Source organism: Onychomys torridus, chromosome 1 (assembly GCF_903995425.1).
Source record: "Onychomys torridus chromosome 1, mOncTor1.1, whole genome shotgun sequence".
In the NCBI taxonomy this organism is placed as follows: Eukaryota; Metazoa; Chordata; class Mammalia; order Rodentia; family Cricetidae; genus Onychomys; species Onychomys torridus.
Genome location: NC_050443.1, coordinates 8,395,919 through 8,468,007, shown reverse-complemented (window position 1 = coordinate 8,468,007; position 72,089 = coordinate 8,395,919). Strand labels below are relative to the sequence as shown.

General features: G+C 37.4%; 1 protein-coding gene across 2 annotated transcripts; it reads right to left on the bottom strand.

Moving 5' to 3' along the window:
* Positions 1-28,727: 28,727 nt before the first annotated feature.
* Positions 28,728-63,075, bottom strand: LOC118569182 (probable alcohol sulfotransferase). Of its 2 annotated transcripts, XM_036166915.1 has the most exons (6): positions 62,946-63,075; positions 61,661-61,869; positions 59,465-59,591; positions 39,901-39,995; positions 33,008-33,185; positions 28,728-28,840 (listed from the first exon to the last, which is right to left on the bottom strand). In XM_036166915.1, exons 1-6 carry the CDS (start codon positions 63,073-63,075, stop codon positions 28,728-28,730), a joined length of 852 nt encoding a protein of 283 aa, XP_036022808.1. The 2 variants fall into 2 exon arrangements, with proteins under 2 accessions (XP_036022808.1, XP_036022815.1); XM_036166922.1 differs by lacking the exons at positions 33,008-33,185; positions 39,901-39,995.
* Positions 63,076-72,089: the final 9,014 nt, after the last annotated feature.

The window sequence follows — 72,089 nt, the reverse complement described above, 5'->3', positions numbered from 1 at the left end:
ATATCAGAGGAGATGCAGGTTGCAATCAAAGTTCAGGAGGTTGGCCCACCAGGAATCAAAGCTTTGATGGCTGAGTCTTGGATAGGCAATAACTTGAGGGCTTTGGCCCTGGAATGACTCTTGCTATTGCTATGCCATTACATGTTTGCCACTGAAATTTTCTTCTGGTATCTTGTATGGTATAAAGAGGGTTATTAATTAAAGCCCATTTCTGCCCTCAGCTTCCTGATATAAAAAACTGTTGATGAATGGATACAAATTCTGAGGTTGTAAAGTAGAGATGACTGATTGTTTTTCATATCTAGAAGTGTGTTTTATAATTTTTAAAAGAATCTTCATGAGATTACCTTATGAAATAAGTATTAAAGTGCATGATCCTTTCTTTGCTCAAATTCCAGCCTTTCAGCAAAAACTGGCTAAGAAAAATACCTTGCTTGCTTACATTCTGTTCATCTATAACATGTTTCTTTGATAGGAATGTATATATGTTCTTGAGATAATTTGTTTTTCATCTATAATACATAGGAATTTAATCAAGTAAGGGAATTTGGAAATCATGTTTTACCAGTATTCATCATAAATATTCACTTAGAAAATAGAATTTAACTTTATTGTATTTGTATGTTGCCTGAGAGATTTTGTTGGGCTATAAAATCTGTAAAATAAAATAAGGAAGAACAGACAGAGAAGATGGAGACACACAAAAAGTGTATGTATCTTTCTTCCATTTTGCCAGCCCCAGAGAGTGAAATGTAGCTCTGTTCTCTGGCCCCAGAGAATTGTGTTTTACCCCCTCAGATAGAAAAGTCAAGTTGACTGATTAATTAGCTAACTCTGTGGCTCCCCCTTCTAATCCTGAGCTCCTGAAGATAAAATCATCAAAATGACAGGAATCAATAGAAGTATTTATTACAGGAATCAATAGAATATTGATGGTGCCAATTCCTTAATCAAAAGACATAGGCTAGGAGATTGGAGTGAAAAGTAGGAAGTATAAATTTGTTGTACTTTATCATAAAAGACAGATATAACCTTACAATGAAATGCCAAAACAGTGTTCAGGACAAATGGGGCTAGAAAATAGCAAGTGTTGTTGATTTAATCAGACAAAATATACTTGAAACCAAATCTAGTGAGAGATGATAAACATTACTTCCTACTGATTGAGGGAACACTTCATGAAGAGAACTGCACAATTATATACACAGGTGAACCCTGTTTGAGACAGAAAATACTATTAGATATAAAGCCATGAGAAGACATCATAGTAGTCTCATTTTCAATATTTAACTCTTCATCCCAATAGAAAATAAACAGAATTAAAAGACATCCCATGTAAAATGGCCTTAAAAGACATCTATAGAATATTGTATCCAAATACTGAAGAATAAACATTGTTCTCAGAAGCCCATGAAACATTCTCTAAAATAGATCATATACTCGGACACAAATAACATCTCAACAAACATAGGGGAATTGAAATAATTCCTTAAATTCCATCCAAAAGAAAAAAAATGACTACAAATAAACAATAGAAACTCTAGAACATAAACAAATTAATGGAGATTAAACAAATTGCAAAATAATGAAGAGTGAGTCCTTAAAGAAAACAACAACAGAATAAATTTAAAGTTACAACACAACATTCTTTAACATGTGGGATGCAATAAAAACAGCCCTAAGAGAGATATTTAAAGCTCAAATTACCTACATTATGGCATCATAGAGATTTCTAATAAATTATCTAATGGGCTTTGGAAAAAGAATAAGTCAAACACCAAAATTAGTAGCTGGAAAGAAATCACTGACATTAAAAAAATTAGTGAATTGAAAAAAAAACAGTAAGAATAAAACAAACTTAGAGAGTCAATGAAATGGTTTTTGTTCCTTCAACATATAAATAGTATTGAAAAATCTTTAGTTAAACTAACAAAAACTAAGAGCAACTAAAGCTAATACAGTAACACATGAAAAGAGAGTCAATCATTGTGACAAGCACCAGTGAAATTCAGAAAAGTATTGGAGCTTACATTAAAAATCGTCCCACTAAACTGGAAAATCTAAAATGTATGGATGAATTTCTATGTAGATAAAAACTACCAAAATAAAACTAAGATGACACATTTAAAAATTAAACAGGTAGGTATGGGGACAAGGTTAAGCAGTTAAAATCATTCACTGTTCTTCTAGAGGAAAAGGATTCAATTCCCAGTACCTACACGATAGATCACAATGCCCTCTTCTAGACTCTGTGGGCACAAGACACATATCCAAAAAACACATATATATGCAAGCAAAACTCTTCTTCATTATAAACCTTAAAAGCAGTCAGGACTGGTCATGTCCCTTGTCTCACACCTCGGAAGCCAGGGAAAAACACAACAAAGACTGTGGCTGAACAACTCAGCTACCACTGATGACTAGATCCAAGACCTTGAGTTGTTTCACCCCAATGTCTACCCCATCTATGAGCTGCTAGAGAAGGTGGAAAAGACTGGTCCTGTGGAACCATAGACAGGATCTACATGATTCTGAGCAATAGTAAGATATCTAAGAGGAGTCTGGATGAGGGACCAGTATTGATGGTGTAGCAGAAACCAGATACTCTAAACCATACCAACTATTCACTGCAATGAACATTTGAAAGTAAAGCTGTTTGGGCTAAAGGGTGTACTGCAAGACACACCAGAGCACCCAGTGCAACTGCAGTGAATAAATATGTGATGGACGGATGAGACGTACAGAGGAGTGAAGTGGTACAAGTATGGTGGAACTGGAAATATGGCAGCTGTGACTCGTATTAGAAAGGTTTGCTGATTGATAGAGAGCAGGCCATTGACCCAGGCCTTGGCAAGACGTATGTGTTTGGTTTTGTTCTTAACTCTCACTTTCATTATTTATTTCTTTTGGGGGCAGGATACAGGAGTGGAGGTTAGATGTGAAGTGACAATGAAATGGGTGGGACTGAGGTGCATGGTGGGAAATTCCCAAATCATCAATAGATACTATGTCATACAAATATACTCAGGCCCATAGCAAGCAACTGTGCTTCAGGGTGGAGGGAAAAGACTGTTAGAAAAACAGTGGCATGGTATTCTTTTTCTTTTTTTTCTGTTTGCTTTTAGATAAGAAAATAAACAAGCTTAGAGAAAAGAATTCCCTGAGTCACATAGCTATAAAACAAAGGAGTCAGAATTTAAAACCCCACTCTACCTGAGCCTTGAGACCTTTGTCTTTGCAGAATTATTATTATTTCTTATTAAAAAAATAAATCTGGTATCTAAATCTTCTGTCTATTAAGGTTTATGGGATAAATACTGTTTTCTTATTAAAATAATAATAAAAAATATTATGCAAAGGAAAAAAATATCCAAACAGAAAAAATGTTCAGGACAGATAAATTTTATAGACCTCCGGAGAACACCAAAACTTCTTGAACTGTTACATAAAAGAAGGAAAAGAAGGCTTATTACCAACACATTTTTTTTTATTTTTTATTTTTTTTCCTTTTTCTATGTATTATATTTGTGTTTTAATTTTGCACATCAGCCATGGGTTCCCCTGTCCTCCCCACTCCTGCCCCCACCACCACCTTCCCCTCAGCTCCTCCCCTCCATTCCCATCTCCTCCAGGGCCAAGACTCCCCTGGGGATTCATTTAAACTTGGTGGATTCAGTACAGGCAGGTCCAGTCCCCTCCTTCCAGGCTGAGCCAATTATCCCTGTGTAAGCCCAAGATTCCCAACAGCCAGCTCATGCACTAAGGACAGGCCAACACATTTTTTAAAGTAAGATTTTGATACAAAAATCAAACAAAAAAGTACAGACCAAGAACTATGATTAAGATAGATGTAAAACTTCTCCACAAAATACTTTAAAAGCAAATTCTTGATTCATAAAAAAGATAGTGAAATTGCTGAAAAGGTAAAGTGTTTGTTGCCAAATTTGATGACTTAAATCCACATGTTTGGAAAGAAAGAGCACATTCTTGTAAGTTTTTCTCTGGTTTCCACCTGCACACTTTGATACACATATTCCCAAAAGATCTACAGACACACAGACACTGCCCACACTATCCCATATCCACCATTCACAATGATCAAGTTGATTTTATTAGAGACTCAGTGAAAGACTGATTCAATACACAAATATCAATATCTATCTATCTATCTATCTATCTATCTATCTATCTATCTATCATCTATCTATCTATCATCTATCTATCTATCTATCTATCTATCTATCTATCTAAATGAATAGCATAAATGAACTCAAGAACAGACATTGTAATCTGTGTAGACATAGAAAAAATTTGGAATAGAAGGAACAATTTTCAACATAGAATTGGCCATATGTAAGAGAACTGTGGCTTACTATTGCTTAAATTCCAGTAAGTAGAGTAAAATCCAATGCATTTCCAGTAAAAAAGAAGACAAGGATGTGCACTTCCTTCAGTCTATTTCAGTATAGTACCAAAGTGTAAGCTAGAACAAAAAGACAAAAGAAACTAATAAATGTGATAGAAAGAAGGAAGTCAAAGAACCTTTGTTTTCAATGATAAAATTCTATTAAAAGAAAACATAAAGAGTTCACCAGAAAACACTTAGATCTGATAAAGACTTTTATTGAAGTGACAGGGTAAAAATTATCATACAAATATAAATATCTTTTCTATATACTAGTGAAGAACAAATTGAGAAACCAATCAGAGACATGAATCTGTTCACAATTTACCTCAAAATAAATATGGCTTGTAATAGATGTCTCCTATAATGTTCATATATTTGAATACTTGGTTCACAGTTGGTGTATGTTTTGGGAGGATCAGCAAGTGTGAACATGCTGGAGGAAATATGTCAGTGAGGTGATTTAAGATTTCAAAGGACTAGCACAATTTTGGGTGCTCTCTTGCTTCCTGTTTGTGCATTAAGGTGTGAAATCTTAGGTGCTACACAAGTGCCAAGCCTGCCTTCCTGGTGCCATTCTTCCTGCAATGGTGATGATGGACTCATCACTCTGGAACCAGAAGCCCCAAACAATGCATTCCTTCAAGAAGTTGCCTTGCTCATGGTGTTTTATCACAGTAATAGAAAAATAATGAATATGTCAAGGATGCAAAGTATGCTTTAATGAAAACTTCAACACATTGAAGGCAAAAATTGATGCATGTATCAGAAGATGGAAAATGTTCTCATGGTTTAAGACTAGAAGAATTCATTTTATGAAAATGGCCTTTCATCGACTTGGACTTGAGTTTTTTGCATGGTGACAGATATGGATCTATTTGCAATTTTCTGCATGTTGACATCTAGTTATGCCAGCACCATTTGTTAAAGATGCTTTCTTTGTTCCATGGTAACAATTTTGGTTTCTTTGTCAAAAATCATATGTTCATAGGTGTGTGGATTAATGTCAGGGTCTTTAATTTGATTTCACTGGTACAAATGTTGGTTTTTATGCTAGTACCAAGCTGTTTTTATTCCTGTAGCTCTATAGTAGAGCTTGAGGTCAGGGATCATGAGGCCTCCATAGGTTGCTTTATTATACAGGATTCCTTTAGCTATCCTAGGTTTTTTTGTTTTTCCATATAAAGTTAAGTATTGTTCTTTCCTAGTCTGAAGAATTGTGTTGGGATTGTGATGGGAATTGCATTGAATCAGTAGATTGCTTTTGGTAAGATTGCCATTTTTACTATGTTAAACCTACCTATCCATGAGCATGGGAGGTCTTTCTATTTTCTGACATCTTCTTCGATTTCTTTCTTCAGGGACTTAAAGTTTTTAATCATACAGGTCTTTCACTTGCTTAGTTATAGTTACCCCAAGGTATTTTATATTATTTGTGGCTATTGTAAAGGGTGTTGTTTCTCTGATTTCTTTTTCAGCCCATTTATCATTTGTATAGAGGAGGGCTACTGATTTTTTTTTTTAGTTAATCTTGTATCTTGTCACCTTACTGAAGGAGTCTATCAGCTATAGGAGTTCCCTGGTCGAATTTTGGGGGTCACTTATGTATACTATCATATCATCTGCAAATAGTGAAAGTTTGACTTCTGCCTTTCCAATTTGTATCCCCTTGAGCTCCTTTTCTTGTCTTATTGCTCTAGCTAGAACTTGAAGTACTATGTTGAATAAGAATGGGGAGAGTGGACAGCCTTGCCTTGTTTCTAATTTTAGTGGAAATCACTTTGAGTTTCTCTCCATCTAATTTGATGTTGGCTGTCGGCTTGCTGTAAATTGCCTTCAAAGACCTCAACATAAATCCAGTTACACTGAACTTGATAGAATAGAAAGGAGGGCCAGGCAGTGGTGGTGCATACCTTTAATCCCAGTACTCAGGAGGCAAAGCCAGGCAGATCTCCATGAGTTTGAGGCCATCCTGGTCTACAGAGTGAGATCCAGGAAAGGAACAAAAGCTACACAGAGAAATCATGTCTGGAAAAACAAACAAAGAAAGAAAAAAACAAAACAAAACAAAAAAACAACAACAACAACAAAAGAGAAAGTAGGAAGTAGTCTGGAATGAAATGGTACAGGAGACCACTTCCTAAACATAATACCAGTAGTACAGACATTGAGAACAACAATTAATAAATGGGACCACCTGAAACTGAGAAGCTTTTGTAGAGCAAAGGACATGTTCAATAAGATAAAAAGACAGCCTACAGAATGGGAAAAGATCTTCACCAACCCCAAATCTGAGGGCTGATTTCCAAAATATATAATGAACACAAAAAGCTAGACTTCAAAATACTGAACAACCCAACTGAAAAATGGGCTACAGGGCTTAACAAAGAATTCTCAACAGAAGAATCTCAAATAGCTGAAAGACATTTAAGGAAGTGCTCAAGATCCTTAGTCATCAGGGAAATGCAAATCAAAATGACTCTGAGATACCATCTTACACCTTTTAGAATGGCTAAGTTCAAAAACACTGAAGACAGCTTATGTTGGAGAGGATGTGGAGCAAGGGGAACACTCCTCTACTGTTGGTGGAAATGCAAACTTGTACAGCCACTGTGGAAATCAGTGTGGCAGTTTCTCAGAAAATTGGGAATAAGTATTCTTCAAGACCCAGCTATACCACTGTTGAGCATATACCCAAGAAATGCTCAATCTCACTACAAGGACACATGCTCAACTATGTTCATATCAGCATTGTCTGTAATAGCCAAAACTTGGAAACAACCTAGATGACCCTCAACTGAAGAATGGATAAGAAAAATGTGACACATGTACACAATGGAGTACTACTCTGCAGTAAAAAAAAAAAAATGATATCATGAAATTAGTAGGGAAATGGATGGAACTACAAATTATCATCCTGAGTGAGGTAACCCAGACTCAGAAGGACAAACATAGTATGTACTCACTCATAATTGGATACTAGATGTAAGGCAAGGGATGGCCAGACTGCAGCCCAAGGCTCCAGAGAGACCAGCTGACAGGGAGCGACCCTGGGAAGGACACAGGGATTGCCCAGAGAAGAAGCAGTAGATGGGATCTGTATGAGTGAGTGGGCTGGGGGTATGGAATGGGGGGTGAGAACATAGGAAAGTGGGTGGGTTGAGCTAGAGTGGGGATAGAGTGGAAGATCAGGGAAGGAGATATAATGATAGATGAAGACATCACAGGAGTGGGAAGCTCTCAGGAATCTATAGGAATGACCTCACCTTGCACTCCTGGCAGTGATTGAGGGGTTGCCTGGAATGGTTTACTCTGGTTAATGGTCTAGTGAAGAACCTGTCATCATAGAGTCTTTATCCAGTGACTGATGGAGGCACATGCAGTGATCCACAGCCAGGCTCCAGGCTAAGCTCTGGGAATCCAGTCAGTGGGAGAGAGGAGGGAATCTGTGGATAGGGGACATCAAGATCATGATGGGAAGATGTGCAGAGATACTGGCCACACTGTTGGAGACTCATGAACAATGGGCTACTGGCTGTGGAGCCCCCATGGGACTGGACTAGGCCTTCTGGATATGGGAGACAGTTGGTTAGCCTGAACTGTTTGGGGGACACCCAGGCAGTGGATCAGGATCCATACCTGGTGCATGGGCAGGCTTTTGGGAGCCCAGTGCCTGTGGTATGGCACCTTGCTCAACCTTGTTGTGGCAGTGAGGGGTTTGGACCTGCCTCAGCTGGGCTCTGCTGACACCCAATGGGAGACCTTGATTTGGAGGATGTAGTGATGCGGGTTGGTTTGGGAAGGAGGGATGGGGGGTAGGAGGAGGGAGGAGGTGGGGTCTGTGGGTGGCATGTAGGGTGAGTAGAAAATTTCTTAATAAAAAAATAAAAAAAAAGAAATTCAGCTACAGGCCCTTTCAGTGGACTGAAGCTGAGGACAAGGGTTTCAATGAGACAAATAAAAGGCCCTCTTCTTGGCATATGCACTGAGATTGCCAGATATCACCAAATGCCTTAATTAATGGGGACCTTACTCAAATTCTAGGACCTTGGAGTAGACCAGTGGTGGCCTACCTGTCAAAGAGACACAACTCCATAGCAACAGGGTGGCCTCTATGCCTAAGGATCATTGCAGCCACTACACTGTTGGTGAATTATGCAAACAAGTTAACCATTGAGGGGGTGCTCATTTTAAATCTTTGACCATCAGCACAATTTCAAACAAATAGCTGAAAAATGCCTGGCCTTCCAAATCAGCAATACAGAAAATCAACCTAAAAATCCTGGAACCAGACTCAGAGGCACCAAACCTGGTTCCGACTCGCAGATTGACTTCACTGTTGTAAAAACTGGAAAATATGGCAACAACTATATTTTGGTATTTATACATACATTCTCTGATGTTTAAAGGCCTTTCCCACAAGACATGAAACTGCTCTGATAGTTGCCCAAAAGCTACTTGAGGACATCATTTTAAAGTATGGTATCTCTACCCTCTTAAGTTAGACCATGGATAAGTTTTCATCTCCCAGGCAATACAGTCCCTGGTAAAGGCATTGGGGGCAAATTGGGAATTACATTGTTCTTACAGGCTATGGAGTTCAGGTCAGATGGAAGACAAAAACAGGACCCTAAAAATACCCTTACCAAGTTAACCATGGAAATTGGCAATGACTCCCCTTTGTCCTCTATAGGGTCCCTAACTCATCTTTTACCCTTTGTCCTCTATAGGGTCCCTAACTCACCTTTGACCCTTTGTCCTCTATAGGGTCCCTAACTCATCTTATACTTTGGTGCTAACTCCCTTTGAAATCATGTTTGGGAGGCCTTCTCCTATTTTGCCTAACTTAAAATCTGAGCGTTTTCCTGCATTTGGTGATGTTAACCTGACTGCTTCCCTCAAAGCTGTGTCTCTCATTCGTAAAGACATAGGGTCTGCCATCCAAGTACTAAAGAGGCCTGACCCTGCTTAGCTTCTGAGATCAGATGAGACTGGGAGCATTTAGGGCGGTAGGCCAAGCACCAGGCTGAGCTTCGAGAATCCAACTGATGAGAGAGAGGAAGGATTCTGTAGGCAGGGGATGTCAAGATCATGACGGGAAGAAGTGCAGAGATAACCGGTCACATTATTGGAGGCCCATAAACTGTAGGCTACTGGCTGCGAAGCCCCCATGGGACTGGACTAGGCCTTCTGCCTATGGAAGATGGTTGTTGGGACAAACTGCTTAGGGAGCACTCAGGCAGGTGGATTGGGATCCATCCCTGGTGTATTGACAGGCTTTGGGGAATCTGGTGCCTGTGATGTGGCACCTTGCACAGCTTTGGTACACTGGGAAGGGGCTTGGCCCTGCCTAGGCTCAGTGTGCTAGGCTCTGCTGACTCCCCATGGGAGACCTTGATTTGGGGTATGTGGGTATGTGGGGTGTCTTGGGAGGGAGGACTGGGAGATGGGAGGAGGAGGGAGGTGGGATCTGTGGGTGGTATGTAGAGTGAGTAGAAATTTTCTTAATGAAGAAAAATGGAAAAAAATAAATATAATACTATTTAAATAAAAAAAAGACATAGGCTTGATCCCACCTGAGGGCCATTTATGAGACAGCTCTGTCACCCATGCCATTTAGGTTTTGGCCAGGAGAGTGGGTCTTCCTGCAGAGACATTATAGGGAGACCATTGAGCTGTGATTGAAGGGGCCATACACTGTGATCCTGACAACTCCAACAGCCCTAAACTTAGATAGCATTAACACTTGAATTTATCACACTCATGGGAGGCTAGCCAATCTAGAGATAGAGGAAGCCACAGAACCATCCCAAGAAAGAGACTCCTCACACTCTAGATTATAGCATCAAGATAACCCACTGAAGCTGCTAACTTCTATCATGAAGATCCTGTTTTTGCTGGCATTGATATCCTTTGCCATTCTATGTTTCCCATTAATCTACAACAACTTTGAGAATTCACTTGGAGTGTCACTGACATACCCTCTGGAGAAATCCTCAAACAAGAATCAGCTATGGCTCCACCTGGGACCTGGTTCCCACCTCTAGAATTTGAGGTGCAGGATTTATTTCTGTCCAACAAAGACTGGGGCCAACTGAGAGAGTAGATTTGGTATCTGCCTGGACACAAGACTGAAAATAAAAAGTCCTGGCTTCAACAATGTGGGGAAGCTGAGTATTACTTCTGTTCCTCTTGAAAATGTGTGAGTATGGAATCTATTGGATGGAAACCATCTGTAAGAGATGATTTGATCGCAGTCCAATGGAGTCTATATGACAGTAGTTGCAGACTCAGTGGAATATAAGGTCAATATAAGGATAGAATTTAATGAGAGGAGAAAACAAAATCAGACAGAGGAATGGCCCACTGGTAAGATCTGAGATATCCAAATCTATGATGGCCCTGGACCTTATCTGGGGCTGATCATAGGGCCCCTCTTCACCATTAGATTAGAGATTCAGACAACTCCTCTCCCTGATGGCAATAGGATACAATCCAGTCCTGATACCACAGGAGGGTCCTGCCACTAGACTCCTTGGAGGGGACCGGACACCCAGTAGTCCATTTTGGAACCACCTCTCAGGGTCAAGATTCTTCATGCAGCCAACACCATTTATGGAACTTGGTTTCTAAAAGCTTCCAAGTGATAAACGCCTCTAAACCTGACTTGAATAAGAATGCTGACTTTATCTAAATACACAGACCCCTTATTATATTGGTGTTGCAATAACTAGTGATTATACCTCAGTCTCCCCAATGTCCTGCCCTTGGGGAAAACAGTGTAAGATTTCATTACAGCAGGTGAAGCTTATGAGAATATGTGTGGTGTCCATTGGAAAGCAAGTCCCAGCAGGTATATGTTACTAGACCCTCACCATATAAAACAACACTCTCTATTTAGCTTCTGTTGGATGGTGGGCTTGCACTTCCAGGCTCACACCTTGCATCCATGGGGAAGTACTTAACATAGGACAATGTTTTTGTGTGATGGTCCAATTATTCCCCAACATGAAATACTGTAAAGTGGCCCAGAATAGAACTGGCCTTATCCATTATTTCTGCCAGGGAAAAACAAGCCATTGGAGAAACAACTGTTTTACTATGTTTCCTGGTAGACTGGGCATAGCCAGGCCAATGGGAGTGGGTACCTTATCATTATTCCTCCAGGATAGAAACTACCAGGCCTTACAATTATCCATCAGTTAAGATTTTAAAAACATAGAATAAGCTAGGCAGTAGTGCTGCATGCCTTTAATCCCAGCACATGGGAGGCAGAGCCAGGTGGATCTCTATAAGTTCGAGGCCAGCCTGGTCTACAGAGCAAGATCAAGGACAGGCTCCAAACCTACACAGAGAAACTCTGTCTCAAAAAGCCAAAATCATCAACAACAACAAAATAACACAGAATAGTGTTTACTCAAATTAAAAACCATCTTAGATTCTCTGGCAGAGGTTGCTTTGCAAAAGTAAAGAGGTTCAGACCTCCTCTTCATGCAACAAGGAGGCCTGTGTGTTGGTCTGGAGGAAGAATGATGTATCTATGTTAATCATTTTGGGGTAATTAGAGATTCAATGGTCTTTTTGAGAAAATCAATTCATGATAGAGATCAGAACATCTGTGTGGAAGATGGATGGTATAGGTATTTGTTCATTTGGTCTCCTTGGTTAACCACCCTGGTGTCTGCCTTATCATGCCCTTTAGTGATCTTGCTCCTTTTGCTTACACTTGTCCCTTGCCTTATTAATATAGTAATTGCCTTCATTCAAGAGCAGGTTAATTGCATTCAGTTAATGGTCTTAGGTCCCAATACCATCCCATTGAACTGCTGAACAAGCAAGGCCTATGATACTTGTGAAGAGAAAATGTGGCAGGCCCTAAAACAGCTTGCCCACATAGCTGCCTTGACAGTTTAAGAGGCCCAGACAGAGATTCTGTGACTGTCTTACTTGCAAGCAACACAGGATTCAGGAAAAGTCATAAGCTGGCCCCATCTAGGGAGGGCCTGCATGTAGTGGGGGATACCTGACATTACAATCATTCCCAGCACCCATAAACAAATGTCAGTCAATCAGGGTCCTGAACCCTGCAAATTCCCTCACTTTAACCTCTGCTATGATAAAAATTACACCCTGCCCCAGGCTTGGGGCTCTCTTTTCTCAGCACTGTGTAGGATAGACAGGGCAAGTAAGCTCCTAGCTTAAAGTAAAGGCTCTTTGCTTCTACATATGGGGTTTTGTCTCAGTGATGGTCTTTTGGCAGTCCCTGTAATCTGGACATAACAATTGAAAGCTTAAAGGGAAAAAGACCAAAGAAACCTATAAAAGCAGACTTACTAGAATTACAACTAACTTCTCAATGGATATTCTAAAAGCAAGATGGACTTGGACAGATGTGCTGATGAATCTAAGAGACCACAAATTTCAACTCAGGCTACTGTACACAACAAAACTTTTAATTACTATAGATGGACAAAATTGCATTCTTTGATACAATAAAATTTAAGTGATTTCCATCTATAATTCCAGCCCTACAGAACATGCTAGAAAGAAAACTCCAAATTAAAAATATTAATGACATCTGTGAAAAAACAGGAATTAAAAAAATAAACTCATACCAGTAATGTAAGTTAGTAGAAGGGAAGCATACACACACACACACACACACACACACACAGAGAGAGAGAGAGAGAGAGAGAGAGAGAGAGAGAGAGAGAGAGAGAGAGCAGCACCAATAGCAACAATATTAATTAACAACCATAATAAGAATCATTGGTATCTCTCAAAACCAATGGACTCAATTCCCCAATTCAAAGACATAGACTTATAAAAAGGATACAAAAGTAATATCTCTCCTTCTGCTGCATTAAAGACACAAACTCTTACTTCAGAGTAAATACATGAAAAATAAATGTTTGAAGAAAATGGAGCTAAGAAACAAGCTAGTACAACCATTATAATATTCACAAAATATACTTCAAACCAAAAAAAAATCAGAAGAGATAGGGGAATGATACTAGATACTCATCAAGTAAAAATCTACCAAGATTACATTGAAGTTCTTAAAGTCTGTGTCCCCAACACAAAGGCACCCAAATTTGTGGGAAAAAAAAAGTACTACAGCTTAAATCACCTTACATACTGATAGTGGGAAATGTCAGTACCCCCACTCTTTCCAATAGATCTGTCATCCAAACAAAAAATAAACAGAAAGATGTTGGAGCTATGTGCAGTTATAAACCAAATGTACCTAATAGATATTTACAGACTATTTAACCCAAATGCAAAAGAATATACCTATTCCTCAATACCACATATAACTTTTCCCAAAACGGAGAAATATACTCAGATGAAAACAACGTTTCAACAGATAAAATAACTTGAAATAAAAGCCTGTAACCTCTCTGCCCACCACATATTAAAGCTGGGTATCAACAACAAGAGAAAGTTTACAAAATGTATGGAAACCGAACAACTCTCTACTGAGTGAAAAAATGGGTCAACACAGAAATTAAAAACTTTCTATAACTAAACAGAAACTGAGAGATCTAAAACAGCAGGATCTCCATGACATAGGCTAATCACAGGATCTCCAAGAGAAGCTCCAAGAGAGACCATTATTGATGGTGCAGTAGAAACCAAAGGCCTTGAGCCAGACTAATGACGCATGGCAATAAACACCTGCAAGTAAAGATGAATAGACTAAAGGGTAAAGAATGTGTCTCAATAGGCCACACAACAGCTTCCATGACAAGATTCTTCTGTTTTGTTTCTTTATTTTGTTTGGATTTTTGTTTCTTTCTTAAATTTGGTTTTGACTTGCAGGGGCAGTTGCAAGGGCAGAGGGCAGATGGAATGCAATAGCTCAATCAGTAGGACTGAAATTCATGATATAAAATCCACAAAGAATGAATAAAAGTTACAAAATTAACATACAATATACCCAACCTTATCAGATATAATAAAATATATTCTTAAGAGGCAAATTCATAGCACTAAGTGTCTACATAAAAACATGGAGATATCACATACTAGCAACTTAACAGCACAAATGAAAGCTCTAGAACAAAAAGAAGAAATGACACTCAAAATGACTATATGGCAATGAATAATCAAACTTGGGGATAAAATCAATAAATTACAAATAAACAAAGACAACATCAAAAATACAAGAATCAACAAAAGAAAGAGTCAGTTCTTTGTGAAAAATCAGTAAGATTGACAAACCCAAGTCTCCACACCCTGCCCCCACACCCATTTTCCCGAGACCCCAGCCACTTCCTGAGACTCAGAGATGAGCCCCCACTTCCCATCTGCCCTGGAACTCCCATCTGGACCAGAGAGACCGTCCAGTGGACACTACAATCTCAATGCCTTGCCCCTACACCCATCTGTTGGAGACCCCAGCCACTTAGAGACCAGTGTCCAGCATTCCATCCTGCTCCTGAACTCCCAGAAATTTGGGACACCATGAAAAGACCACACCTACAAATGATAGGGATAGAGGAAGGAGAAGAATACCAACTCAAAGGCACAGTAAATATATTGAATAAGATCATAGAAAAAACTTTCCCACCTTAAAGAATGAAATGTCTATGAAGATACAAGAAGCCTATAGAACACCAAACAGACTAGACCCCCCAAAAAGTCCCCTCATCACATAATAATTAAACAACTAAACATACAGAATAAAGAAAGAATATTAAGGACAGCAAAGGAAAAAGGCCAAGTGATGTATAAGGCAAACCCATCAGAATAACACCCGATTTCTCAATGGAGACTTTGAAAGCCAGAATGACGTGGACAGATGTAATGCAGACACTAAAAGACTATGGATGCCAGCCTAGACTAATATACCCAGCAAAACTTTCAGTCATCATAGATGGAGTGAACAAGACCTTCCAAGACAGAACCAGATTTAAACAATATTTATCCACAAACCCAGCCCTACAGAAAGCATTAGAAGGAAAATTCCAACCTAAGGAAGGCAGATACACCCAAGAAAACACAGGCAATAGATAACACCACAGCAGTAAACACCAAAGAAGAGAAGTACACACATACTACCACCAAAAAATAAAAATAATAACAGAAATGAATAATCACGGATCATTAATATCCCTTAATATCAAAGGACTTAATTCACCTATAAAAAAACACAGACTAACAGAATGGATATGAAAACAGGACCCATCTTTCTGCTGCATGCAATAAACACAACTCAAATTAAAAGACAGATACCTTCTAAGAATAAAAGGCTGGGAAAAGACTTTTCAATCAAATGGTCTTAAGAAGCAAGCTGGTATAGCCATCTTAATATCCAGCAAAATAGACTTCAAACTAAAATCAACCAAAAGAGATGATGAAGGACATTACATACCCATCACAGGAAAGATCCACCAAGATGAAGTCTCAATTCTGAACATTCATGCCACAAACACAAGGGCACCCACATATGTAAAAGAAACATTACTAAAGCTTAAATCACATATAAAACCCCACACATTAATAGTGGGAGACTTCAATACCCCACTTTCACCTCTGGACAGATCAGCCAAATTGAAATTTAACAGAGACATAATGGACTTAACTGATGTTATGGCTCAAATAGACTTAATCGATATCTACAGAACATTCCACCCAAACAAAAAAGAATATACCTTCTTCTCAGCACCCCATGGAAACTTCTCTAAAATTGACCACATACTTGGCCACAAAGCAAATCTCAACAGATACAAAACAATTGGAATAACCTCCTGTGTTCTATCAGACCACCATGGTTTAAAGTTAGATTTTAACAACAGAAAAAACTACAGAAATCCTACAATCTCATGCAAACTGAATAATTCTCAACTGAATCACCAATAGGTTAAGGAATAAATAAATAAAGAAATGAAAAAACTTCCTAGAGATCAATGAAAATCAAAACACCACATACCCAAACATATGGGACACTATGAAAGCAGTTCAAAGAGGGAAATTCATAGCACTAAATGCCCACATAAAGAATCTGGAGAAATCTCACCCTAGTGACTTCACAACACACCTGAAAGCCCTTGAACAGGAAGAAGCAAAGTCTCCCAGGAGGAACAAACACCAGGAAATTATAAAATTGAGAGCTGAAATCAGTAAAATAGAAATAAAGAGAACATTACAAAGGATTAATGAAACAAAGAGTTGGTTCTTTGAGAAGATCAACAAGATAGACAAGCCTTTATCCAAACTAACCAAAAAGACAGAGAGAGAGCATCCAAATTAACAAAATCACAAATGAAAAGGGGGACATAATAACAGACAATGAGGAAATCCAAAGAATCATCAGGTCATACTTCAAAAACATCTACTCCACAAAGCTGGAAAATGTAAAAGAAATGGATAATTTTCTGGATAGGTACCACATACCTAAGTTCAATCAAGACCAGATAAACCATTTAAATAGTCCAATAACCCCTAAGGAAAGAGAATCAGTCATTAAAATCTCTGAACCAAAAAAAGCCCTGGACCAGATGGTTTCACTGCAGAATTCTACCAGAACTTCAAAGAAGACTTAATACCAATACTCTTTAAATTGTTCCACACAATAGAAGCAGAAGGTATATTACTAAACTCCTTCGATGAGGCTACAATTACCCTGGTTCCTAAACCAAATACAGATGCAACAAAGAAAGAGAACTACAGACTGATCTCCCTCATGAACAGTGATGCAAAAATACTCAATAAAATTCTGGCAAACAGACTCCAAGAACACATCAAAACAATTATCCACCATGATCAAGTACGCTTCATCCCAGGGATGCAAGGGTGGTTCAACATATGAAAGTCTGTCAATGTAATACACCATATAAACACACTCAAAGGAAAAAAAATGACATGATCATCTCACTAGATGCAGAAAAGGCATTTGACAAAATCCAACACCCCTTCATGATAAAGGTCTTGGAGCGATCAGGAATACAGAGACCATACATAAACATAATAAAGGCAATCTACAGCAAGCCAACATCAAATTAAATGGAGAGAAATTCAAAGCAATACCACTAAAATCAGGAACAAGACAAGGCTGACCCCTCTGCTCATACTTACTCAATATAGTACTTGAAGTTCTAGCCAGAGCTATAAGACAACATAAGGAGATTAAGGGGATACAAATTGGAAAGGAAGAAGTCAAGCTTTCCCTATTTGCAGATGACATGATAGTATACATGAGTGACCCCAAAACTTCAACCAAGGAACTGATACAGCTAATAAAAACCTTCAGCAATATAGCAGGATACAAAAAAATCAACACAAAATACTCAGTAGCCCTCCTATATACAATAGACAAACAGGCTGAGAAGGAAATCAGAGATACATCACCCTTTACAATAGCCACAAATGATATAAAATACCTTGGGGTTACTCTAAGTAAGCATGTGAAGGACCTATATGACAAGAACTTTAAGTGCCTGAAAAAAACAAATTGAAGATGTCAGAAAATGGAAAGGCCTCTCATGCTCATGGATAGGTAGTATTAACATAGTAAAAATGGCATTCTTACCAAAAGCAATCTACAGATTCAATGAAATCCCCATCAAATTACCAACACAATTCTTCACAGAACTGGAAAGAATAATACTCAACTTCATATGGAAAAACAAAAAACCCAGGATAGCCAAAAGTATCTTGTACAATAAAACAACCTCTGGAGGCAACACAATCCCCGACCTCAAGCTCTACTATAGAGCTACAGTAATAAAAACAGCTTGGTACTGGCATAAAAACCGACATGTGGACCAATGGAATCGAATTGAAGACCCTGACATTAAACTGCACAGCTGTGAACATATAATTTTTGACAAAGAAGCCAAAACTGTACAATGGAAAAAGGAAAGCATCTTCAACAAATGGTGCTGGCATAACTGGATGTCAATGTGTAGAAGGCTGCAAATAGATCCATATCTGTCACCACGCACAAAAGTTAAATCCAAGTGGATTGAAGACCTCAACATAAATCCAGTTACTCTGAACCTAATAGAAGAGAAAGTAGGAAGTACTCTTGAACCCATTGGCACTGGAGATCACTTTCTAAATATATCACCAGTAGCACAGACAATGAGAGAAACAATCAATCAATGGGACCTGTTGACACTGAGAAGCTTTTGTAGAGCAAAGGACACTGTCAACAAGACAAAGCAACAGCCTACAGAATGGGAAAAGGTCTTCACCAACCCCACATCTGACAGAGGGCTGATATCCAGAATATATAAAGAACTCAAGAAATTAGACATCAAAATGCCCAACAGTCCAATTAAGAAATGGGCTTTAGAACTAAACAGAGAATTCTCAATTGAGGAAGTTCAATGGCTGAAAGACATTTAAGGAATTGCTCAACATCCCTAATTATCCAGGAAATGCAAATCAAAATGACTCTGAGATACCACCTTACACCTGTCAGAGTGGCTAAGATAAAAAACACAGAAGACAGCTTATGCTGGAGAGGATGTGGAACAAGGGGAACTCTCCTCCACTGCTGGTGGGAATGCAAGCTTGGACAGCCACTTTGGAAATCTATATGGCGCTTCCTTAGAAAATTGGGAATCCAAGACTCAGCTGTAGCACTCTTGGGCATATACCCAAGGCATGCTCAATCATACCACAAGGGCATTTGCTCAGCTATGTTCATATCAGCTTTGTTTGTAATAGCCAGAACCTGAAAACAACCTAGATGCCCTTCAGCTGAAGAATGGATAAAGAAAATGTGGTACATATACACAATGGAGTACTACTCAGCAGAGAAAAACAATGACATCATGAGGTTTACAGGCAAATGGATGGATCTAGAAAAAAAAAGTCCTGAATGAGGTAACCCAGACTCTGAAAGACGTACATGGTATGTACTCACTCATAGGAGGATACTAGATGTAAAACAAAAATGACTAGACTGCTACACAACTCCAGGGAGGCTACCTAGAAATGGGAACCTAGGATAGACACAAGGATCACTCAAAGACAGAGAAATGGATGAGAACATGAACAACCTGGATGACAGTGGGAGTAATGAAGGGCAAGGTTTGAGGGAAAGAAAGCTTAGGGGAGCAGGAGATCCCAGCTGGATCAAGAACAGAAAGGGAGAACAAGGAATAACAGACCATGATAAATGATGACCACATGAGAACAGGAATAGGCAGAGTGCTCGAGAGGTCCCCTGAAATCCACAATGGTACATCTTCTGTAGACTGCTGACAATGTTCGAGAGAAAGCCTGATCTGACCTAGTCTGGTGATCAGATGGTCAAACACCCTAATTGTTGAGCTGGAACTCTCATCCAGTAACTGATGGAAGTGGATGCAGAGATCCTCAGCCAGGCCCCAGGTGGAGTTCTAGGTGTCCAGTTGTTGATAAAGAGGAGGGACTGTAAAAGTGTGAATTGTTGAGCCCAAGATTGTAAAAAGCACAGGGACAAATAGCCAATGAATGGAAGCACATGAATTATGAACCAAAGGCTGTGGAGCCCCCAGCTGGATCAGGCCCTCTGGATAACTGAGACAATTGAATAGCTTGAACGTTTGGGCGGCATCCAGGCTGTGGGACCGGGACCCGTCCTTAGTGCATTAGCTGGCTCTTTGGAATTTTGGTCTTACACAGGGACACTTTGCTCAGCCTGGAAGGAGGGGACTGGACCTGCCTGTACTGAATAGTCCAGGTTTAAATGAATCCCCAGGGGATTCTTGGCCCTGGAGGAGATGGGAGTGGAGAGGAGGGGCTGAGGGGAATGTGGGGGCAGGGGCGGTAGGGGGGAGGACAGGAGAACCCATGGATGATGTATAAAATTAAAACATAAATGTAATAAATTAAAAAAAGAAATATTACTAAAGCTTTAATCACATATCAAAACCTAAACACTAGCAATGGGAGATTTCAACATCCCACTCTCACCAATGGACAGGTATACCAGACAGAATCTTAACAGAGAAACAATGGAACTATAGACATTATGACTCAAATGGACTTAATAGATATCAACAAAACATTCCTCTCTAAAACAAAAGAATATACATTCTTCTCAGCACCCCATGAAACCTTCTCTAAAATTGAACAAATGCTCGCTCACAGGGGAACCCATGGCTGATGTATAAAATAAAAACACAAATATAATCATAATAAAAAATACAGTAATAAATAAAAGATTGCCAAACCCTTATCAAAATTAACTAAAAGGCTGGGAGAATATCACAAATAAAGAGAAATAGAAATGAAAGAATGAACATACAAACCAACATTGAGGAATTCAAGAGACTCATAAGGGCATATTTAAAACCCTTCACTGCTATATATTCAAAAATCTAAAAATAATGGAAATTTTACTTGAAATATAATACTTATCAAAGTTAAATATAATCCCCTAGCGAAGTAGAAGCAATCATTCAAAGTCTCCCAATAAGATACAGGGTAAAGCACAGGATAAAGTGCTTTTAGTGTGGAATTCCACCAGACTTTCAAGGAAGTGTTAATGCCAACACTCCTCAAATTATTTCACAAAATAGAAACAGGAGAATATTGCACAATTCAGTTTAGTAGGCTATAATTACCCTTAATCCAAAACTACTTAAAGACTCAATGTAAAACAAAACAATTACAGACCAATTTTTCTTAAGAACATTAGATGCAAATATATTTAAGAAAATATTTGTAAACTAAATCTAAGAACTCATCCAGTTTTCATGCACCTTTATCAAATACTCTTCATCTCAGAGATGGAGGAAAGTTTCAACATACATAAATGGATACATGTAATCCTTCATTGAAGAAAACTGAAAGACAAAAATATCATTAGTTATGACATCTTATTTCTTATTAGATCATTTTGTGATTTTTTTTGTTGCAGAAAGGCCTTCTATAAAATATACACCTCTTCATAATAAAATTCTAGAGATTAGGGATAAAAGGGAGTTTCTTCACCAGAATAATTCTAGTTTATAGCAAGCCCATGGCCAACAACAACTTAAATGGCTAGAACCTCAAACCAATTGCACTAACATCAGGAAAACCAGGATATTGTCTACTCTCTCCATATCTATGTAGTATTTGAAGTTTTAGTTACAGCAATAAGACAACTCAAGAAAAATAATGGGATAAAATTGAAAGGAAAAAAGTTAACGTATCCTTATTGAAGATGGTAAGATAATACACATTAGTGAGCCTAAAAATTTCTAATAAATTCCACCAGAATACACTTACATATGATAAATACATTCATCAAAGTAGCTGGATATAAATTTAACTCACAAAATCAGCATCCCTCTCCTCCTATACACAGAAGACAAATGGACTATGAAAGACATCAGGGAAACAATACCTTTAATAATAGCCTCAAACAATATAATATATCTTGTGGTATCTGTAACAAAAATGTAAAAAATAATATGATATAAGCAATTAAAAAAACTGAAGAAGATATCAGAAGACAGAAAGCTCTACCATTCTTCTGCACTGATGGAATTAATATATCAAAAATAGACAGCATGAAAAAAAGTGATCTAAAGATTCAATGCAAACCACCCAGCAAAATGCCAATGTAAGTCTTGACAGATTTTCCATTTTCCTATGGAAACACATATAACCCAGGATAGATAAAAAAAATCCTGAATAAGATAATAATTACAGAAGGTATCACCATCCTTGAGTTAATAAAAACTTCAGTGTATTGGCACACAAAATGCTCACATTGATACATGGATCCTAACTGAAGAACCAAATATAAATCTACACACCTATGGATACAGAATTTTTTAAAATAAAGATTTTCAGTATACTCACTGGAAAAGGCATTCTTTAAGAAATGGTACTGATTAAACAGGACACCTGCATGAAGAAGTAGTTAATAATACCATACTAACCACCCTGCATAAAACTCAACTCCAAGGGGATGAAAAAACTTAACCTAAAAGCAGATTAGCTGAACTTGATAAAAGAGAAAACTGAGAATATCCCTGAACTCATAAGCATAGGAAAAGACTTTCTGAACAGAACACCATTAGCCCAGGAACTAAAATCCACAATTTAAACTTTGGACATCATAAATCTGAGAGTCTCCTGCAAGGCAAAGGACACCATCATTCATACAAAGGAACAGTCCATGGAATCAGAAAAGATTTTCACCAACTATACATTTAATAAAGAGCCAATATCCCAAATATATAAAGAATTCAACATCCATGTAACAGGAACACAAATAATCAAATTTAAAAAGTATGGAATCTATGTAAACAGAATTATTAAATAGAGGAAAAGCAAATGGGTGAATACATTTAAAGAAATAGTCAACATCCTTAGCCATTAGGAAATTGTAAATCAAATGTAATTTTAGACTTCTTCTTACCCCTGTCTTTTATTTTATTTTTAATATATTTATTTATTAAATTTTTTCATTTTACATACCAACCCCAGTTGCCCTTCCCTAGGCGAAAGGCAGCTGAGCCATTCACTTCCATAACAAGCCTCACTGCAAAGTGGAGTCCTAGTAAGATGGTATCTTGAGAGCAAATGAAGCTTGAGTTTGTATATTTATAACTTTCAGAGCCAATCAAAATGTATATAACTAATGATTTAAATTTGCCAAGCCCAATAGAATAAAAAATTTATTAACTGTGGTAGCTACTTTTGCTGCCATGGTCTCCACTTTGCTAGCTATGGTAAACAATTATGAAAAGGCAATCCCAGAAACAGTAGTGGTGGTGGTCATCACTGTAATAACAGCAACAATGGAATCAATGATGTCAAATTCTCTTCTGGAGCATGTGGATATCCATTGGCATGGACACAACTCCTGGAACATGAACTGCCAAGGCCCATTATTATTGATCCCAACACGACTTAAGCTGGCAGCTCAGCAAAAGAACAACTAAGAACCATAAAGGAAAAACAGGCAGCTCACAAGGAGCAGAACTAATGGTCACACAATGGCTACATTCAGACTCACAAATTTTAAGGTATCTTCAAAGAAGGCTAAATGATTTTCAGGAGGCCAAAAAATGTTGCACAGAGCCACTCCTGAGAAGTAGGTACTTCTCTAGCTTGAATAGGATTGTGAGAATGAAAATGCTTAGCTGGCATGCTACTACTAATAAATGGAGGTCAGTGATCATCAGTGTTATCCTTAATCTCCTAGGTGTCTGGGTGACACGCTCTGAAGCATACTTGAAAAAGCAGTTACCATACATTACCTTCTGGAGAATCCAACCCCATGGCTGCAGTTCCTAGGCTTACATTACTGCTTGCCAAAGCTGGTCCTATTGGGCTTTCAATTCCCATTGGCATTGGAAGGGGAGAATTTTTCACAAAGGCTCAATAGGTTTCAGCCATGTTGGGTTTCAGCTGCAGCCACAGGGCACACTCAGCACTCAGAAACCCAATGAGGAATTCCATTGTCCTGAGGAAAGGCATAAGCAGAACTCCAGGCCCACTCCAACACCAGATTGGTTCCCCTCCAAGTGTCAGTAGAAAGATCCTTCCATCGCTCCAGAGGGTGATTTGAATCAGGAGACCTCCAGGGCTTATCTGTAGTGGATACTCCACCAGAATCCACCAATAAAAAATTTAAAATATATAATACAAGGGAAAGAATAGAATGTGGAAAGGAATGATGAGCCCCTAGTTTCCCCTTTTGGCTTTAGAAAACTTGTTTGTTTGTTTGTTTGTTTGTTTGTTTGTTTGTTTTAATAGTTCAAATTTTTCTTTTCTTTTTTATTTTTTGAGGTTAATTAATTAATTAATTATTTTTTCTATTATTAGCTTGATACAGTATAAATTCTTACCTTAGTAGTGTAATGTTTCATTGAGGGTTGCTCAGTATTTGAGTAAAACCAAATCTTATTGTAAACTATGTATATATATATATATATATATATATATATATATATATATATATATATATATATATATATCCATGCCATATATATAGCCTTATCGTTCTGTTGGTTGCAGTCTGATTGTTCTTTGCTTCCTATCTAGAATCCACTTATGAGTGAGTACATACCATGTTTGTCCTTCCTGGTTTGGGTTACCTCACTCAGGATGATTTTTTCCTAGTTCCACCCATTTGCCTACAAATTTCATGCTGCCATTGTTTTTCTCTTCTGAGTAGTACTCCATTGTGTATATGTACTACATTTTCTTAATCCACTCACCAATTGATGAGCATCTAGGTTGTTTCCAGGTTCTGGCTATTAAAAATAATGCTGCTATGAACATAGTTGAGCATGTATCTTTGTGGTATGGTTTAGCATTCCTTGGGTATATGCCCAAGAATGGTATAGCTGGGTCTTGAGGTAGTTTGATTTCCAATTTTCTGAGAAACTGCCATCCAGACTTCCACAGTGGTTGTACAAGTTTGCATTCCCACCAACACTGGAGGAGTGTTCCCTTTGCTTCGCATCCTCTCCAACATTGACTGTTCTTAGTGTTTTTGATCATAGCCATTCTGACAGGTGTAAGGTGGTGTCTCAGAGTCATTTTGATTTGCATTTCTCTGATAATTAAGGATGTTGAGAATTTTTTAAATATCTTTCAGCCATTTCTGATTCTTGTTTTGTGAATTCTCTGTTTAGCTCTTAAGCCCATTTTTTAAATTGGATTGTTTGGTATTTTGATGTCTAATTTCTTGAGTTCTTTATATACTGTGGAGATCAATCCTCTGTCAGATGTGGGGTTGGTGAAGATATCTTCCCATTCTGTCTTTGTCTTCTGAAGCTAGCATTATAGGTGGGATGCCATGCCCAACAGGAATTAACATGGATTCTGGGGATCCAAACTCAAGGTCCTTATACATTCAAGGCAAGGGATTTTACTATTGAGCTATCTTCTTAGCTCCAGTGGGGTACTATCTAAAGTGTTTGCTTTCAAGTCTATATACCTAGGTACATAATTATTCAGATTTCATGTAGAGATCTATTTTAAAACTATTTTTAATTCTTAAAAATTATGTGTGTGTGTGTGTGTGTGTGTGTGTGTGTGTGTGTGTGTGTGTGTGTGTATGTGTGTGCCCATGTATGAGAATGTCCAAATATGTGTAGATAGTTGTAGAATACAAAAAAGGGCATTTGAATCTGGAGTTATAAGTTGTAAACTGCCGAACCTGGGTGCTGGGATCAAATTCTAGTTCTCTGAAAGAGCGGTAAAAGCTTTTAACCCTGGAGCCATCTCGCTAGCCTTGGAGATTTCTTAAGGATTTTTGAGAGGTGATCTTTAAGTTCTAGTATGACTATAAATAACTGGAGGGTCTAGATAAATTAATAATTTGAATATCTAGAACTCCCTCCTAACTTAACTCATTTGGTTTGGTTGTGTGTTCTCTGGAATATTATTTTAAGTGATTGATCATTTTGGGGGTTACTTTGGTGCATATGATCCAAGAAAAATACTTCAAGGTGTGACTTTGGCCAAGCTCTTTATGTACTATCAAGATGAGTTACCGACTTCTCAGTATTGTAGAGATTGACAAAGTCCCCGGAGATGCTCCCAAGAAGAGCATCAGAAATAGAGTTAAGGAAGGATTGATTAGAAGTATTTACTGGGTTTAAAGGATCTAACTGTGCCTAATCCTTAAAGCTTGACTCATCAACAGCTAATGGGAGGTGCAGCAATGCTACATAAATATTTGAACAGCATAAGCATCAAAGATGGAGGGAAAATTATTTAGTTTGTTAGAAGACAATATGAATAAGAATAGCTAAAAATGACCTCCAGGCTAAAAGGAGGATTAGCTACTGAAAGCAAAGTGATTAGGTTTCAGAGCAGACTCTTAACAGATGTGATAAATCAATAGACATAAACATGTAAAGACATTGATCAACAAGTGAGTCCATTCATTTATCTGTTAAAGGCCAGGAAGGATCAACTCTCAGTTTGCTCTGTTCTCCAGTTTTGCTAGGCAGCACTCACTTGGCTCTCCCATTTGTTCTCACACTTAGTCTTGTTAGGGACTTAGCCCTTTGACTTTTCTCTGGAGACATCATTAAACTGGCCAGCTTTGATTCTTCAAACTGGAAGATGTTTTTCTCCTTTTTTCACTTAATTCAAATACTTATTAAGCTCTTCCTGGCATTTTAAAATCCCTATTAAGGTACTACTCTAGGTTCTGGGTAAGAAGCCCAGGCTATGTTCTTAGGGAGTTGATATCATACAGTATTATTGTGGATTCTAACACCTCATGGTCCTAAGTGGAACTGGTTGAGTTATTTATCCATCTTCACCCCACCAGGGAGGGCCAAACAGTCCTTGATTCTGAGATAACCTGCAAGGCAAGCTTCAAGGACAAATACAGTTATAGAACTTAGCAAGCATGAGCCTTGCTCCAGTTGCTATTTTTACCCTTTGTTACTCATGTCCTCTATTCCCCTTATTATTAACTCATTAACAATATTTTATTATTTACGATTATTAACTCTACACTCAGCTCAGTAAGTACTCCCCTCACTCTCATTCATATCACCACAGAAGGACAGAAACAAGGATTGGGTTTACCTAAGGTCCCATAGCGACTAATTAGAAAAGCTGTGCTGTAAACCTCCCTCTTCCTCTAAGCCCAGAGCCCTCTCCTCAATTTCAGTGGCACTCGTGACAATATGTACTTGCCTTGACCTGGATGTGGGCATTTTATCTTCATTTTTTGTGTGTGATTTGTTCTGTTATAAAGTGACCTGATTCACTCAGCTTGGGAAGAACCCTGGTGAACACCAAGTTGTCCCTGTAAACCTGGAAAGCATTCAAACAGATGTCTCCAAGCCTTAACTCACCTCCTTCCTTCCAACATTGATAATCACTCCAAACATCCAAGGTCCTGACAACACCACTGTAATTTCAGCTAAGAAGCAGTTACAGAACATATTACATAGGCCTTCATTATCAAAAAACTGTCTGGAATATCATGGCCAAGAAAATCCTTAGGACAAATGGCTAAATTGATGCCTATTATCATACCAAAGTGCATGCTGGCCTCCATGCTCTCATGGCAAATACTCTTACAGAGTTCACACAAGTATGCAGTATCTAGGCTCCTTTCTGCTCTTCTCACCCCAGTCCCCATCCAAACTTAACCAGATCATATACTTCTGTTCCCCAGCTTCTGATTTGTATATAACACTGACAATTTGACAATGCCCTCTCTTGGCTCTCCATCTTTGTGGCCTCTCTCTCTTAGCTCATTCTCTTTTACTCCTGCTTTCTTGATCCCCACTTAGTGGCCTAACCTATTCTGCTGGCCATGTTCTGTCTACTACTTTCTCTCCCTGCTCTGGACTCTTCTAGATCGCTCTGGGTACACTTGACAATCAATCTACCAGAAATACCTTCCCTGTAGTCATGAAAAGGAAAGACAATATTGCTTTATTTCTTCATTCTGAACATCTATATTTAAATATAAGTGTGTCTATAGGACACCTATGCAGAGATGTGCTGTGTGGGGGGAGAAAATACTAACATGAGTGAATGTATGACACTTAGCAGCAGAGGAGCAATACTGAGAAGATGACAATGATGCGCATGCAAGATCCAGTTTTATAATGAAACCATTTTTGTATACACCCAGTGAAAATTACTAAAAAAGAAGAAACTGAAATACAAATACATAATTGTGAGTAGAAATGTAAGCTTATAAATAACTTCTACCATGGACTAGTTAAATTAGGTTTGAATGTCTCTATAAATCAATTTTATTTTTTGCCCAAATGTCATAGACTAAAAATTATGTACAAATTTCTGTAGTATGTTTTATATTTCAGATATTACAAGGGTTGTTCTAAGCTGCAATTGTGTGAAGCAAATTGGCGTTAATTGGCTATGAATAGCAAACCAGTCATAATAGGAGCAAATATTTGAAGACTCAAGACTACAAGATTCAGAGCTGAAGAGATGATTCAGAGGTTAAGAGAACTGTATTATCCTCATAGAAGACCTGAATTTAGTTCCTAAGACTCAAAGGAAGGAGCTTACCACATACCTAATGGCAACTCCATGGAAACCAATGGATTCTTCACCACATCCTTAAAGGTACCACTCACAGTAATGTACATGCACACACACACACACACACACACACACACACACACACACACACATGCACACACATAAACACACACACACACAAAGACACACATAAATCAACCACCATTACTCTACTACTATGGACAATAATACTACTGCTACTAATACTACTAATATATTTTGGATAAAAAACTACACAATTCAATAATAGGATGTCTTCTATGACCATACCCACTCACTCACCTGTACAAGGACAGTACAGGAAAACAAACACCAATGTCCATGTAAGATGTTAAGTTTTAATGATTTATTCCCATGCAAACAGCCCTGGAGGGAAACCAGCCATTTTCTCCTGGAATACTTTATCAAAGGTTTCAGCATGTGCTACTGTAAAGTGATTCTTCCAGTCCCCAGCCACACCTGGAAAATGTGAAGCAGATACATAGAAGAGTTAATGATGATTGTAAACCTGTTCTCACCCCTTCATTCACATGATTTCACCATCTGCTTAAGTAGGATCACACAGTTAATAAAACAGAAATAACAGTTATTATATGGAGAACAATTCTCATGCTTTGAAAAATATGCAAACAGACTTGTACCTCTGTGTAAATAATGTTAACCATCCTATATACCAACATATCAACTCCAAAATCTAACAGCATAGACACTGGATCTACATTTTTAATGTCCAGATTATTTCTCCTTCTCACAAGACATCCTTCAATCATACTATGCAGCCTAACAGAGTTTCATATCTCAATTATCCAAACACACTTCAATTGTTCTTTCTAACTTTTAGGGTTTACTTATAAAAGTTCTACAAACTATGCAAGCAACTTCTAAAACACTTTGTAAAGTTAATTCTAATAATGTGTCTGTAGATGCATATGAATGCACATGCCTGCAGAGGTTTAAGGCTTAAGACACCATGCAACTGGATATACACACAATGGTGAGCTATATATCAGTCATCTTGAAACTTCCATGAGATACAACAGACTCAGACACTGCCTGCTGAAAGCATCCCAGGATTTCTGTTTTCAGTCACTTTGGAGTTGGGTGATTCATGAGGATGATATCATCCCAGTATTTCTTTTTTAACCATACCTTGGTTCTCATAACCACATTCTAGGAGGTCTTTAGGTTTGGACTTAGAGATCTCAAATAGTCCAGCTTCTCTCATTGTATTATGTGTTCCTTCACCATGAAGTGCTGATGTGTTCCACATAGTCACTTCATGTCCTTTGTATCCTTATTTGTTTGACTGTAACCATCTCTTCCTATGTTCTCTCCATGTAGAATTCTAGAGCCCCCATCCTTGCTGTATTTTATTTCACAGCTGTGGCACTTTGATTAATTTCCTATTTGTAAACATGCTTGAAATATGCATCTAATATATTTGAAAAGTAAAATATTTCTTCAATTACCTAAGGCTTTATTTACCAAAGCATATCAAACATACCAAACATATTCAGCATGAAATTACTGAAAAGATTAATGAACAAGTAAGGAAGATAGTGGCCTTGTTGCCATTTTGCTGATGAAGGAAAAATAGTCCTTGAGATCTTATCAGCATTATAGCATGTGGATTTGATACCAAACAGACTGACAATAGAATTCATGTTTTTTCCTTACCAAAATACAATTTGTTGTGTATCACATATGTTAACCCTAAATGCCCAGTGTTATAAATTTTAGGAAATGTAATTATTTATACACCATATTCAAATAATATACAATTTCTTGTCATGAGTGTAAGAGTGGCATCTATTAAGATTAGAATCTATCAATGCCGAATGATACATTCAGCTTCATTATTGTACACATTATTGGAACAAGTTGTGTTATTGTATCCCACAGCAATCTTGATCCTCATAAGCCAGACTGGATTCTGAGCTTCCAGAATCTCAGCAAATTCAGTATGTCTGCCTAATGGAATGAATCAGTCAGATGAGAGAATCATGTTTGTGCAAGTGCACACACGAAGTTCTCAGTCCAACCATATCAAAATCTTGTGTAACTTCCATGCATGTATTTTCTTTAGTGATTCTTTCTAAAAACCTCCTCAAACTCCGATGTGTCCAGTGTTAGTATAATACCAATGCACAGTGGCTCAGCACTTGTGGAAAAGGAATTTCCTACTAGTTTCAGAGGTTGCAGGTCTCATAAAATGTTGTTGTCCAGAACATCCTGTGATTTTTGGCCTGTGGATAGTGAGCTTCTCCATAGGTCTTCTTCCCTCTCTGTCTCAGATTAATATCTTCTTTGTACACCAGAGAAAATGATTACTGACTCAAGTACTCTGTCTGTAAATACCTACTGTGAACTAATGAGGGTCAAAACCTTTGAAGTTTGTCACAAGACAATTACTCCCATGTGTCTTGTTTGTGATAATGTCTTTATAAAGTTATATCAACTAAACAGAACATCACTCTGGTCTGTGTTTCCTGCAGTATCTAAATATTGAATCATAGTGACCAAAACTGTTTATGGAAAATTATTCATTGGAACTTTAAACTAAATTAATCCCATCTAGCCAGATAATTGACTCTCCCAGGCAAAGATTTGCTCTTTGGAGTATCTCTCTAGAGGCAAGGAAATGTATCTTTTTGGTGTCCTGAGAAAAGTAACTAAAGGACAATAAAAATAAGCCCAGAGAATTCTTCTTGTTCAAAGCAAGTATTACATTTAACACAACTTTTCATGCTTTACAATTTGAGGATCAGGCATCTAATGGTAAGTAATGAAATGCATTTTATTATTGATCTTTGATCTGGTTAAACCTTCCATATTAAAACAGGAATCAATCTAATGTAGAAATTAATAAGATCAACAATTTTCTCACTCATCTTATTCTTTCCAAAAAGATTCCTAACATATGCATCTCAGCAACTTCTATACGGGAGTCATGCATCAGGGTAAGGCTTATAATGAAGTTTGTCTCTCCCTTCATTGATCTGGTTTCCTGTGGGATTTATGGCTTTTAGTGAGTGTTAATACAAGGAAAGCAATTTCTCAGAATAAAAGTTATCTGCAAATGCAACATAAATTTGTGTCTTATATAATCACTATGATAATTAAATCTTACATGACTTTAGGGCAATATCCAGGTTTTTGACACAACTAATATATTTCCTCCTGAGCAATATAATTCATGAAAAAATGCTATGTTTCAGAAGTGACTATACTAAAATCCCAATGTGGACTCATTCTGGAAGAACATACATAGACAAGAGGAAATTATAGTTTTCCTCATGAAATTGTGTCCCTAATTCTTTTGCATCTGCTCCAGTGTGTCTCAAATAAAAGTTTTACAACTTTTATTAGCTCTACTCTATTAAGCAATCCACTTTTTTTTTTTACATTTTTTTGAAGCCATTTATGTACACATACTATTTTATCTCTGTCCAAATTTGATTTATTACAGGAAATCCAAGAATGGGCAATGTTTTTTTCTTACTTGAGGTCTTCAGTTGTAGTACAGAGAACTCTATGTCTACAGAGTCTGGAGCACAGGAGTCTGAGGTTATGGGTCAATGGCAGTGAATCCTCCCATAGGTCTCAGTCCTTAGTGTATAGATGACCATTCTCTTGAGTTGACAATTTTGTGTGCCCAAATCTGAGTACAATTTCCTCTTTGAGGACACCAGGAGTACTGAATTAAATGCAATCCACTAATGACTTTAACATACTTATATCTATGTATACTCCTGTTGTCCTTACTGTTTTATGACCTGATCCTCATATTGTAGGTTGGAGGTTGACTGTAGTTTAAGGCTGAAGCATGTAAATAATTGGAAGAGGAAAATTAAACCCTTAACTCCCCACTTCTTGCTTTTATACTCAAGTTCTTCAGTCATCCCCAAATATCTCACATCTAACTCATTTCTTCTACTACCCTGAGAAGGAATTATTCACTAATTTGGTGTGGTGTATTCTGGGAGTCCCTCCTCAACTTCAAAGCTATGAAACTATATCCACAATTTGCTCCAAGCACAGAGAGGTGCCACGGACATAGAAAAAATGGGAATTCCCATTCCAAGAGAGACAATTTAGGACAAACACAGTAACTATGATTGTGAAATAATCCAAAATTTGCTTTCAAATGTCATCATATTTTAACACTACCAGATAATTTCCTTAGTCCTTATAAGGTCTACTCTTTGCCCGAAGTGGGTCAGCAATCTTGAACTATTGAACAAATTTTTCAGCAGTGAATGGATGTGTATTTTGTGGTTATCACCCAATATATATCTTTGTTTTTTTTTGCATTAAACATTTTATTTAGAGTTGAGGGCTATGCTACTGGGAGCCTAACAAAGCCTCACAAAAACATGTCTAATTTCTCATTTCCCATTGAAGATATTGGTCACAACCCAATCATCTCCCCCCAAAAATAAATATTTTCAGTTTCTGAAATCCATGTCATCACCACAAAAAGATTACCCTGGAAGTTCTGTGAGAGATTATGAATGATGAGCAGTGACTGCTGACATATTCCCCACAATTTTTTGGGAATATGTCTCATTGGAACAAGAAACCCACCACAGATTCTGACATGTTTTGGAATGAGAGTTTCTTCACCTTTTCTCATGAGGACCAAACCATTAGTAATCTCATCTTTTTTGATAAGACTATAATTAGACATTTTGTTTTCTTCCATGGCTTGGAAGGAGCTGTACTTGATGACCAGATCTAGCTCATCTGGCTCCAATTTCTTTCCAAGGAAGTTACATATCTTCTCTATGGTTCCCCTTGTGTTCTAAAAGAAGAAAAAAAAAATGAGGTAATACTTAGAGAGCTCTGAAAAAAACAGATGCAGAGAAGGTAACTACAGATGTAGGATGGAAAAGGAAACATGAACAAAAGATGGCATTATGAAATGAGAAAATATTGAATGGGTTTAGCAAAGAAACAGGCCTTGTATAGAGGGCAAGATTCAGACAGAACATTTGTATATTTAGTGGGTTGGAATGTGACTGATCTCTGGCCCCTAAAACACAGAGGCTGGCATTTCTTTTATGGGGTAGTTGATATTACATGGGTCTCATATAACTTAGACTGTCCTCAAATTTATATTGTACTGAATGAAGACTTAAACTTCTGCATATCCTGTCTCCATCTGTCTATTGTGATATACACAGGTATATGCCTACCCACCTACTAAATGCAATGGTATATTTTGTCTTGAGGCAGAGTATTCTATGGAGAGAGCCTATGTGATGTGATGTAAATTGATGTGGAGACTAGATGACCTCAAACACAAAGAGGCTTTTCTTCTTCAGTGCTAGCATTAAAGGTTTACACCGCCATACCCAAACTCCCTGAGATGTTTAAAGATACTTATGGAAATACTTCTAGAAAGCAATGTGAATGAAGGCAATGTGCACAAATAATTGGATGGAGGTTCATGTTTATGCCAAATTGAACTTTTTCCTATGGGTAACTGAGAATAACACAGTTTTAAAATACTTTCTTAAAAATGGTCTCAATAATTTTTACTTGGAGTTGCTGCCAAAATTTTATTTTGTATTGAGTCATTATTTCTTGGTAGTACTTAGTTGGGCATCAAATTCACAATCTATTTCCGTCAGACACCCATGGACTGAACTGACAACTGTGCACTGCCAAAATTGGCTCAATTCTCGGAGATAGTCATAAAATGCAAAATTTTGGAATAAGGAAGACTTTGCTTAGAATTCAAGCCCTACATATGGACTCAAAGTTATTTTTGGCTCTAAACTTGAATTACATATTGTATCACAGATTCAGTTAATTTTTAATTGAAAGAAAACAACCATGACAATAACTGAAAATAATGCATTGAATGGTTGGAAAGGAGACTTATGGGAAACTAAAAAATCATGCAGAAGAGATGAGTAATGAAGCTTCTTGGGGAAAAATGAATTTTATAATGGTAAATAAAAATATTCTTCAAAAGGCAAGGAATCTGATGGATGACTTTGCTTCTTACATGGAAACTTTCTATCTCTGGAAGATAAAATTATGAGATCAAATTATTTTTTGGAATGATTATTTTTTCCTGTTTTTGTTTATCATAATATATTTCATTAAAAAATGTTTTCCTGACTCATGCCAGGGAAGTAAGTAGGATGACCACATATTTTCACCTTTTCCTCTGCTCATCCAGATCCAATCCCCAAGTCAGATCCCAAATTCTGCCATAGAAAATCTGTGGCATCTGCCCCCTTCTAGAGTGGATCTCAAAGTGCTTCTCCTCCTTACCTGACTCTTCCAACTCATAGGATTATCCCAACTCCCTATTTCAACTGGCCCTCCTTGGGAACCCACAGATTACTCTGGCCATGGAAAAATAAGCTAACTATATATTTTGGCTCACTTTCCAATCCTTTGTGGCCCATCCCACAGTATTATCCCCAGGTCTGCATCAAAACAACCACATCAGCCACCTTCATCTCTATTGGATCTCAGAGACCCCCTTAAACACCTCTACCATAAATCATTGCTTTGTCCAACACCTCAACTCCATCAAGCATTTCACAAGAATACACAGGCAAAGGTGGGCATGAAAGGAGTAGGCTTCATGCAGAGCTTTATCTCTCCCTTTTTTCCTTGAAGTCCAGTCTCCTGCTGTAGCCATTCTCAACAAAATTCCCCTATATAATGTGTATAACATAGAACTTATAATCCAAAATTGCTTCTCCCTATTCATTGCTTTTCTTTCACCTCCAAACCAGGAAGACATTCCATAAGATCCCACAGGTTACTCTTACCAGAAAAGCAAGTAGACTAACTGCAGATTTTCACAACTACCTCTGTTATCCCAAGTCCAATTACTCAGTTTCATTCACAACTTTATATGAAAATTTTGCTGTGGCCTGTCCTCACTCAGTGCCTCCATTTCCAGGTGACTATTTATGGAATTTCTGCATAAAAATCACTTTCTTCCATTGTGAGGTCCTTCTTATCCCCACTCATATGCCACCCCCTTTTCTAGGTGCTATGAATTATTCCTGTGCACTGTGTAAGTTATGCTCTGACTGGTCTCATTAAATAGTTGACTGATCAACAGCCATTCAGGATGAGGCTAGGCAGTAAAATCAAATTATGATGAAGAAAAAGAACGACAGAATGGGAGTGAGCCACTGAAGAAGCAAGATGTTACAGGCAGGTAAAGCCACAGGACATGTGGCTATACATAGATTAATAAACATGGGTTAATTTAAATGTAAGGGCTAGTTAGTAATAAGCCTGAGCTATTGGCTGAGAATTTTGTATTTACTGTAGATCACTGAGTAATAATTTGAATACTGGTATGTAAAACAGAAATGCTCATTTATATATGGCACCCACTGTGGGGCACATGCATGCACATAAAGTATGAGAGAGCACTAGAGTGAAGATAACTAATACTGATCTAACAATTTAGTGATAAAATGTCTCCTAATGTTATTCTACTATGCTAAGATTTGTGCTTTGTTCTGCCATCATCAGAGAAGCTTTCTCCTTAAGCTGACAATAACAAATAAGAGACCCACAGACAGACAATACAGAGTGGATACTTTTGAACAAATCAGTTCTTAAGGGTATGTTTCCACTAAATCCCTCTTTCTATAGCTCTGAGAACTTCTCCTTCTCCACCACAGAAGAAGAAATTGTAAGAGCGAGAGAGGAGGAAGGACATGAAGAAAACAAGACCCTCCACATCATCTTGAGGAAAGCACATATGAACCCACCTTCTGGAGGACCATGTATTGTGCTCCATGTGTGCACTACTCTGCTTATATATTAGGGTTTCTAGTTTCATGATTCTATGGGCTTCCCACCTGTTCAAATGTATGGGTCTCTGATTTTTGTGCTGTTTCTTCAGATGTTTTTGTTGTGTAGATTTGTCTTGTTTAACTCTAAGGTGATGATATTGTTTCATCATATTGTAGTTTGTTATACATTTTAAAATTTAATGAATAAATGAATGAAAATTGAGCCACTAGGGTAAAGGTTAACAACTCAAACAACCATCATCCATATCCAGAGGGTCTAGTCCATCCCATGGGGGCTCCACACCCACCAGTCCACAGTTCATGGTTATCTACTAGTGTGGCTGTGCATCTCTGCACATCCTCCCATCATGATCTCAATGTCCATTTCCTGCACTATCTCTCCTCTCTCATCAATTGGATTCCCAGAGCTCAGCCTGGTGCCTGGCCGTGGATCTCTGTATCTGCCTCCATCAGTCACTGGACAAAGGCTCTATGATGACAGCTAGGTTATTTGCTAGGCTGGTCACCAGAGTAGTCCAGGCACTTCTGGACCACTGCCAGCAGACCAATGTTGGGTCAGATTTGTGGATTCCCGAGAGCCTCCCCAGCACCCTGCCTCTTCCCATTCCCATGATGTCCTCATCTATCATGGTATCTTCCTCCCTGCCCTCCTACTCTGTCCCTCTTCCAGCTTGATCCTCCCATTTCCCTATGTTCTCATCCCCCACTCCTTGCCCTCTGCCACCACCCCCACACCCTGTCCACTCATGTAGATCTCATCCACTTCTCCTTCACACGGTCATTGATATGTCCCTCCTAGGATCTTTTCCTGTTAACTAGCCTCTCTGGAGTTGTGGATTGCAGTCTGGCCATCTCTTCCCTCACATTTAGTATCCACTTATGAGTCAGGACATACTATGTTTGTCCTTCTGAGTCTGGGTTACCTCACTCTGGGTGATATTTTCTAGTTCCATCCATTTGCCTCCAAATTTCATATCATTGTTATTTAGTTCTGAGTAGTATTCCATTATGTATATGTGCCATATTTTCTTTATCCATTCTTCAGTTGAGGGGTATCTAGGTTGTTTCCAGGTTCTTGCTATTATGAATAATGCTGATATGAACATAGTTGAGCATGTGTCCTTGTGGTAAGATTGAACATTCCTTGGGTATATGCCCAAGAGTGGTATAACTGGGTCTTGAGGAGCCCCCATTTGACTAGATTGGTCCCTCAAGTTACACAAGATGGGTATTTGGCTCAAACCATTTTGGGGAGCACCCAGGCAAGGGGATCAGAATCTATCCCTGGTCTATGGGCAGGTTTATGGAGTCTGGTGCCAGTGGTGTAACACCTTGCACAGCCTTGGTGCAGTGGGAAGGGGCTTGGGCCTGCCTAGGCTCAGTGTGCTGGGCTCTGCTGACTCCCCATGAAAGACCGCAATTTGGAGGATGTGAGCATGCAGGGTGGTTTGGGAAAGAGTGCTGAAGAGTGGGAAGAGGGAGAAGGGGGAGAACTGTGGATAGTATGTGGAGTGAGTAGAAAATTACTTAATAAAAAAATGAAAAAACAAAAGACAAAAAACAAGTGAACTGTCAATTATATCTGCTGGGAAAGGGAAAATCAGGTTTCTCTAGTGCAGTAACCCTGTAAATATGTAACACTTCAGGGCAATCTTCATGTTCAAGAGTAATTGACCAATATATAATAGACACCACACTTTTGTGTGTTTGTGGTCCTAATATTTGGTTACACTTTGGTGTTTTTCTTTTTTTCCTTTTTTATTATTATTAGAAATTTTCTATTCATTTTACATACAAACCACAGCTCCCCTTACCCTCCTTTCTCTGACCCCCCATCCTTCTGCCTCCACCCATCCCCTCAGTGCCATCTCCTCCAAGTGAGTCAGCGGAGCCTATTTCACTTAGTTGAGGCAGGTCCAACAACCTACTTCTGCACCAAGGCTTCGTAATTTGTTCTACCATAGGCATTGGGCTCTAAAAGTCTGCTAATGCACCAGGTAAGGATCCTGATCCCACTCAGGAGGCTCATCAAGCACAGAAAATGACACAACTGTCTTACTTATGCAGAGGGCCTATTCTACTCTCATGATGTTTTCCTCTGTTGGTATTGTTTTCATTTGGGGAATTATTTTGAAAAGTACTTTAAACATGTGTGGGTAAGGAAGGGGAAATGATTTGGAAAGAATTGTGAAGGAGAAGGAATATGATCAATATGTAATTAAATTGCTGCGCATGGTGGCACTGAATTTAAATCCCAACACTCAGGAGGCAGAGGCAGGAGGATCTCTATGAGTTTGAGGAAAGCCTGCTCTACAAAGTGAGTTCCAGGACAGGCTCCAAAAACTACACAGAGAATCTCTGTCTCAAAGAACTATATATTTAAAAATTGTTCTAAATGATAAAAGTTATAAGAGAAATCAAAACAAAACAAGAAGTTACAACTATCAGCAGCCTTTGTAATCACCAGAGTCTACTTTTATATGGTTAGCAGTGGCTGTAAGATTGTTTCTCTTCTTTAAATAAATTTTTGAATAATTCTAATTGTGGGCTAGTGTTTTTTGTAATCTGACAGACAGTTTGCTTGGAATATATATGTACATATATGTGTATATACATATATATATATATATATATATATATATATATATATATACACACACATTTATATGTGTATATATATAAATATATATTTACTCAGTAAAAAGAAAAATTGATATCTTTATCTGCAACATGTAAATTTCTAAATGATGGTAACATTTTACATATAACATTCAAACTACTTACATTTCTGAGTTTCTGATCAAATGAGAATACTTTTTTTTGCTTATATGCTTGGTTTCATTATTATGTGCCCATCTTTAGAGGGAAGATTTTTTTGAGGGAAGTTTTATTAATTACATGAAAATAAAAGAGAACAATGAACTTCAAAATTATTTTCCTTATTAGTCTTTTGAAACAAGGTCTGTTGTACCCATGGTTGGCCTCAAACACACCAGACCACCAAGGGTGACCTAGAGTCCTGAGTCTGTCTCTATCTCACAATGCAATGTTTACAGTCATGTGACAGCCTGCCAAGGTTTTTAATTTTTTTTTTAAATAAAAGATATTTAAGATACACATAATACTTAAACCTTTTTACAACCTTCAGTGGGGGAATTTCAGTGAAATGAAATCTGCAAAATCATATAAGGGTATGACCTACCCGAGTATTTAGACATATTTAATTGCTTATTGTTGAAACATTTTAGATATTCTTTTCTAAGACTATTGAAATTTCCAGTGTCTTCTAGCTCACCATGCACAAACCATCAGTACTTCAGAGCACAGGAAACCATCCTCCCTGAGAGACCTCATTCTGTTGTCCTTCTTTTCATCAAAAGGAGATGGCATACATGTGGGCACACCAGTGGAATAACACTGTTTTACTCATTCCCCATTGACTGCTGGGATATCAGCTGTATCAAAATGGTTGTATAGATAGAACAAATTTGAACTTCTCCAACCTACTTTAGGGTCAAATAGGGTGGACTAAGAGGCTGGTGTGGAAATGACAGATGCACATTAATAAAGTATATAGGGCATAATCTCACATTTAGTGACTCTTTATGAGCCTATCTGTGATAGAGTAGGTGAAACAGGAATACAAAGGAATGTGGGGTGCTGCATGGGGTAAATTGCTAATGATTTTGTAATTGCTGTATGAATGACAGTTACCTTTTTCATGTCTTCATAGCTCAGTAATAGGAAGTTGTCATTTTCTCTCATAGATAGCCAGTCACGCGTGTGCTCAAACCATGATCCATATGGCACTATGTGAAAGGTGGAGGAAATTATTGATTACAAAGAATAAATTGAGGTCTGCCTATTATTATTCAAAATATGACAGACAATTTTACTAAGTTTCCAAAAATGGCAGAAAACTTTACTAAGAAAAACAAGACCAGTATTCGAAACATTTATTGTGATATTTTATGTAGCTATGTCAGAGGAGCAATAGATGGCAATTGAAGTCCAGGAGTTTAGTTAACCGGGGATAAAAGCTCTAATGGTTAAATCTCAGATAGGTAAGGCCCTGAGAGCTTTGGCAATAGAATGTCTTTTGTTAATGTTGCAATTTTACATTTTTGCCACTGCTATTTTCCTATGGTAACTGGAATGATGTGAATGTGTTGGAATATCCCCACTGCCTTTAACTTGTTATGACTATCTCATGGAAATACCCCATACTACTGGACATTTTTTATGTGGATTGTTATAATGATGATTTCCTCCTAAATGATTCTGTTTAGAGCAATGGTTTTATTAAAAAAAATAGTGTTAGTTTATATTAGGATTTGATGATTGCGGGTGTGTAATAAATATTGTAATTGATTATGATAGAGGTTAATTCAGTGGTAAAACTAATAAAGCTAAATGCAAAATATGGTATATTTCCTGCCCCTAATAAGGAATGGGCTCCAGAGAATAGAAAATAAGAATAAGGAAATGTTACACAGCTAGTTTTACTTGAGCATACATATAGATTGTGGCTTAAGTTAATGATTAATAAAATAATTGTGTTGTATATTACTTTAAAGAGTGTTGCTTTTATTTAACTCTGTGAAGTTGTCTTATGGTGACTGTCCAAATACCTGATGGGTTAATAATGTTCTGAAGCCAATAGTGAAAGAACAGAAAGGGCTGGCAGGCAGAGAATACATAGCAAAAGTCTGTGAGTAAAAAAGTTCAAGGAATGAGAGAGAAGTAGTACATCAGAGGTAAGCCACACAGATACATACCCAGTTCCAGTACATGTAAGAGTAAGAGTAAGAGTTAGATTTACAGATGCAAGAGAATGGGAAACTCCCAGAGGCAAAAGGCAAAAGAGATAATTTAAGTTAAGGAAAGCTGGCAAGAAACAAGTCAAATTAAGGCCAGGTATTTACAAGTAAGGATGAGGCTCCTTGTGTGATTTATTTGGCAGCAGGGTGGTAGACCACCCAACAGTGTAAAAAATAAACAACTACACAAATTGTGTCCCAGAAGTTAAACTAGCTCAATTTCTTTTAATCTTAATGATGACAGATGTGTTCATTGACTTCAGTGAGCATCACAACTAAAACAAAGCTTTCAATATGACTTACAGAGAGGATAAGATATTTGTGTTAATAACTTCGAGATGAAAAGCTTGTAGAAACCATCTAAAGTTTATAAAGGCGCATAGATCATTGAGCGACTCATTGAGGTGAAGAAACAAGAACAAAACAGCCTGGTTATTACTAGCAGATGGATCATTCTTCTTAGGATGGGTTGGCAATCAAATATGATTAATTTCATCATTTGTTAAATCCCGATAGATAATTCAAAGATTGTAATTAATTAATGCCCATTTTTGCCCTATGATTACTAATACAAAAACAGGATCCATCTTTCTGCTGCATGCAAAAAACACACCTCAAACTCAAAGATAGACATAACCTAAGAATAAAAGCCTGGAAAAAGACTTTACAGTCAAATGGTCTTAAGAGCAAGCTGGTATAACCATTCTAATATCCAGCAAATTAGACTTCAAACTAAAATCAATCCAAAGAGATGATAAAGGACATTACATACTCATCACAGGAAAGATATACCAAGATGAAGTTTCAATTCTGAACATTTATGCCTCAAACACTTCGGCACCAATATATGTAAAAGAAACATTACTAAAGCTTAAATCATATGTAAAACCCAACACATTAATAGTGGGAGACTTCAAAACCCCACTTCCACCTCTGGACACATTTGCCAAATTGAAACTTAACAGAGAAATAATGGACTTAGTTGATGTCATGACTCAAATGGACTTAAATGGTATCTAAATAACATTCCAATAAAATAGAAACATTAAAATAGAAACAAAGAGACCAATAAAAAATAATGAAATAATGAGTTTTGTTCTTTGAGAAAATCAACAACATAGACAAGCTCTTATTCAAACTAACCAAAAGACAGAGAGATAGCATCCAAATTAACAAAATCAGAAATGAAAAGGGGGACATAACAACAGACAATGAGGAAATCCAGAAAATTATCAGGTCATACTTCAAAAACCTCTACTCCACAAAACTGGACAATGTAAAAGAAATGGATAATTTTCTGGATAGGTCCCACATATCTAAGTTAAATCAAGACCAGATAAACCATTTAAATAGTCCAATAACCCCTAAGGAAGTAGAATCAGTCATTAAAAGTCTCCCAACCAAAAAAGCCCAGGACCAAATGAATTCAGTGCAGAAATCCTCCACATCCTCAAGGACGACTTAATACCATTACTCTTTAAATTGTTCCACACAATAGAAGCAGAAGGAACATTAGCAAACTTCTTCTATGAGGCTACAATTACCCTGGTTTCTAAAACAAACAAAGATGCAACAAAGAAAGAGAACTACAGAATGATGTCCCTCATGAATATTGATGCAAAAATACTCAATAAAATACAGGCAAACAGACTCCAAGAATACATCAAAACAATTATCCAACATGATCAAGTTGGCTTCATCCCAGGGATGTGAGGGTGGTTCAAAATACAAAAGTCCATCAATGTAATACACCATAGAAACAAACTCAAAGAAAAAAATATGATCATCTCACTAGATGCAGGAAAGGCATTTGACAAAATACAACACCCCTTCATGATAAAGATCTTGGAGCGATCAGGAATACAGGTTACATACCTAAACATTATAAAGGCAATCTACAGCAAGCCAACAGCCAACATCAAATTAAATGGAGAGAAACTCAAAGCAATACCACTAAAATCAGGAATAAGGCAAGGCTGTCCCCTCTTCCCATACTTATTCAATATGGTACTTGAAGTTCTAGCCAGAGCAATAAGACAACATAAGGAGATTAAAGGGATAGAAATTGGAAAGGAAGAAGTCAAGCTTTCCTCATTTGCAGATACCATGATAGTACACATGAGTGACCCCAAAAATTCAACCAAGGAACTGACACAGCTAATAAACACCCTCAGCAACATAGCAGGATACATGATCAACTCATAAAAATCATTAGCCCTCCTATATACAATAGACAAACAGGCTGAGAAGGAAATCAGAGATACATCACCCTTTACAATAGCCACAAATGATATAAAATACCATGTGGTTACTCTAACTAAGCATGTGAAGTACCTATATGACAAGAACTTTAAGTTCCTGAAAAAAGAATTTGAAGAAGATGTCAGAAAATGGAAAGACCTCCCATGCTCATGGACAGGCAGGATTAGCATAGCAAAAATGGCGATCTTACCAAAAGCAATCTCCAGATTCAACGCAATTCCCATCACATTACCAACACAATTCTTCACAGATCTGGAAAGAATAATACTCAACTTCATATGGAAAAACAAAAAAAAACAGGATAGCCAAAAGAATCCTGTATAATAAAACAACCTCAGGAAGCATGACAATCCCCGACCTCAAGCTCTACTATAGAGCTACTGTAATAAAAACAGCTTGGTACTGGCATAAAAACTGACATGTGGACCAATGGAATCCAATTGAAGACCCTGACATTAATGCACACATATATGAACATATAATTTTTGACAAAGAAGCCAAAAATGTACAATGGAAAAAAGAAAGCATCTTCAACAAATGGTGCTGGCATAATGGATGTCAATGTGTAGAATGATGCAAATAGATCAATGTCTGTCACCCTGCACAAAACTTAAGTCCAAGTGGATCAAAGACCTCAACTTAAATGCAGTTACTCTGAGCCAGACAGAAGAGAAAGTACAAAGTAGTCTTGAATGCATTGGAACAGGAGACCACTTCCTAAATATAACAACAGTAACATTGACACTGAAAGAAACAATCAATGAATGGGACCTGTTGAAACTGAGAAGCTTTTGTAGACCAAAGGACACAGTAAATAAGACAAAGCGACAGCCTACAGAATGGGAAAAGTTCTTTACCAACCCCACATCTGACAGGGGACTGGTATCCAGGATACATAAAGAACATCAGAAATTAGACATCAAAATTCTCAACAGTCCAATTCAGAAATGGTCAATAGAACTTAACAGAATTCTCAGCAGAGGAAGCTCAAATTGCTGAAAGACATTTAAAGAATTGCTCAACATCGCTAATTATCCAGGAAATACAAATCAAAATGTCACTGATATACCACCTTAGTCTTGTCAGAATGGCTAAGATAAAAAACACAGAAGACAGCTTATGCTGGAGAGGATGTGGAGCAAGGGGAACTCTCCACTGCTGGTGGGAATGCAAGTTTGTACAGCCACTTTGGAAATCAATATGTCACTTCATTAGATAATTGGGAATCCATCTCCTCCAAGACCCAGCTATAGCACTCATGGGAATATACCTAAGGAATGGTCAATCATACCATGAGGGTATTTTGTTTTCAGCTATGTTCATATCACCATTGTTTTTAATAGACAGAACCTTGAAACAACCTAGATACCCTTCAACTGAAGAATGGATAAAGAAAATATGGTACATATACACAATGGGGTACTACTCAGCAGAGAAAAACAATGACATAATTTGTTTTGCAGGAAAATAGATGGATCTAGAAAAAATCATGCTGATTGAGGCAACCCAGAATCAGAAAGACAACCATGGTATGTACTCACTCATAGGAGGATACTAGATGTAAAATAAAGATGACTAGACTGCTTCTCACAACTACAGGGAGGCTACCTAAAAAAAAAGGACCCTAAGAAAGACACAGGGTTCACCCAGTGACAGAGAAATGGATGAGATCTTCATGAACAACCTGGATGAAGTGGGAGTAATGAACGCCAAGATTCAATGGAAAGAGATCTTTGAGGATCAGGAGATCCCAGCTGGATCAAGAACAGAAAGGGAGAACAAGGAATAACAGAGCACAATCAATGAAGACCATATGAGAACAGGAAGAAGCAAAGTGCTAGAGAGGTCCCCAGAAATCCATAATGATACATCTGCTGTAGACTACTGGCAATGGTTGAAAGAAAGCCTAAACTGACCTAGTCTGGTGATCAGGTCGCCAAACACTCTTTCTGTTGTGCTGAAACTCTCATCCAATAACTGATGGAAGTGGATGCAGAAGTCCTAGGCCAGTCCTCAGGTGGAGCTCCAGGACTCCAATTGTTGAGAAAGAGGAGGGACTGTAATAGTGTGAATTGTTGAGACCAAGATTCAAAAAAGTGCAGTGACAAATAGTCTAACTAATGGAAACACATGAATTATGAACCAAAAGCTGTGGAGCCCCCAACTGAATCAGGCCCTCTGGATAAGTGAGACAATTGAATAGCTTAAACTGTTTGGGAGGCACCCAGGCTGTGGGACCTGGACCTGTCCTTAGTGCATGAACTGGCTGTTTGGAACCTTAGGCTTATGCAGGCACACTTTCCTCAGGATGGAAGGAGGTGACTGGACCTGCCTATACTAAATCTACCAGGTTGAGTTGAATCCCCAGGGAAGTCTTGGCCTTGGAGGAGACAGAAATGGTGGGGCAGAGCTGGGGGGAAGGCACGAGCAGGGGCAGAAGGGGGGAGGACAAGGGAATCCATGCCTGATGTGTAAAATTAAAACACAAATATAATTTAAAAAAAAGTAAAAAATAAAAAATCACATACCTACATGCATAAATGGAAAAGCTAAATGCCAAGACAAATGTTGTGTCACACATATGTATTGCCAAAATTCATTAGGCACAGCAAAAAGACCAGAGATTCAATATTATTTTAAATTACATAATGCATTTCTGCTCAACCTGCAGTACAATAGATCCTGTCTCAAAATTGAAAACTAATAGCAAGTTATTGAGGGCCCCCCAAAAAACAAACAAATGATAAATATTTATAATAGTTAACAGTAGTTCTGCTTTGGAAGCTGTTTTAAAATGTATTTGTTTGGGATATATATTGCAAAGGTATGAAAACAAGGTTACAGGTGGAAGATTTCCTGTGCCCTGGCTTTCAGGCAGTAAGGACATATCTCTTCCACTTGCATCCCCCAAGTACACACACAGGGGCTTATATATTAATTATAAAATCATGGTGATAGCTCAAGCTTTTTGCTAACATTTTAAGGTTTAATTATTCAAAAACTATCCATTTATGCACCACCCCATATTCTGTGGTTTTAACTGCATCTCATTATACGTTGCTCTTTGGGTGGCTCATTGACACCTCTTCTCTCCTTCTTCCTCTGTCTCTTTGAATTTCTTCCCTGCCTCTTAAGCTGCCTTGTTACAGGCCAAACATCTTTATTTATCAACCAATCAGAGCAACACATATTCACAGAGAACAGAAAGACATTCCCCCACTACTTCTCCTTTTCTGTCTAAACAAGAGGAAGGTTTTAACTTTAACCTATTAATATTAGATATAAGAAGAGGTATCAAGCATTAATTACAGTTAAAATATCTAGACTTTTTGTATATTGTAAAGTTAAAGAAAATTTTCTCTCCTGTACATGTGAGTCTATGGTGTCATATCTAATATCCCTTTTATCATAATGAAAGAAAATTATAAATACAACAATCTAGTTTTCAACCACATTAAAGAACACAGAAGAATATATTACCTAAGTAGACAGGAAATGCATTGTAAGTAACTTCCAAAAATCTAGAATGACAGACAGAGCTGAATACCTGTACAGTTACCCAAAATTCCTCTGCAAATTTGGGACATCCTTATTCAGTTTATAGGCCTAGCATCTCTCATTGCCTCTCCTTCCATCCTGTAGAATATCTGGCACTCTTCTGTAAGAAACAGGACCCTGAAGGACCATCTCATCTTGCAAAGTTCATTGGTCACATTCCTACATGCCATGCATGTCCACTTCATGCAACATACTGTCAAGCAGTCGAGGTAAGGGCAATTTTTTGCTCAGTGGCTAACATTTGCCATAAAAAAATCAAACTCCCTAATGAGTTTCTTCAGTGCCCATTATCTTCTCTGAAGTGCATTGGTGCTGCCAGGAGCAGACATGTCTCAATATACAGAAAGTCAAATTTCCTGAAACATTTTAAATGAAATTTTTTCTGTTGGTCTTTGAAGTGTTTAAAGGTTACTTACATAATTCATATATATGTATGTATGTATATATGTATACATATATGTAAATCTATGCAACTTAACTAACATGACTATAAGTTTATTTATTATAGAATGACTAACAATCTGCATTTTAATGAGTTGCATAAATAAAACACTTCAAATAAGTACATAAATTTACATACAGCATAACAAAATTATTTTTAAATTTGTATCAATAATCTAAAATTCATAGCAATGTAGAACATTTTTAAACAATAATTTACCTTTTTATCATATCATATCTATAACATTCCATTTTCTTCTTTAGAAAGAATTTGCATTTATCATCAACCTGCCTTAAATAAAAATAAATGTTTTTAAACAACGTTTTTAGAATTTGGGTGTAGCTTCTCATACTACCCCTGCTTGTTGAGGGCACTAGTAATCTTAGGGGGATCCTGAGAAAATTTGAGATAATGTTCAAGTCCTGTGCAGACTAGCTATAACCTTTATTGATAGGTATCATCTGTTAAGATTCAGGAGGTCTGGCTTGATCAAATCTGATCCATTTTAACATAGAACAGATACATAGCCTCTTGCTTCCTTTGGAAACAAAAGCAGAGCCTCCTTTCCAAAGTGACATATCCTTAAATCAAAATTTTAAAGAAACTTTAAAGTACATATATTGGTTTTACCCAGCAGCCTTTACAAGCAAATGTCTTTCTGCAGTTAAAAATCCCAAAGACAACATAATCCTGACTCTGAATATGATTTCATCCTTTATGTGGTTTATTTTTTATGTTACTTCTACTGTCTCTTTAAAGACATTATTTTTTAAACTTTTTATTTCTTTCTGTAACTGTGTATATTCTTTTTCCCTCTCTTCCAAGCCTATGTTCATTTTTACACACACTCTAAACTGATTAGGGTTTATCCTGTGAATCCATCTCATTGTGAATCTATTGCTTTAAACTGCAGAGGCTAATACTGAAGTGGCAGTCTTGGCTGCTGACTTTTCCCACCTTGGCTTTTGAACATGGTGGAAATAATTTACCACCAGCTCTGCAAGCTATGCTGTCTACTGACTCTAGCAGGCACTGGGTCTATGCTTCAATCAAACAGTGGGCAGCCCAAGGCCTCCTCCTTTTTTTTCTTACTATGAAAAGCTAAAATCCATGCAGTATACTGCATGGGATGCCTCTCTGTACTGTGAAAAGAATCTCTCATGCTACAGGAAAGCCCACATGCCACAAACCTTCCGTACTGTAGCTAAAGTCCATAGGTTGTAACTAGCTTGGGAGACACACTGGGAAGCTGTTTTAGTCTCCTTTTAAAATCCTTTTTTAAAATCTCTTTTATGTTTTGGGTGGAAATTCTTGCCCCACATTAGGAACCAAACATAGCTTGAAGTTTTCCAGTGTCCCACCTTTTCTTCAGCTGCTCAGACCCAAATAAACACGCAGAGGCTTATATCAATTATAACCACAAGGTCATGGCTCGAGCTTTTTTCCATCTAGGTTTTATATGTTAAATTAACACATGAACATTAATCTATGTATTGTCACATGCTTTGTAACTTTACCTGTGTCCCATTACATGTTGCTCTTTGGATGGCTTATGGCATCTCTTCTCTCCTTCCTGTCTCTCTTTTTTAATTTACCACCAGACTCTAACCTGTCTTTCCATAGGAAAAGCAGATTTATTTATCAACTAAATGAGACTAATCCATATTCACAGTATACAGAAAGACATTCCCCTATCAAAAGGTTGTCCTCAATCTTGGTATGTATATAAGGATGGCCTTGAATTTTTGAATTACTCATTTACCAAATTACTACTTTGATTGAGACTTATATCATCCTGCTCAGCCTGTAAATTTATTGTTTGTTACACTTTGAAAAGTATCAAATTGTGAGAACTTGTGGCTCTATTCATCAACAAACAACCACAAAATTTGCTTGTTAGCGTGGAGTAATATTTAATAACTAGACAAGTGAGTACTTGCCATCTGAAGAAGTTCCTGAGGAAGTCTGAAAGGTTCAGTGACAAATATGATAGAAAGGAAGATTACCATCAATAAAGAAACCTGTTTAGTGAAATCAAATGAAGGTATGAATCAAGGTTATATGACCTCATTAATAATTACATTTATTGGCTAGTGACAAAGTACTTGAGTTGTTGTGTTGACTGATGATTGATCTGTTACGGCCCACAGCATAGGTAGCTGTTACTGAATTTTTTGAGATAGGCAATTGATCATAAGACACTTAAAGAAATTAACAAGAAGAATAATAAAATGGTTTCTGCTTCAGTCCCCACTGGAGATACTGCTCTGACTTCTCCCTTAGATACATTGTGACCTGAAAGTTTAAGCCAGATAAACAATTTCTTCCCCTACATTGCTCCTGGCAAGAGTTTTTTTTTTTTTTTTTTTTTTTTTTTTTTTTTTTTTATCACAGAGCTATTAAGCAAACTATACCAATAGTTAAACAAGTAAACCACTCAATCACCTTGGTAAAATCATCAAAATGAGAGGAATCTTTCACTAGTAAATGAATATTAATGATGCCAATTCCTTAATCAAAAGACACAGTGCAGGACATCAGAGTAAAAAAACTAGGAACTTTATATTTATTATAAAACATCATGTGAGAAAGATATAACATTACAATAAAATAATGAAAAAAAGTATTCTGAGGAAATTGCGGTAGAAAACAACCATATGATGCTGATCTAATCTGACAAAGCAGACATGAAACCAAATCTATTGAGCAATGATATACATTACTTCCTGCCACTTAAGGGATGAATTCATGGGGACACCTATATAATTATAAACACATGTTCACTCACTTATGCACAGTAAATTCTGCTAGAGGTAAAGCCATAGGAAAGTATCACAGTGCTTTCATGTCTGATAGATAACTCTTCATCCCAATAGAAAATACATAGAATTAACTGACATCACAGATAAAATAGTCTTAAAAGACATCTATAGAATATTGCTTCCAAACACTGAAGACTACACAAATGTTCTCAGAAGTCCATGGAACTTTCTCTAAAAATAGATCATATAAAATGTCAACAAAGAACATCTTAAAGAACATATAGTAATTGAAATAATTTCTTATGTTCTATCCCAAAATGATAAAATGACTAGAAATTAAGAAGAAAAAATCTAGAACATAAACAAACTCATGGAGAGCAAACAACTCACAACATAATGATGCATTAGTCCTTGAGGAAATCAAGACAGGAAAGATTCTTACAATTAAATGAAACAAAAATACCACTACATTATTTACCCTACAGGATGCAATGAAAAATGCCCTAAGAGGGATGTTTAAACTTCCAATTCACTCTATTATAATGTAAAAGAGATTTCTAATAAATTCGCTAATAAATCACCTCAGGGTTTTGAAAAGGGAATACATCAAATATCAAAACTTGTAGCTGGAAAGAAAACACTGACATTAAAATAAATAGTGAAATGGTAGCCTCCCTGGTATTGTGTAGCAGCCTAGTCATCTTTGTTTTACATCTAGTATCCTCCTATGAGTGAGAACATACCATGTTTGTCCTTCTGAGTCTGGGTTACTTCACTCAGGATGATTTTTTCTAGATCCATCTATTTGCCTGCAAACCTCATGATGTCATTGTTTTTCTCTGCTGAGTAGTACTCCATTGTGTAAATGTACCATATTTTTTTTTATCCATTCTTCAGTTGAAGGGCATCTAGGTTGTTTCCATGTGCTGGCAATTACAAACAATGCTGATATAAACATAGCTGAGCAAATGCCCTTATGGTATGATTGAGCAGGAGATCCCACATGGATCAAGAACAGAAAGGGAGAACAAGGAATAAAAGACCATGATAAATGAAGACCACATGAGAATAGGAATAGGCAGAGTGCTGTGGAGGTTCCCTGAAATCCACAATGATACATCCTCTGTAGACTGCTGGCAATGGTCGAGAAAAAGCCTGATCTGACCTAGTCTGATGATCACATGGCCAAACACCCTAACAGTTGACCTGGAACTCTCATCCAATAACTGATGGAAGTGGATGCAGAGATCCTCAGCCAGGCCCCAGGTGGAGATCCAGGTGTCCAATTGTCAAGAAAGACGAGGGACTGTAAGAGCGTGAATAGTTGAGACCAAAATTGGAAAAAGCACATTGACAAATAGCCAAATGAATGGAAGCACAAGAATTATGAACCAAAGTCTCTGGAGCCCCCAGCTGGATCAGGCATACTGGATAAGTGAGACAATTGAATAATTTGAACTTTTGGGGAGGCATCCATGCTGTGGGACCCAGACCTGTCCTTAGTGTTTGAGCTGGCTGTTTGGAACCTAGGGATTACACAGGGACACTTTGTTCAGCCTGGAAGGAAGGGAAAGTGGACCTGCCTGTACTGAATCCACCAGGTTTAAATGAAATCCCAGGAGAGTCTTTTCCCTGGAGGAGATTGGAGTGGAGGGGAAGGGATAGGGGAAAGTTAGGGGTGGGTATGGGAGGGGGGACGATAGGGGAAATCATGGCTGGTGTGTAAAATTAAAAAACAAATTTAATAATAATAATAATGATAAAATTTTTATAAGATAGAGAAAGATAAACAAAAAATAGTGAAATAAAATAGCAGCAACAGCAAACAAAAACAGAGAGTCAATGAAATAATTTTTTCATTCAACATATAAATAATATTGACAAAACTTTAGATGAATGTAGATGAATTTCTAAATGGTCTTGTTAAAGAAAAAACATGGAGCCAAATATTTGGGTGGAAACCTTAGAGAGATCAGGGATATAGAGGAAGTCACCACCCAACTGAAACTCACCAACACTAGAGCTTCCAAAGAGAGTGAATTACTGTCTACCTAGGCTTATATGACTTACTGTTTCCCCTCTTATTAGTCTCTTAGCCCAGCTACCTCATTTCCACTTCCTACAGAGCTCTGTCATTTTCAGTCTTTCTGTATAGAATTCCAGAACTCTAGGGTTGGTACTGGGATTCAAGGTATGTGTCACCATGCTTGGCGTTGTTCTCTAGTGTGGCCTTGAACACACAGAGATCCTGATTGCTTAGTGATAGGATTAATGGCATGTGCTACCACTGCTAGACTTCTTAATTTACTTAAAATGGCTTGCTATTTCCTTTGATCTCTTGGCAAACTTTATTTTTTAAAGCAAAATAAAATATCACCAAATTTCTGCAAAAATATCACCACAGATAAACTAAGAAAAGGAAGAGCAACAGAAAAAGATAATACAGTAAGACATGAAAAGGGAATCAAATGTTATGACAAGCACCAGTGAATTCAAAGAATTATTAAAGTTTACATTAAAATCATCCCGCTAAACCAGAACATCAAAGATATATGGAATAATTCCTAAATAGATTAAAACCTATCTAAATAAAACTAAGATGACATTTTAAATTTTTAAATAAGTAGGATATCTGAGAGGTGTCTGAATGAGGGTTCATTATTGATGGTGTAGCAGAAGCCAGAGGCCCTGAACCAGACCAGCCATTTGTTGCAATGAACATTTGAAATTAAAGCTGTTTGGGCAAAAGGGTATGTGGTGTGACACACAACAGCACCCAATGCAACTACAATGAACAAGGATGCGGCAGATAGATGGGGAATACAGAGGAGTGAACAGGAAAAAGGATGGCAGAGTAAGAGATGGGATAGCTGTGACTTATATGAGAGAAAACTGCTGATTGATTGCAGAGTTTGTCATTCCCAAGAGGTGTCAGTGAGATATTTGTTTTTGTTGTTGTTTTTATTTTTATTTTATTTTGCATGGCAGGATACAAATTTGGAGGGTAGATATCAAAGGACTGGGAAATGAGTGGGACTGATATACATGATGAGAAATTCCAAAGAATCAATAAAAAATATTTTATAAATATACTCTAAGGTCTATGACAACTATGAGTTTGCAAAAGTAACTAAAATAATCTCTAAACAAATAGAAATGTTCAGCTTGGGTGAATTTTTGCAGACCCTCAGGTAATACACTGCTTCATGAACTGTGACATAAAAGAAAGAAAATGAGGCATATTGCCAAAGTTTTTTTGAAGTATCATCTTGATACAAAGAATAGAAAAATATTCAACAACAACAACAACAAAAAGGTACAGGCCAAGATCTATGATTCACATAGATGTAAAGCCTCTCAATGAAATACTTTGTAAAAATATTCAGGAACCTATCAAAGTATAGTAAAATGGCTGAGCAGGTAAACTTGTTTATTGCCAAACCTGAAGACCTAATATTTCCTAATATTTCCACATATCCACATGGTGGAAAGAAGGAACACATTTTTGTAAGTTTTTTTCTCATTTCAACCTTCACATTTGGGTATACATGTTTTATATATATGTTAAATGCACTTGTACACACAGACATACACAAACACACATACATATCAAAACAATCATCATGATAAAGTTGACCTTATTTCAGAGACTCAGTGAAGGGCTAGTTCAGTATACAAACAGCAATCAATATAAATTAAATTGCATAATGGACTCAAGAACAGAAAACCCATTGTAATCTTTGTAAAGAAAAGAATTTTTGATAAAATTCATCATCCAGTCATGTATAAAATTCCAGAGTACTTAGAATAAAAGGAACATCTTTCTAAATACTATTGTCCATATGTAGGGAAACTGTAGATTACATTACACTAAGTAGGGGGAAATCCAATATATTACCAGCACAAGCAAGAAAAAAATGATGTGCTCTACCTCTGCTTTTTTAATATTATACCAAAATCTAAGATAGAAAAAATGACAAAAGAAACAAAGGTGATACAAATAAGAAAGATACAAGTCAAATAACCTATTCTTGAGTGATACAATTATATCAATATGAGACCTAAGAATATTTACCAGAAAACACTTAGATCTGAAAAAGACTTCACTCAAAGTTACAGGGTACCAAACCTTCAAACAAACATAAATAGTTTTTCTCTACACCAATGATGAACAAATTGAGAAAAAAAATCAGAGAAGTCAGTTAGTTAACAAATGTCTAAAGAAAATATCTCAGAATAAATCTAAACCAGTGTGCTTTCTTGTAAAATTGTCCCATATAATGTTCAGACTTGAATACTTGGTTTGCAGTTGGTGTATACTTTTGGTAAGATCAGCAAGTATGAACTTGCTGGAGGAAATACCTCACTGGGGTGGAAATTAAGGTTTTGCAGGGCTAGCACTGTTTTGAGTGCTCTCCTTCTGCTTCCTGTTTGTGGGTTGAAGTGTGACATCTCAGGTGTTACCCCCATGCCATGCCTGCCCTTCCTCCAGTGCCATGCTTCCTGTAATGGTGATGATAGACTCTTAGTATTCTGGAACCTTAAGTTCCAAACACAGCATTGCTTCAATAAGTTGCTTTGTGCTACCAGCCTGAGAACAAGTTGTCATATGGCTCTAAATTCTTAAAAATTGGGTTATTGGGTTAATGAATAAGAATGATTACTCTGTTCATTAATGATGTCAAAACTTGAGGGAAAATGATTGGAAATGATAACTCTGTTCTATCACAGTTTATTAATGATGATTAAAAGATGAGCAAAAGGAAGTGAAGCATATGTCCAAAAAGAAAAATGATATGATCTATGTTTTGGAACATCATGGATGTATCTCTGCTTACTAAATTTTGGATAAATAAAGAAGTACTCCGGCTGCTAGTTAGTAAATCTACAAGAATCTCCCTGCCAAGAAATAAGTTGCTTTGTTTATGGTATTTTATCACAGCAATAGAAAAGTAATGAATACACCCAGGATGCAAAGTTCTTGTTACTGAAAACATCAGCACATTAAAGACAGACTCTTATACAGATGTTAGGTGATGGAAAATGTTCTACTTGTTACAGACTAGAAAAATACATATTATGAAAATGCCCATCCTACCAAATGCAATGTAATACTCAATACAATACCAACCAACATATTAGTGTTATCCACAGAAATAATAATCTTGAAATTATTATGGAATGGTTGGATGCTCACTCTTACTTGCAACATAATAGAATTTCCACTAATGCTCAGGCATCATTGCAGAAGAGGGAGTAGATAGAATGTAGAAGCTGAACAAGAGGAAGTGTAGGGCTGGAAAACGCAGACATGTTAGCATGATAGAACAAGGGTACTCATGATCTTAAAGCAACTAAAGCTCCTCCAAAGATCCTGAATAAGACTAGCCCAAAAATGAGGCATCATGGACTGAGTAGGATACTCATGAGAGACCACAACTCCATAATGAAATTATGAATACTCAATGATTCTGGGTTGTAGGAAGTCAAAGTCTTCAGTTGTGTCCCCAGTGTGGTGCCACCTAGGTTTCCATTGGTAGTTCAAAACCCACATTCCCACAGAACATAATAATCATGGTTAAATTGAATGCATCACCAATAAAGAGACATGAAAGCTATAAAAGAGATCTGTAGAGAATTGAGGTTACTAAATGTGAGAGGGAGTCAAGGAGGGCAAAGGGTTTCAATAAGCAGAATATAATTTATACACTTGAAATTTCTGAAGAACAAATTCAGTAAATTCATGCAAAATCACAAACAATTCCAGATAATCAAAGCAATCATGGGAAAAAATAGTAACTTATTACAACTTATACTTCAGATAGAGTAATGAAAACAGCATAGCACTGCCACAAAACAAACATGGGGATTAACTGAATAGAAAACCAAGACATAAGTTCACACAACCGCAGGCACTGTAGTTTTGACAAAACATTGGAAACACGCATTGGAAGAAAGATGGTATCTTCAGTGCATGGCAATTTGGAAACCAGATGGCAATGTGTATAAGAATGAATTTATATCCCAATCCTTTATCACACACACACACACACACACACACACACACACACACACACACATTCACACTAATTGTAAATGTATCAAGACCCTCAACAGAAGACACAATTTCTATCCACCAAAGGAAATCTTTAATCATGAGAAGGTTCACATAATAAAATGGAAGGAAGGTTGGCCAGTTATATGCATCCAGACAATGTGTATTTAGTATCTACAAAGAATTAATAATAATAAATTATTCAATTATAAGAAAGAAATGGAGCATAACCTATGCTATGGTCCTAAAATATATACCATAAAAGAAAGATAATGCCTCATATAAATTTTGAAAGTGTTCATCAACATCAGGTATCAAGAAAATAAAATTAAAAAATTAAAAACTACTTAGGATTACATCTTATTTACACCAGAATTTCCACTGATATTAAAAAATATGCCAGAGTTATAACATACAGAAAACCTGTCTCAAAAACATCAACAAAAAATAAAAATAATTAAATAAAATAAAATGTTTGAAGTGTGAGTTGATAGTGTTTGAAAAGAAAAAACAATTTAAATATAAAGGGATGAGAAAGGGATAAAGGAGTGGATTCATATAATGGACAGGATTGTTGAAAGAGAATATAGGCTAATACTTTTCTAGCTCTAAGTTTCTCATGGGTTTGGAGGTTTTGTGGTCAAAAATTGAGTGAAATATAAGCAATATTGAAAGTGTAACATTTAATATGAAGTTTCCCAGCTTCACTTTTGGATACCAATTCTAACTGTATATAAATTCATAAAGTTGTATAGACTTTGAGTCGCAATAATTTTGGTGAACCTTGTTTTCAGTTATTTACAAGTTGCTTTATAATAACATTTAATGTTTATTTTTTAACTTTCAGAAAAATTGTGAAAAGATAAAAATGTCGATGGGAGTGGAAACTGCACAGCCATTATTTAAATCAATGTGGGATGCATTCAAAAAGCTGAAAACAGAAAATCCATATGACCCAGCTATCAAATCTTAGGTATATACTCAATCTAGGTAGCTATATACTACTATAGGACTTAGATACATACAATTGCACAGGTACTTGAACATTTGTGCATATTGCATTTCTATTGAGAATAGCTAGAGAACAGGTTTAGCCTAGATGTGCATCAATTGGAAATAGATGAGACTGTGATATGTACACACAATAAAATTTCATTGAGCTCTAAAGATGAAATTAAGAAGTTCTCAGTAAAATAATTGGAACTGGAAAATATACTTAACGAGGTAACACAATCACAAATAGACAAGCACTGCATCTTTTCTCTCATATTTGGATCCTAGACAAATTCTTAGCATGTTGAACTTGATGTGTACATAAGGGTGATGTGGATATCGCTCTGTGTAAATAAACTTCTGATTGGCCATTGGCCAGGCAGGAAGTATAGGTGGGACAAGAGAGAAGAGAATTCTGGGAAGTAGAAGGTTGGAGAGAGACACCGCCAGCCGCTGCCATGGAAAGCAACATGTAAAGACACTGGTAAGCCACAAGCCATGTGGCAAAGTATAGATTAATAAAAATGTGCTAAATATAAGAGTAAAAGCTAGATAATGGTAGGCCTGAGCTAATGGCCAAGCAGTTTAAATAATATAAGTGTCTGTACGATTATTTTATACATGGGTTGTGGGACTGTCGGGGGCTTGGTGGCACCTGGAGAGAAGCTCTCCAGCTACATATGGTGCCCAACGTGTTAGCAAGAGTTTCCACCTAAAACCTGAGAAAAAAGATTCTAAGACGGAGCTAAAACCAGCTTCCTAGTTGTCTCCCTCAAGTTAGCAGCAGCCTGCTGGTTTGAGCTACTATGGCGGGTTCCTGGTGTGTGCGTCTAACCTGCAGTGAGGCAGGAATGAGGAGTCTACAAGTGACACTTTACTCTGCTGTATGGTGGATTTAGCCTTTGCGAGTTAAAAAACAAAACAAAACAAAAACAAAAAAGGGTTTCTGAGCTATGCACTGCTTTGATAGAACTGCTTCTGATAGTTGATGGTACACATGGCTCCAGACCCAGAGCTGGCAGTAAACTGTACCACCGCCATGTTGGGAAGTAGAGGTGGGCGGAGCCAGCAGCCACAGCGGTGTTTCAATCTTACAAAGATGGATATTACACAGAGAATCTGGTTTATGTTGTCTTTGAGATTTTTAACTGTAGAAAAAGATTTGATCGTAAAAGCTGTTGAGTTAAACAAGTATATAAATTTTAAAGGTACCTTGACTTCAAAATTTGGATATAAGGGTATGTTGCTTTGGAAAGGAGTCTCTGCTTTTGTTTCCACAGAAAACCAGAGGCTGTGGATTTGTTCCAGATTAAGATACATCAGGTTTGATCAGCCAAGACCACCTGAAAGGTCTCCAATGACACCATAGCCCAGATGATCTGACATCCAGAATGGTTTCAAGGCAACTGGCTCAGAGGTTCACCCTCACAGACTACTCCATAATCCTAAAATTTTCTTTGTGTCCCCATAAGATACAGCGACCCCCTCCAGCAGGAAGTAGTAAGAAAAACTATGCCCACATTCCCAAAATTATCAAGCTGGCTTTGGAGATGGAATTGGCTCACTCCTTCTCTAAACTCAGACATACTGCTAAAAGAAAAAGTTAAGAGATTCTTGTGTCCCAAATCAGAAGAGCCCTCTGGTGTGGGACAGAGAAAAACCAATATTTTTCTTTAAAGCAGGTTGATTATAAATGCGATCTCTTTCTAAAGAATAAAAGGGGATATGATATAGATATAATAGGATAAAAGGATAGATTAAGGAACTTACTTCTAAAGAGCAACAACTTGTTTAAAATGTTTTACATTGGTATAGACTTTAGTCTATTGATACAAACTTAAAGTTAATTTTGTTATACTGTGTGCATATTTCTACTCATGTTTAAGGTATTATGTTTGTATAGCTCATTTAAATTGTAATGGATAATTAAAAATAGATTAATAATTAGTCATCTATGATAATCATACTCGTAGCCATGTTAGTTATGTCTTCTAGGTATACATAGAGATATTTCAGATAGATAGGTAATCTTCAAATACTTCAAAGACCTACAGAATATGGCATTTAAAATACTTTTAAAATTTAGACTTTCTGGACAGTGAGACATGTCTGCTCATGGCAGCTCCAATTTACTTCAGAGAGGAGGATGGGCATTGAAGACACTTCATATCTTATCTTCACCTTGGCATCCCCATCAATAAATAAACAGAATATAAAAATAAGTGCTTAGAGTCCTGGAAATCATGAGGTAGAGGAGTGAGGAGCAGACCTTCAAGGCAATCCCTGTCTGTATAGAGAAGTCAAGGCCAGCTTAAGCTATACCACACCTTGTCTTCATAAATATAACTGAACCTGCCTCAACACCTGTATTTAACAGGACACTCACCATTTCCTTTGAGGAAGCATTCAAAGTAAGTTCCTAGTGACTCTGGATTATCAGTAAGATTTGTGTTGTGATGGAAAAAATAACCAGACACAAGAACATCTCTGGGGTTTCTGATGATATAGATCACCTTAAATGGAAGAAATATATAAATGAAGGTCAGTATAGTCACAAACCACTTTTATCGAGCATATTTTACATGAATTGTCAGTGAGGTTTCCAAAAATATTTATTTTTTTATTTGAACAAAATATGAACAGAAGTACAAGATATCTATATTTATCAGAATCTTTTATAATTTTATTTGGTTTTCAAAATGTAACAGGAAAATGACTGAGGTCACTAAATCTGTAAAAAAAAGGATCAGCAACAAGAAAAAGACAAGATTGATTCAATACTTGCAAAGAACAGTTTCTTACAATATGAAAGAATGTCTTATAAACACAGAATACTGAATAATTTGCTAAATCTCTCTGAAAATGACAAACTAATTCGTTTTTTTAATTGTAACTATTAAAGAAAACTCTCAATAGAATCATAACATAGAGTTTAATGCTAATGTTTCATTGCAAAACGGCAAACACACAGACCCATGAATGTGATACTATATTTGTAAAATATGATTTTATTTGTATGTTAATTAAGTTGCCTTGGGGTCCGAGCAAGCCATAGCAGAAGCTAGATGAGGTGGTGCATGCCTTTAATCCCAGCACTTGGGAGCAGAGGTAGACAGATCTCTCTGTGTTCAGGGACACAGGCAGCATGGTGACACGTGCTTTTAATCTCAATAGCAACCATAGAAGACCTGAAGGTCTGTACAGACAGGCAGTGAAGAGGAGGTCATGTGGCTGGGTTTACAACCGCTGAGAAATCAGAACAGAAAGTTTATAAAAAGAAAACACACATAGAATTAGCTCTCTTGCAGAGAGGAAAGACAGAAGAAGCAGTGAAGGCTAAGGCTCTCAGCTATTGCTCTGACCTCTTGGTTTTTAACTCTGCAACTGGCTCTGTGTTTCTTATTTAACAAGACAGTTACATCTACACATGAGCACTTAAAAATGCTGGGACAGAAAGAAATAGACTTCCATATTAAAAACAGAGCAACTAGTTATGCAATACCAATTTCTTAGCCCTGAAAACATGCACACAAGTAACATTGTACATACCAAGCAGATTGTACCAAAGTAGTTAGGAATGTGTAGATGCATATGCAGATGTAAAAACAAATAATGACAAGGCACAAATTAGAAAGAGAGAAAAGAGGGGTATAATTGTAACCATGAACAGAGGAAGAGAAAGGGGGAATAATGTATGTAATATAACATAATCCCCAAAATAGGAGAAATAAATTTAAAAAAATAATAAAATGAAATTAAAAATTTATCCCAATACTCCTTGTGACATTATTATATAATTCATCTTTTAGGCCTTAATTTCTCCAGAACCAACTTTTCCAAATCTAGATAAGACACACAAATAAGTTTATCATCACAACTTCATTGTGATAGTTTCAAGAGAGATTATTTTCTATGTTTGTCTTTGTAGTTTAAGCATAAATACTTACAGGTTCTAAGGTGGAGGGACTTCCAAAAAAATTTCTTATTAACAATGAGCTATGATAGGTCAGAACCTGGATATCTCTCATTCCTTTAGGGAATCATCTATCTGTGATATTGGTGATTTTTGAGGCTAGAATCTCAATGAAGAGCTAGATACAGCAAGCAAAACACAGTGGATACAGATAGGCCATGAAGTTTGAACAATCTCCCAGATTACACCATTAGTGCCTATTCAGGCTGCTTCCACTGTGAGCAACTCTGATTGGGTTATTCACACATTATGTATGGCCTATATGTAGAATTAAAATTAGCTAATTGACTTTGATGACAATGAAACAGTAATATCCATTGTAAACTAGAGTTTGAACTCTAATTCCGTATATTCAAAGTCCCTGATGCCCTGATGTGATATTACACTTTTTCTTATATATCTGCCCAGGTTTACATAGAGGTGGTTGATATATTTGTACTCGGATATAGTCTGAGGAGGGGAGAGATTAGCATCACCTAGTGCATGAGAATTTCAACTTCCCTTCACAAATCTATACAAGAACATTTCAGGGAGAGCTCCATGGTTCAACACAGTAGAATAAGTTTAACCTGCATTTGTCCAAAGGTTTCTCAACCACTGGACACTGACCTTGGCCTTGGATCTGAAGAAAGACTTGGGAAAAAGATGGAAAGGAAGGTGGGAGGATATGAGGCGTGGTCCTTCCTTATTGATTAATTGTGGATATCCTTTTTGAGTTTCTATCCAGGGTGAGCGGTCCCAGATGGGCACAGATTGGATCCATTTGGGATTCCCCTTGGTCTGAATCAAGCAGACAGTCTCAATCAGCCAATTAGTTCCTGAATAAGAAGGAATGGTTATTCTCACTCATTTGAGAGCACTTGTGAAAAGCCTTAAATAGAATATACAACCATACAATTTACATTTCAGCTGTTTCTCAGCACAAAGGCATGTGGTATTTGCAATATCCACATGGTATAAGTAGAAAATATATTTTCCCAGCACATTCAAATTGCTTCACCTAAAAAAAAAAAAAATGAGAATCTTTACTCAGTAAACTCCACCTGCCTGTTGAAAATCTCCTCCACTCCTGAGCCATCAGCATTCTACATTCTGTTTCAATGAATTCAACTATCCCAGATATTTGTCAGGGAAGCAAGCAGTCATGTATTCTGTCTGAGAGATTGGCTCCTTTGATTTAATACAATTTCATTCAGATGTATCCATGCTGCATTGTATGTATGAGTACTGCTTCTCCTTAGCATAAATAAAATACCCTTGTGCCCATTTACCATACACACGTGTATTTGTGATTATATGCTCACATTTCAGTGGGTGTTCCTGTAGCATTGTTCTGTGGGATATTATAGGAATCTTTGTCCTACAGTCCACTGCCCTTGGATTTTTCCATGTTATTGCCCTTTGATGTTAGCAGCCTAATACTCACCAATGTTTACTGCTTCTGCTACCCACACAATGACCTCCTCCCCCAAATGACCATGTTGCTTTTCTTGGTTCCTTGAATTTTGAGACTCTTTCCTCTACCTGGAGAAGATCCATGGTAATTCTTCTACCTGACAAGGTCCTCTCCTTCACATAATCTTACATTCATGCATTTTGACTTGATGCTATTTCATCTATTTATACTCATCATTATCTCTCTTCCACTCTCTTCCACACAGAGACAAACCAATGCCAGAATCTGCTTAAGGAAACACTGTCATTGCTCAGACTACATCAAATAAGTTAGAGATCTTCCTTTGAGTTGAAATGCTCTCAGATACAGCTCTCCATGCCCACAAATCATTAAATACATGAGATATATAAAGCATTCCATTCAGCATATAAATGAATGATGATTAAAGCCCAAACTTTCCACAGACAGTTCAGGATCATTCTCAATAATGTTCCTTACCTGATTTAGGAAAACTCAGTATGACTGTGTCTTCATCTCTGATCACAAACTTATGAATTTTTTCAATAATTTCTTTTTTAAACAGTATAGTAGAGAAAGGTATTCCTTCAAACCAAGAGTAGGCTGACATACCACAAGGAGATCTTTGTTGGGGCTATGAGAATTCCAGCACTGGCCACCTGTTCAGCTTAAAGCAAATGCTGAGAGGTAAAATTTATAGTGCAAACAAAAATCAGGAACATCCCAAAGTTTGTACTGAAATGATCTGCTGATTGGAAGAAATAAAGATTGCAGAAACCGGTCAAAGGTTGCTCTATTAAGCAACTGTGAACTTATTCAGAGATCATTCTGGAGAATTGGGAGCCTGATGTCATGACCACAAACCAGAAAATTTTTAATATTATTATTATTATTTTTATTATTATTATTATTATTATTATTATTATGACAATAATGTGTTTTAATTTTATACATCAGCCATGGGTTCCCCTGTCCTCCCCCCTTCTGCCCCCACCTTTCCCCCAGCCCCTCCCCTCCATTCCCATGTCCTCCAGGACCAAGACACCCTTGGCGACTCATTTAAAACCGGTGGATTCAGTACAGGCAGGTCCAGTCCCCTCCTTCCAGTCTGAGCAAGTGTCCCTGTGTAAGCCCAAGGTTCCAAACAACCAGCTCATGCACCAAGGACAGGTCCTGGTCCCACAGCCTGGGAGCCTATCAAACAGATCAAGGTATTCAATTATCTCACTCATGCAGAGGGCCTGAACCAGCTGGGGGTGCCACAGCCATTGGTTCATAATTCATGTGCTTCCATTCGATTGGCTATTTGTCCCTGTGTTTTTTGCAATCTTGGATTCAACAATTCATGCTCTTGCATTCCCTCCTCCTTCTTGAATGTTGGACACCTGGAGCTCCACCTGGGGCCTGGCTGAGGATCTCTGCATCCACTTCCATAAGTTATTGGATGAGAGTTCCAAGACGACTGTTAGGGTGATTAGTCATCTGAGCAACAGACTAGGTCAGATCAGGCCCTCCCTCAACCACAGCCAGCAGTCTACAGAGGATATATCATTGTGGATTTCTGGGGACCTCTCCTGCACTCTGCCTATTCCTGTTCTAATGTGGTCTTCATTTATCATGGTCTGTTATTCCTCATTCTCCCTTTCTGTTCTTGATCCAGCTGATATCTCCTGCTCCCCTAAGCCTTCTTTCCCTTAAATCTTGCCCTTCATTACTCTCACTGTCGTCTAGGTTGTTCATGTAGATCTCATCCATTTCTCTGTCATTGGAAGATCCCTGTGTCTTTCCTCAGGTCCTGTTTTCTAGGTAGCCTCCCTGAAGTTTTGTAGCAGTCTAGTCATCTTTGTTTTATATCTAGTATCCTCATATGAGTGAATACATACCATGTTTGTCCTTCTGAGTCTGATTAACTCACTCAGGAAGATTTTTTTCTAGATCCATCCATTTGCCTGCAATTCTTATGATGTTATTGTTTTTCTCTGCTGAGTAGTACTCCATTGTGTATATGTACCGTATTTTCTTTATCCATTCTTAAGTTGAAGGGCATCTAAGATGTTTCCAGGTTCTGGCTATTACAAACAAAGCTGATATGAACAAAGCAGAGCAAATGCCCTTGTGGTATGATTGAGCATTCCTTGGGTAATATGCCCAAGAGTGCTACAGCTGGATCTTGGGGGAGATGGATTCCCAATTTTCTAAGGAAGTGCCATATTTATTTCCAAAGTGGCTGTACAAGCTTGCATTCCCACCAGCAGTGGAGGAGAGTTCCCCTTGCTCCACATCTTTTCCAGCATAAGCTGTCTTCTGTGTTTTTGATCTTAGCCACTCTGATAGGTGTAAGGTGGTATCTCAGAGTCGTTTTGATTTGCATTTCTCGGATAATTAGGGATGTTGAGCAATTCCTTAAATGTCTTTCAGCCATTTGAATTTCCTCTGTGGAGAATTCTCTGTTTAGTTCTATAGCCCATTTCTTAATTGGACTGTTGGGCATTTTGATGTCTAATTTCTTGAGTTCTTGACATATTCTGGATATCAGCCCTATGTCAGATGTGGGGTTGGTGAAGACCTTTTCCCATTCTGTAGGCTGTTGCTTTGTCTTGTTTACTGTGTCCTTTGCTCTAGAAAAGCTTCTCAGTTTCAACAGGCCCCATTGATTGATTTTTTCTCTCAATGTCAGTGCTACTGATGTTATATTTAGAAAGTGATCTCTGGTGTCAATGTGTTCAAGAGTACTTCCTACTTTCTCTTCTATCAGGTTCAGATTAACTGGATTTATGTTGAGATCTTTGATCCACTTGGACTTAAGTTTTGTGCATGGTAACAGATATGGATCAATTTGCAGCCTTCTACACATTGACATCCAGTTTTGCCAGCAGCATTTGTTGAAGATGCTTTCTTTTTTCCATTGTAAATTTTTGGTTTCTTTGTCAAAAATTATATGTTCATAGGTGTGTGGGTTAATGTCAGGGTCATTAATTTGATTCCATTAGTCCACATGTTGGTTTTTATGCCAGTACCAAGATGTTTTTATTACAGTAGCTTTATAGTAGAGCTTGAGGTCGGGGATTGTGATGCCTCCAGAGGTTGTTTTATTGTACAGGATTCTTTTGGCTATCCTGGGTTTTTTGTTTTTCCATATGAAGTTGAATATTATTCTTTCCAGATCTGTGAAGAATTGTGTTGGTAATGTCATGGGAATTGCGTTGAATCTGGAGATTGCTTTTGGTAAGACCAACATTTTTACTATGTTAATCCTGCCTATCCATGAGCATGGGAGATCTTTCCATTTTCTGACATCTTCTTCAAATTCTTTTTTCAGGGACTTAAAGTTCTTGTCATATAGGTTCTTCACATGCTTAGTTAGAGTAACCCCATGGTATTTTGCATCATTTGTAGCTATTGTAAAGGGTGATGTATCTCTGATTTCCTTCTCAGCCTGTTTGTCTATTATATATAAAGGGCTACTGATTTTTATGAGTTGATCTTGTATCCTGCTATGTTGCTGAAGGTTTTTATTAGCTGTATCAGTTCCTTGGTTGAATTTTTGGGGTCACTCATGTATACTCTCATGTCATTTGCAAACAGGGATAGCTTGAATTCTGCCTTTCCAATTTGTATCCCCTCAATCTCTTTATGTTGTCTTATAGCTCTGGCTAGAACTTCAAGTAGTATATTGAATAAATAGGGGGAAAGGAGACAGCCTTGCTTTGTTCCTGATTTTAGTAGTATTGCTTTGAGTTTCTCTCCATTTAATTTGATGTTGGCTGTTGGCTTGCTGTAGATTGCCTATATTATGTTTAGGTATGTTCCTGTATTCCTGATCGCTCCAAGACCTTTATCATGAAGGGGTGTTAGATTTTGTCAAATGCCTTTTCTGCATCTGGTGAGATGATTATGTGTTTTTTTTTTCTTTGAGTTTGTTTATATGGTGTATTACATTGACAGACTTTCATATGTTAAACCACCCTTGCATCCCTGGTATGAAGCCTACTTGATCATGGTGGATAATTGTTTTGATGTGTTCTTGGAGTTTGTTTGCCAGAATTTTATTGAGTATTTTTGCATCAATGTTCATGAGGGAGAACGGTCTTTTGTTCTCTTTCTTTATTGCATCTTTGTTTGGTTCAGTCATCATGGTAATTGTAGCCTCCTAGAAGGAGTTTGGTAATATACCTTCTGCTTCTATTGTGTGGAACAATTTAAAGAGTATTGGTATTAAGTCTTCTTTGAAGATCTGGTAGAATTCTGCAGTGAAACAATCAGGTTCAGGGTTATTTTGGTTGGGAGACTTTTAATGACTGATTCTATTTCCTTAGGGGTTATTGGACTATTTAAATAGTTTATCTGGTCTTGATTTAACTTAGGTATGTGGTATCTATCCAGAAAATTACCCATTTCTTTTAGATTTTCCAGCTTTGTGGAGTAGAGGTTTTTGAAGTATGACCTGATGATTCTCTGGATTTCCTCATTGTCTGTTGTTATGTCCCCCTTTTCATTTCTGATTTTCTTAATTTGGATGCTCTCTCTCTCTGTCTTTTGGTTAGTTTGGATAAGGGCTTGTCTATCTTGTTGATCTTCTCAAAGAACCAACTCTTTGTTTCATTAATCCTTTGTGTAGTTCTCTTTATTTATATTTTATTGATTTCAACTCTCAATTTGATAATTTCCTGGCATCTGTTCCTCCTAGGAGACTTTGCTTCTTCCTCTTCAAGGGCTTTCAAATGTGCTCTCAATTCACTAGCATGAGATTTCTCCAGGTTCTTTATGTGGGCATTTAGTGCTATGAATTTCCCTCTTAGCACTGCTTTCATAGTGTCCCATAGATTTGGGTATGTGGTGTATTCATTTTCATTGATCTCTAGGAAGTCTTTAATTTCTTTCTTTATTTCTTTCTTAACACATTGGTGATTCAGTTGAGCATTATTCAGTTTCCATGAGATTGTAGGATTTCTGTAGTTTTTTCTGTTGTTGAAATCTAACTTTAAACTATGGTGGTCTGATAGAACACAGGAGGTTATTCCAATTGTTTTGTATCTGTTGAGATTTGCTTTGTGGCCAAATATGTGGTCAATTTTAGAGAAGGTTCCATGGGGTGCTGAGAAGAAGGTACATTCTTTTTTGTTTGAGTGGAATGTTCTATAGCTATCGATTAAGTCCATTTGAGCCACAACATCAGTTAAGTCCATTATGTCTCTGTTAAGTTTCAATTTGGCCAATTTGTCCAAGGGTGAAAGTGGGGTGTTGAAGTCTCCCACTATTAATGTGTGGGGTGTTATATATGATTTAAGCTTTAGTAATGTTTCTTTTACATATGTGAGTGCCCTTGTGTTTGCGGCATAAATGTTCAGAATTGAGATTTCATCTTCATGGATCTTTCCTGCAATGAGTATGTAATGTCCTTCATCATCTCTTTTGATTGATTTTAGTTTGAAGTCTATTTTGCTGGATATTTGGATGGCTACATCAGCTTGCTTCTTAAGACCATTTGATTAGAAAGTCTTTTCCCTTCCTTTTATTCTTTGGAGGTGTCTGTCTTTGAATTTGAGGTGTGTTTCTTGTATGCAACAGAAAGATGGGTCCTGTTTTCATATCCATTCTGTTAGTCTGTGTATTTTTATAGGTGAATTTAGTCCATTGATATTAAGGGATATTAATGACCAGTGATTGTTCATTCCTGTTGTTATTTTTATTTTTTGGTGGTAGTGTGTGTGTACTTCTCTTCTTTGGGGTTTACTGCTGTCGTGTTATCTATTTCCTGTGTTTTCATGGGTGTATCTGCCTTCCTTGGGTTGGAATTTCCCTTCTAGTGCTTTCTGTAGGGCTGGGTTTGTGGATAAGTATTGTTTAAATCTGGTTTTGTCTTGGAAGGTCTTGTTCACTCCATCTATGATGATTGAAAGTTTTGCTGGATATATTAGTCTAGGCTGGCATCCATGGTCTCTTAGTGTCTGCATTATATCTTTCCAGGTCCTTCTGGCTTTCAAAGTCTCCATTGAGAAACTGGGTGTTATTCTGATGGGTTTGCCTTTATAGGCTACTTGGCCTTTTTCCTTTCCTGCCCTTAATATACTTTCTTTATTCTGTACATTTAGTCATTTAATTATTATTTGGTGAGGGGATTTTTTTAGAGGTCTAGAGTGTTTGGTGTTCTATAGGCTTCCTGTATCTTCATAGGCATTTCCTTTTTTAAGTTGGGAAAGTTTTCTTCTATGAACTTGTTAAATATATTTTCTGTGCCTTTGAGTTGGTATTCTTCTCCTTCCTCTATCCCTATTATTCGTAGGTTTCGTCTTTTCATGGTGTCCCAAATTTCTTGGACATTTTGGGTCATGACTTTGTTGGTTGTATTGTTTTTTTGGCTGATGAATCTATTTCTTCTACCGTATCTTCAACACCAGAGATCCTCTCTTCCATCTCTTGCATTCTGATGGTTATACTTGCCTCTAAAGTTCCTATTTGTTTACTCAGATTTTCTATTTCCAACATTCCTTCTGCTAGTGTCTTCTTAATTTTTTCTATTTCCCTCTTCAGGTCTTGGATTGTCTCCCTTGCTTTTTCATGATTTTCTTTCAGAGACAGCTTGCTTCTTAAATCCATTTGATTGGAAAGTCTTTTCCCAGCCTTTTCTGATGTGTTGTCTGCCTTTGAAGTTGAGATGTGTTTCATGTATACAGAAAATGGATGTATCTTGTTTTTCTATCCATTCTGTTAGCCTGTGTCTCTTTATAGGTGAATTGAGACCATTGATATTGATATATGTTAATGACCAGTTTTTATTAATTCTTGTTATTTTTTTTTGGTGGTAGTATTGTATGTTTCCATTCTTTGGTATTTGTTGCCATGAGACTAACTATTGCCCGTATTTTCATGGGTGTATCTAACTTCCTTAGATTGGAATTTTCCTTGAATTGCTTTCTGGAGAGCCAGATTTGTGGAGAAATATTGTTTAAATCTTGTTTTATCATGGAATATTTTGTTTACTTCATCTATGTTGATTGAGAGTTTTCTGGGTATAATAGTCTGGGCTGCATCCATTTTCTCTCAGTATCTGTATCACATCTGTCCAGGATCTTCTGGCTTTTAGAGTCTCCATTGAGGAGTCAGGTGTTATTCTTTTGTGTCTGACATTATATGTTACTTGGCCTTTTTCCTTTGCATCTCTTAATATTTTTTTCTTTATTCTGTATGTTTAGTGGTTTGATTACTATCTGGTGAGGGGACTTTTTTTGGATCCATTCTATTTGGTGTTCTGTAACCTTCTTGTATTTTTATAGGCATTTTCTACTTTAACTTGAAAAAGTTTTCTTCTATGACTTTGGTCAATATATTTTCTGTGCCTTTGAGTTGTTATTGTTCTCCTTCTATTCCTGTTATTCTTAGTTTTGGTCTTTTCATGGTGTCACAAATTTCCTGGATATTTTGGTTCATGACTTTGTTGGCTTTAGTGTTTTCTGTGACTGATGAATATATTTCTTCTACTGTATATTCCACACCCGAGATCTACTCTTCCATCTCTTGCATTATCTTGGTTTTACTGTGAGACCATCACTCTATTCTCTAAGATGAAGAAGGAGGCTTAGACAAAGATATCTTAATATAGATAGACCCGGGCTAGTTTCAAGCTCCCAGAAATGATGGCACCAGCCCCAGGAACTTAAAAGTACAGCCATCTGATAGCAACTAACTAACAAAAGAGTGTCTCAATGCCAGACAAAAGCCAGGCAATTTGGTGGTGACTGATAACCAAGAGATGCCCCAATGCTGGAGATGGCACTTCTCAACTCCAGAGATGGGCTGTAAAAGTTCTGACAGAACAAATGGACAAACTAAAATAAAATAACATGGAGGCCTGGGAAGATTTAGCCAATTAGAATTGTACCCCTACTAACTCCTCCACAAACTGGAGGGTTCATGGTTTTCACCTTTAAAAAGCCAGCCTCACGAAGAAAGAGCAACTCCTCCCTGCCTCACTGTGCTAAGCCAAGTGAGTGCTTGAGATGAGTTCCCTGACTTATAATGGAAATAAACCTTGCTTTTGCATTTGAGTCATCCTTGTTCTTTGGTGGTCTCTCTTGGGGTATTTTTGGCATAACAATACTTGCATCTGTAGTTCCTGTTCTTTTACTCAGATTTTCTACTTCCAGCATTACCTCAGTTTATGTGTTTTTTATTGACTCCGTTTCAGTTTTGAAATTTTGAACTGTTTCCTTCACTTTTTTAAATGCTTTCTCTTGGCTTTCAAGGGATTTCTTCCCATTTTTTTTTTTGTTTGTTTGACTTTTCCTTGATTTCTTTAAGGGAATTTTTCATTTCCTCTTTTAAGATTTCTAATATCTTCTTAAAGTTATTTTTTATGGTAGATAGCGTCTGTTTCTTCTGTGTTCGGTTAGTCCAGTTGGGTGCTGCCAGGCTCTGTCTCAGGGAACAATTGCAGTCTTGGAGGGTGGATAGATTTGGGGGAGGTGAGGTTTGGGTTACTACTGGATCTGATGGGGAATAATGGTAGTTTGTCCTGTATGTAAGAGTTTTGCCTGTCAATTGGCCTGAAACTGGAACTGCAATGTGTAGTGGTATAGGGGTGCAGAGTTGTGCCCGTGGGCCCAAAGCCTTAGGGCTGAGGTGTTCTGGTATGAGGATAAAGACTCATCTCTTAGTCTAGTCAGGTGCTGGCAGCCTTTCTATCAGGAAACAGTTCCACTTGTATATTTTCAAGGATATGTTTAACCATTTGGCGAGCTGTTTCTTGGGGAAGACTATTCCTCCTGTTCCCTTTGTGTAGGGTTGGTCTCCTGAGCTTTCCCTTGTACATATTTGCTCTGTATTCAACATATGTTTAGGCAGCTGTGTTGGTGAGACTTCAAAATACCCAAAAGTACACCAACATCAGATTTTTTAAAAAGGAGAGGCCAAAGAGAATGTTCAGTGGTTGAGAGAACTGCCTGCTCTTCCAGGGGACCTCAGTTCAGCTCTTAATATGTGCATGGTGTCTAATAATCATTCACTTCCAGGGATTGAATGATCTCTTCTGTCATTTTTGGCCTCCTGGCACACACTTGGCACTCAGATAGACATGCAGGCATAACATTTATACACATGAAATAAATAAATCTTAAAAATACTACTCTTGCGGAAGACACAGGTTGCATTCCTAGAACTAATAAGGTGGCTCAAAACTATGTGTATCTCCAGTTACACATGATTCAGGAGTATGATGCTCTCTTCTAGTTTCTGAGGGCAGTAGCCACACACATATGTGTCCACATTATTATTCACTTTTAATAATTATTTATCATTAAACACTTCATTTAACCTCGGCTGGATTTATTTGTTTATTTATTTGTTATGTGTGTGTGGCACTAGATAATTCCACAGAATTGTGAGTCGGGGGTCTTCTGAGGTGAAGAGGGTGTTGGATTGTATGGATGGAGAGTTATAGACAGTTATTAACTACCTAGCAAGGTAACTATAAAACGAACTTGGGTTCTTTGCAGTCCATGTTGAATGGTTATTCTTGTCACTTTGTGGTCTTGGAACATCAGATGGAAGAGCAAACCTGTCTGTCTGCCAGAGAAGGGAAGCTTTAGGCATTCATAGGTGTTGTGATGTTAATGGCCACTAGTAGGC

Excerpts from the sequence above, each read along its gene's own strand:
- LOC118569182 (XM_036166915.1), bottom strand. The coding sequence starts at position 63,075 with ATGTCAGCCTACTCTTGGTTTGAAGGAATACCTTTCTCTACTATACTG. Across the intron at positions 61,870-62,945 it reads ACTGAGTTTTCCTAAATCAG|GAACTAATTGGCTGATTGAG; the intron begins GTAAGGAACATT and ends CTTCTTATTCAG. Across the intron at positions 39,996-59,464 it reads ATGCTTCCTCAAAGGAAATG|TGCCATATGGATCATGGTTT; the intron begins GTGAGTGTCCTG and ends CCTTTCACATAG.